The 71,344-nt window shown below is 38.8% G+C and overlaps 5 protein-coding genes across 8 annotated transcripts in view; 3 read left to right on the top strand and 2 right to left on the bottom strand.

Moving 5' to 3' along the window:
• The window catches only part of kmt5aa (lysine methyltransferase 5Aa), a 17,082-nt gene extending 9,515 nt beyond the window's left edge, over positions 1-7,567 (bottom strand). Inside the window, exons 1-2 of one of the 2 annotated variants that reach the window (XM_028824470.2) lie at positions 7,387-7,567; positions 344-447 (exon numbers count right to left, since the gene is read on the bottom strand). In XM_028824470.2, coding sequence (XP_028680303.1) covers positions 344-447; positions 7,387-7,396 — 114 coding nt within the window. In that variant the 5' untranslated portion in view covers positions 7,397-7,567. The remainder of the gene's footprint in view (positions 1-343; positions 448-7,386) is intronic. The other variant, XM_028824469.2, reaches the window with a different exon arrangement.
• An 11,668-nt stretch (positions 7,568-19,235) lies between these two features.
• sbno1 (strawberry notch homolog 1 (Drosophila)) lies at positions 19,236-49,084 on the top strand. Of its 3 annotated transcripts, none has more exons than XM_051921071.1 (32): positions 19,236-19,594; positions 25,824-25,955; positions 26,772-26,897; positions 28,928-29,234; positions 30,064-30,164; positions 30,253-30,382; positions 32,197-32,357; positions 32,547-32,680; positions 32,791-32,881; positions 32,981-33,142; positions 33,659-33,794; positions 33,956-34,061; positions 34,327-34,480; positions 36,162-36,344; positions 36,489-36,586; positions 36,951-37,099; positions 37,220-37,423; positions 38,117-38,293; positions 38,389-38,561; positions 38,690-38,821; positions 39,276-39,411; positions 39,773-39,885; positions 40,715-40,786; positions 40,897-40,996; positions 41,113-41,187; positions 41,848-41,994; positions 42,089-42,183; positions 42,300-42,386; positions 42,728-42,865; positions 43,831-43,907; positions 44,497-44,690; positions 47,856-49,084. In XM_051921071.1, the coding sequence occupies exons 2-32, from the start codon at positions 25,824-25,826 to the stop codon at positions 47,996-47,998; spliced, it is 4,233 nt and encodes a 1,410-aa protein (XP_051777031.1). In that variant the 5' UTR covers positions 19,236-19,594; the 3' UTR covers positions 47,999-49,084. The 3 variants fall into 3 exon arrangements, with proteins under 3 accessions (XP_051777031.1, XP_028681257.1, XP_051777030.1); XM_028825424.2 differs by having other exon boundaries at positions 19,237-19,681; XM_051921070.1 differs by lacking the exon at positions 19,236-19,594 and adding an exon at positions 19,691-19,999.
• Positions 49,085-52,924: 3,840 nt separating this feature from the next.
• Positions 52,925-58,994, top strand: LOC114668615 (cyclin-dependent kinase 2-associated protein 1). Its single transcript, XM_028824454.2, has 4 exons — positions 52,925-53,319; positions 54,378-54,478; positions 54,957-55,083; positions 58,335-58,994. Exons 1-4 carry the CDS (start codon positions 53,253-53,255, stop codon positions 58,400-58,402), a joined length of 363 nt encoding a protein of 120 aa, XP_028680287.1. The 5' UTR covers positions 52,925-53,252; the 3' UTR covers positions 58,403-58,994.
• mtrfr (mitochondrial translation release factor in rescue) lies at positions 58,367-65,756 on the bottom strand. Its single transcript, XM_028824453.2, has 3 exons — positions 65,705-65,756; positions 63,424-63,709; positions 58,367-60,440 (listed from the first exon to the last, which is right to left on the bottom strand). Exons 2-3 carry the CDS (start codon positions 63,697-63,699, stop codon positions 60,210-60,212), a joined length of 507 nt encoding a protein of 168 aa, XP_028680286.1. The 5' UTR covers positions 63,700-63,709; positions 65,705-65,756; the 3' UTR covers positions 58,367-60,209.
• Positions 65,757-65,857: 101 nt separating this feature from the next.
• The window catches only part of LOC114668612 (M-phase phosphoprotein 9), a 28,752-nt gene continuing 23,265 nt past the window's right edge, over positions 65,858-71,344 (top strand). Inside the window, exon 1 of the mRNA XM_051921103.1 lies at positions 65,858-65,965. The gene's annotated coding sequence lies outside the window, so the exon portion shown is untranslated. The remainder of the gene's footprint in view (positions 65,966-71,344) is intronic.

Genomic DNA, 71,344 nt, shown 5'->3' on the forward strand with positions numbered 1-71,344 from the left:
AACTATTGGTCATGCACACACAAACTAACACGTATGTAAAACCCATGCCAAGGCCACTCCTTTCAAGTCTTTGGGCTTTGTGTGCGAGGGCACGCATCTTCCCACTCGCGCACACCTGCAGCCAGACACTCACGTGCACACGCGCGCGTGCCCGCCCACTCAAGTCACCGTCGGGCTGTCTGCTAAGCTGCGCAGAAAACTCCGAGCAAAACGCCTGTGTTGGGTTGCAGCCGGGCGGCTGCGCCTTCGCTTGTCTGACGGGCACATGCTGGGTTGGGCCCCGTTCAGGCGTGGCGAGGAGAGGCGTACCGCGGCAAACCGGGCGCTCTCACCAGCTACCCACCCCGTTCATTTCTGGCTTCTTGTTCTCCTTCGTTGTCGTCTTGTCCGAGGTCTGGGCGGCGTCTTCGGCTTTCGTTTTACAGGAGCTCGGCCCTTTCTTCTTGCCTGGAAACACAAAATAAAGACATTGTCTGGGCCCTGTTAAATAAAACTACAGCTGCAGCAGCGGGAAGCCCTGCCTCCACTTCAGCTACTGCGGCTTGTGCACTTCTTCCCTTCCGCCATATTCAGCAGCTCTCACAGAGCGGGGCGGGCAAGGGAGAGAGAGAGAGAGAAAGGGAGAGAGAGAACACGTGGACATTTAAAGAGACAAGGAGGGGGAAGGCGGAACGCGGCCGCTAGTGGGCACGCGCGACACGACTTGGACAATCGCACGAAGGGGAGACCCTGAAGGAACCAATCAGAGTTGGCCTACATGAGTGGCTGTTGCCCGAGGGGTTGGGGAGGTCAGAGGCTGCGCCTTCGCTTTGTCAAGTCAAGCTTATTGGCATGTGAACTCAACACATTGATGTTCTTATCGGCTCATCTATTTTGTTGAATTAATTAATCCTACTCTAAACACTTAGACAAAAATATATTAATAAAAATAATGCCCTCTCAATGTCCATACATAAACATACAAATATATGCACACCCACGAAGCAAATTAGGGCCACTATACTTATACCGGTTAGGGCCTCCTTTTTCTAGCAGAACAGCTTCAGTTTTCCATGGTATGCATGCCACAAGACGTGGAACACAATATGGTCTACGTTCACATGATTGCATCGCAAGATGTCTGCAAATCTGTTAGCTGCACATTCATGCTGCCACTGTGTTATACCAAACCTCAGAGGTGTTCTATTTTGGATTCAGATCTGGTGACTGGCGAATACAAAAATCATTGCCACGCTCATGAAAAACGTTTTTGAGATGATTCCTCCCGAGAGACAAGGTGCATGATCTGCCGTAAGTTACCATTAGAAGACGGGTACCTTGTGGCCATGAAGGGATGCACATGGTCAGCAACCACACTTCCAATTGACCATGGCATTCAAGCAATGATTGACTGGTATTAACTGGCCCCAAGTGTGACAAGAAAACATTCTGCACATCATTACACCACTGTTGTCACCAACCTAGAATGTTGACGCAAGGCAGGTTGGGTGCATGGATTTTTTGTTTTGGTGCCAAATTCTGACCCTACCATCTGTGTCTCTCAGTAGATATCAAGTAGAAAACTATCCAGTTTTGGTAGGCCTGTGCCTACTGCAAGCTCAGCTGTCCATTCTTGGCTGACAGAAGTAGAACCTGATGTGGTCTTCTGTTGTTATAGCCCATCTGTGTCAAGGTTCAGTGTTATGAGATGCTTTTCTGCTCACCATCGTTGTACAGAATGATTATTATGGGTTACTGTGGCACTTCTGTCAGCTTGAACCAGTCTGGCCATTCACCTCTGACATCAACAAGGCATTCTGTCTGCCGCTCAATGGATGTTTTTTAATTTATTTTTTTTTTATTCTAGCACCATTCGGAGTAAACCATTCTTCTCTGATATTTCTCACCAACAAGGCATTTACATTCCCAAAACACTATTTCACATTCAGTTAAAAAACAAACTAGACAGAATGGCACATCTAAGGCAGCAGGTACATGCTAAGAAAGAAAATATGTTTTTTAAAATGCCAAACATTTTGGGGTTAAACCCCCACCCCCAAATGAAATCTCAAAAAAAAAATAAAGGTTTCACCGATTTGATTGAAATATGGCAACGTTTTAGAAAAAAGAAAACTAGCTGACCTTATTTTATTTATTTATTTACCAGTAATGGCATTTTGCACAATAACATGCAGTGAATACACTTGACTTATAGTTTTCAGACTCTCTCTGTACGTTTACCATTCGTTTGCTCAGAGGTTATGCACTTGCTGCTTCCTGAGCAGCTCTTCTTACCTCCACCCTAGCGGCCCTCTTCTTTCGTTGGCATCTTTTTGCATTAAAACTGATTAAGTCAGTGTTTGTGTTGCAATTACTTTAATTTTTCACTTAATCTTCAATCTGCCTCAAGAATGATTTAAGATAGGAAAAGATAGGAGAAGTGACGGCAATGGTGGTAGGGATGAGAACGGCGCAGTACGCATGCGCCACACAGCAGCCCCGGTCCCCGCAGCCAAGAGTTGATTCTACAATAAAATAAAAAGAGTAATAAAAATCATCACCTCGAAAGCAGGCAGTAGAGGTCATGTAGTATTTGTATACCAAATTTCATAGCAGTAGAATGTTGTACCATGTTAGCCATAGATTGATACAGAAGAAAGTAGGGTGAAATGACACCTTTTATTGGCTAACTAAATAAATTACAAATGCAAGCTTTCGAGGCAACTCAGGCCCCTTCAGACACCTTGCCTAATGAAGGGGCCTTAGCTGCCTTGAAAACTTGCATTTGTTATCTATTTAAGTTAGTCAATATAAGATGTCATTTCACCCTACTTTCTCCTATACCAAATTTCAGGTCAACTGGTCAAACGGTTTACAAGCTACAGGTGATTTAAAATCTTGGACAGACAGACAGCCACGGTAGCATATTATATAAGAAGATATTTTTATTTGTCAATATATTGACAGTGGTTTGATCTTAGGCAGCACATCCTTTTCATCAGGTCTGATAAGTGATTGCGCAAAGAAATAGGGCTTGCAGTTTGTGCAAAAGAATGCTGCAACCAGAATTGTTCTACTCAACAAGCAGGGCAGCTGTACTGCACAGGAAAAAGAGAAGGGAAGGCAAGCTACTTGGAAAATGAGATGTGAAGTAGTCAAAGGAGACGTGACTAGCAAGAGGCCTTCTTGGGTACACACAAAACGTTAACATTATTCAAAGTTATTGTCTGTTTTTACCTGCATTTTTATTATTTAATTTAATATTGTTTTTTGCATCAGTATGCTGCTGCTGGAGTATGTGAATTTCCCCTTGGGATTAATAAAGTATCTATCTATCTAAAACTGTCAGTTTATTGCATGTGCAACATAAATGTGCATGCTGTAAATATCAATGCTGTATGTAATAAGTTAAAGCAGTGTTTCTCAACTAGTGTGCCATAGCACAGTGGGGTGCTGTTGCAATAAGTGTAGTACACTTGGGCAGGGCCGTCCTCACTGTAGTATTTCACTTCTATGCGGATGAAGCCACGGGGGGCTGCTAGTACTTTACAAATTTAAAAATAACTAGCCCACTCTGTTTTATAATAGAGGTGGAGGCCCCCATTATAAAGAAAAGCCTTAAAACCGACCAAATTGATGTATTTCTCAAGTATTGATCTGCATCTTGAGATTATATACATATTACTAAACAGTGCCTATACAGTATATTGCTATAAGAAGGTAAAAAAAAAAATTTGTGAGATTCAGCCATTTTAAACAAAGACTGCCAGTAAACTTCACTATAGCACTATCTTAAAGCTGTTGTTACTATCAGCATTTATATATTTTATATTCTATTAGGGGGTTCGCCCCCTGCTCACTTCGCTCGCCAATACCCCACAGCATGTGCTACGCACCAGCCACTTCACATCATTGCCACACTGCTTGCTGCCACCATACTGTGTGATCTGCATCTCGTCTTGAACATTTAAAAGCCTGTGCAGCAGCTGTCCTTTTGTCTCACTTCCTTGTTTCTACGACGCTCTACTTTGTCCTACTCTTTGTGTTTTATTTCCGGTACCCCAGGCGTCATTAAATCTTTTGGCACAAAGTCCTGTCTCGCGAGACATAAGTTGTTTATATTTTTTAGTTTATAATTTAAAAATGGAATAATAATCTGAAAATCTAACAACATCATATTGAAGTTCGATAAATTCTGAAAAGAATGATACCAAACATATATATGTAGGTTTTAAAATAAGCCCGATTTAAAGTGTGACAAAAAAGTCACATAAAATCATTGCACTTTTAGTCTTAGGATTTTATATATGTAGATTATATATATATATATATATATATATATATATATATATATATATATATATATATATATATATATATATATATATATATATAATGTTATATTTTATATAGATTATAAAATAGGGACTGTGTTATTCACTTGAATAATGGAGGTACTTTTAATTATATATATTTAATTATATATAAAACAGATTTTTTGCTGTGCTATCAAGCATCATGGAATTTTACTGTTATTGGTATCAAATTCAGAAATTCTGGTATTATGACATTCCTAGTAAGAAAAACAAAAGCTGAAGGCCATTGTCAAAATCTGTAGTAGAGTCATGGGCCAGTAATCGAGGCTGACAACTCTGTGTGCCTGTCATACAGTAGCCATCCACAGTTTCTAAACTTTCTAGTGTTACCTGGCTGTATATTTAAAATTTCCAAAACTCAAAACCACGTTATAAGCTCTTTGGATTTTAATTGTTAAATGGACCGCAATGAACTGAAAATCATTACAATGTGCTCATCTGAGTCAAGTATCATTGTCTGTAGGAATCCTAGCTGTGTTCGGATTCTGAAGATGGACATAATTTCTAGTCTTTTGCACGACTTTTTTGAATATGTAGAAAACACGGTGTGTTCTAACAAACTTTCATTTGGGTTAATAAAGAATAACAGACTTCAAAATCAGAGGACGACCCGTGGAATGGCTACAACAGAAGGAGAGGTTAAAACAGTTGGCTGCTCAGTTTTATTGTAGTTGGGACTGAACAGAGTTTAACTGAGGCTACTTTTTATTTTTTTAATTTGGGGTTTTTGGAATCCTTGTTGCAAAACAACAAGTGTATCTAAGTATTTGATCTTTACTTTGATCACTTCTCCCAATTGGATTTTGGAACAGATTGGAACTTATGGGGGAGCAAGCATCAGCTTCTGTGACAACAAACTTCCGATGATAAATCTGGAGTGAAAAATCACAAGGCAAGATGACGTTCATACAGCTTAAGTGGGCAGTGGCAGAATGGTATGAATACAGTGTATAACCACAATTATTAGGAGAATGCCCCATGCAGGGTAAAATCATCTGTGGAGTCCCTTTCAGAAATGTTCTCAAACTATACATTTTGATCAACAACAAATTCTCATCAAATGATTTACCGGCAAAATTTATAGAGATCAAAGTTTAGTGGACGATAACTAATAAAACAGACACAGCAAAGAGAGAGACCTACATGTCGATAGAATATTTTCTATGGGCAAATGTTTGAAAAATCGAGTTTAAAAGGAAAAAAATACAAGTGATACATGGAAACAAACCATCAAATAAGTATCATCTCCTACAAAAAAACCTCTAAAATCTACACGGAACTCATCATCATCATGCAAACAGTGTGTACAAGTGACACAAATGCATATATGACAAATGCACACAAGTAATAAATCTCCTTGGTAATAATTTCGTCATGACAGTCTATTTCTCACTCGTGCAGGTGTGTGCTGTACAACATCCACAAGATCAGACCTTAACTGACAGAGTATGCAGCACAACTTCTGGTCCAGGCTTTTGGTCTACTTCTGGCAGGAGTACCTGCATGTGCCACCAAGCTACTGCAGATGATCCAGAATGCAGAGGTCTGTTGTGTATTTAACCAGCCAACCAGCACATGTCACTCCTCTCTTAGTGTTGCTACATTGGCTACCTGTTGCATCACGCATTAAGTTCAAATCACTGATGCTTGTCGACAGAGTAGTCAATGGGTCAGCACCTGAGTATATAGTGACATTCTATATAGTGAAGTGCTATGCTCCTTTTCATCCACTCAGGTCCGCCAGGGAACAGCGTCTGGTGATGCTACCCCTGTGCGGCATCAAATCTCAACCCAGACTCTCTTCCTTTGTGGCCCACCTCCATTCATACTGCTGACTCTCTCAATGTATTTAAGAAACGACTTTAGACCCATCTGTTCTGTGAATATTTGACTAGTTGAAAAGAAGAAGAAGAAAAAAAAAAATTCTACTGCAATACTTTATATTCCTGATTTGTTTAATTGCTTTATTGTTTATTATCTATGATTGTAAATGTGCAAGTTATTACATCTTTTCACTTGTGGCAATCAACTTTTGTTACCTGTCCTATTACACTTGCTGTACAAATCGGCCCTAAGCCTAATGTTACTCAATTATGTTTGACTGTTTGTAAGTTGCTTTGGATACCCTGAAACCCAGAAAAGTTCAGCCTCACCAAAGCTTTAGCTTAATTATGGGTGACTGACCAGGCCATCCATTCTCAACCTTGCAGCATGGCCAAGGGAATGAGCACATTCTGTTAGCACTGGGTCCTAAGCAGGAAACAATCCTAGCCAAATCAGTGTTGCCAGTAAATCTAACACACAAGAATTTAGAGATGTGAAAAAAAGACAGATCACACCAAAAACTGTACAATGAGAACAGAGAAATGTGTTGAGATTGATCCGTCTATAAAACTAAGAACTTTACAAACATGGAGATTCTGTTTTATGCTACTTCACCAGAAAATAACTTCATGCAGATTTAGCAAGCAAGTTTCTTATTATGAGTCAGTATCCAAGAAACAGGTAAAATATTTGCCCAGAAAGAAAATATAACTATAACTTATTTTCTAAAATGCCCAACGGTACGATTGCACGTGAACTGAACAGAACAGGACGACGGACAAACTGCTAAAGTGCAAACAAGAAAACTGCACACCGACAGCAATTGGCAAAAAATAAAAACCAACTTGAAAAGTACAGAACATTTTACTAAAATGAGAAACTAAAAGAAAAACACGAAAAGGGAGGCGCAGCAACTTTTCTAGTCTTAACATACGCGAACTGTGTAAAAGGAAGCTTCACCTGAATATTCAACATAAATAAAACTTGGGGAGGCTGCCGCAAATACAGTACGTAACGATTTGGTGAAACGATTACTTGTGTGCACTTGAAACACAAACTTAACAGTTTCCTTAACGTTAAATGGATAATTACTCTAGTTTCCTTTTGTATCCCCGAACCGTTATCGAGCACTTCGAATAAATACAAGAGAAATAAATATGAAAAGGGCTCCACTAGAGAGCAAAAAAAAAAGAGTCCTCGCACTTACCTCTGGCCATTGCACTGAAATTAAAGATGCAGATCAACGCCTTCCAATCTGTAAATGAGTGCAGAGTTTGAATAAAAATCCTAAAGGAACCAAAAAACCAAGAATAAAGACAACTCGCATCCAGCACATGACAAACTGCTCTTTAACTTTAGCGTCAAGATATAACATTGGCTGCTGCAGCGCACTCTCATTGGGCTATATAATAATCTCGCACCGCCTACACTTCACTACAATAGGTCGCATAAGACAGAGAGGCGGTGCTTATTTGTTGTCGTCATAAAATAAGTTTTTGAATCTGGACTGCGAGTATGATTGGGCTAAAATTGTCAATTACGATAACCTGATTGGTAGATTCACAGACATACGGAATACGGTTGCAACCAAACTACCTATATTAGATCTTTTATTTTAGTAAAGAAGATCCGGAATGTCGACCAAGCCTTCAAGTCTGGTGAAATATGCTCTTAAAAAGCAAAATACTTTGAAAACGGATTAAATAATTGTGTTAATCGGTATTGAAAATGCAAATCTGTTGGCAAATGTTTTTGGAAAATTAATTGTTAGCGATGTTCGTGAATAGTACAGAAATGACAGGCCAACACTAACTTATACATCTACAGTAATTATGTAAATAATGTAACACTGGACTAGAACTTATTTTAGTCTGCACAATAAGATGAAAATAAATAAGATATATTGTATTATAATGATCCTATTTACCTCTGCCAATAAAAAAGTAAAATGTGTTATTATTTATTCAGAATCCTGCCTCAGCCACACCACCACAATTTTATGTATATGGTGTCTATGAATTTATATGTACGTTTGTTTTTCCATTTTAATTATTGTTACTTAGCATTTCATCCATTTTTGTAAAAGTACACAATGATCCCGGTGATGGACTGCCAGGATAAGCCTGGTGACAAAACTCTGATTTGGATTAAGCAGGTTTGAGAATGTGATATTTTATTAGTGTTTCAGGGTAGTCAATGGGAAAGGTGTTATAATTAAAAAAAAATCTTAAATAAGATTAACTTTGAGAATGACTTTTGAACCTGGCCCAGTCATAGTGTTTGCATGTTCTCCCAATGTCTGTGTGGATTTTTCCCCCTGATATTCAAATTAGAGTTATTTTGCTTTTATTTTATTTAGCAAAAGAAAGAAAGGAAGAAAGGAACTGCCACTAGTGTAAGCCAAATTTTCATTGACAAGATTTTTAAAATAACCTAACCTAAATAATCTTAAATATTGTTAAGTCCACAATTACTTTAGCTTGAGTAAAAAAACAACTTTCATTTTTTCTGATGTACCCAGGACAGCCAGTCTTGGTTCTTCTTTATTTATTTGTAGTGCTTCAATTAAAAATATTCTCCCTGGAATATCTGAAACAAAGTACCTGAAGTACTGGAGCTGACCGCTGAATTAAAGATTGCTTTTGTGTTTCAACCTGTGGGAATGTGCCTGAAATGCACATTCCCATCAGACTTATGCTATAGTATCTTTTTAAAGCATGGCACTTTAGGAAATCCAGTAAAAGGCTGGAAATGAAAAATTACCAAATTGAGCACTGGGGCTTGATCTGACTGAAAGCACTTATGTAGCAGAACTATAGCAATTCACCTTGAAGTGCTATTCCTCTTATGAACCACTGCCTGGAAACTCCCCTACTTTAACAGGCTAGCTTCCCTTGTGCTGGTTGAAATATCTAGACTGCTGCCTAGGACTGGGAAAAAAAAGTGTCATTTCGATTATTTTCATATTATCGATACATTACGGGTGTGCCTTACATTACCTGCAGTCTTGGACAATGGGGCACACCCGGCCGCTCACTTTCTCTGTGCTGCGCAACCGAGCCACAATTTGTAACAGAGCGAGTGCAGGAGCGAACAAGCGAACAAGCGAGAGAGAGAGACGCGACGTGATTGGCCCATGCTGCCGCCTTTAGTGTACCTGGCCAATCACATGATCGATATTATTGTGCGCAAATGCAGACGAACATCCATCATCCAACCCGCTATATCTTAACTATAGGGTCACGGGGGCGCATGGCAGGAAACAAACACCGGGCAGGGCGCCACCCCACCGCAGGACACAAACACACACACACACCAAACACACAGTAGGGCCAATTTAAAATCGCCAATACACCTAACCTGCATGTGTTTGGACTGTGGGAGGAAACTCATGCAGACACGGGGAGAACATGCAAACTCCACGCAGGGAGGTCCCGGGAAGCGAACCCATGTTTCCTTATTGCGAGGCAGCAGCGCTACCCACTGCACAACCGTGGCGCCCTTTGTTGTAGTCTTCATCTTCTTAATCCAGCCCGTCAATCAGACCTGGAATTACTCCCAGGTGTGGTGAAAGCCCAATGTAGGGTTCTTCAGCTCCTCCTGGCAGCCCCCATGGAACCCAACAGGGCTATGCCAAACTCCAACTCCCAGCGTGCCCTGCGGGAATCCGTGGTGCAACAGTCACCCAAGAAGGCTGCCCTCTTGTGTCCTGGGGAAAGTAGTGCCTTGTAGATGCTCTCTTCTTCCATCTAGCTGGCATCCTGGCCGGGTAATGGCTGCGGCCGCCCATCACACCTGATGTGAATGGTCTCCTCTAGTTTGTCAAATCACTTAAATTCTTATGTTTTAACTATGTAGATTTTATAATATTTAAATGCATGTTGCTTAAAGAAACATCATCTGACCTGAATTAGCTGTGTTTCAAAATGGAAGTCTGGGTGAATTCCTCCAAGAATGTGTCTTGTGAATTACACTCTTCCTTTATCATTCCAAGCAGCACACACATATCTCACATTCTTTTACAAAGTTCCACCTTTCAGAGTGTCAGCTCAGGTGATCTCCAGAGGTGTGCACACATGGAGTGAGTCACTAATTTGATGGCTTATGACAGTGTAGCTTAAAGCAAATGTGTCAAACTGGAAAGGGGAAAAAGTCAGACAGTCACAACACCTACCAATACAAAAAAGACACAAACCTGTAAAATATCTTGGTTGATGATCACTCTAAAAGGGACTAGATACTTCGGGATAGGGGTCTCACTTCCAGATTTAGAATTATACCACTTGGCTTATGTGTTACATCCACTTAAACCCTTCATCCCTCCCAGCCATCAAATCTGCAATTGCACTGCCTTAAAAAAAAATAAATTCAATTTTAAGTGCAAATTCAAGTCGTAGGACAGCCAAGCTTTGCCTAGTTGCCCATTATGGCATAAGCTATAAAGATCTGAAGTAAAACTGAAAGGAAGTTGGGCAGCGTACCCAATTGGCACATACACTTCCCTGCCCTTAATAAGCCCACGTTGCTAGCAGGTGGTCACCCATGTTTTCTGTCTGCCAGGATGCAGCGTGGCATCAGTGCACTGAAAAAAAAAATGTGATGATTCACACTTAATATTTTCAATCTGAACCAATATAATTCTTTTTAGCTTATTGATCCCACAATTTTTAAGTTGAGGAAAATCATTTAGAGTGATTGGCTGCAATTCACTTGTTTTGTTACTGAAGTAAATCTATTTTTTAAGTTGTTCTTCTTTTTGGCAGTTGGAAAGCCATCAAACTGGAAAGTTCGACCAAAAGAATATACAAATGGCCCCTCAAACACAGCACATGAACAACCTAAAATATTAAGTTAACTTAAATAGGATTTTTACTTTTATTCCCTCCACCATAACTTAATTTGGTACAAACAATTTTTTTTTACTTTGATTGAGATCTGAAACCAAATATTTCAAGCTGCAACACTAAATGACTAATCTTAAGTTGCTTGAAAGACAAAATTTATGTTGAATGAACAACATCAATGTTATACTTTTTTCAGATACGTTGGGTGATCTGTTTGGGGATTTGTGCCTTCAATCATTCCGAAGTCTTCACCCTGGCTTTAGTATTCCCTCTTCCACCTTTTTTTATTACTCTGCAGGGTTCTGCCTTATATGTCCTTTACTCTATCACTCACTCTTCTCTCTTGCCAGCTGCTTTTCTCCTTTCAGAAAGCCTGCTTCACTTCGACCATTCATTGTTGCGTGAGTTCAACCTCTAGCCCTTATGCCTCAGTGGTCTTAGGATCTCTCATTATCATGTCTTTTCCTTTGAGATACCAGTTTCAAAAATTTACAATTTGTCACCTAGAAACCTCAAAGATCAATGTACTCAGTTTTAAATTTGGTTCATAGGAGATGTCCTACCTCTCACAAACTACATTAAATGAGCTTCAGCCCAGATACCTCTATTTTGAATCTTTAGAAATTCTTTTAAGAATCTGGGCAAATTCGCTGACTCAGTAACAGGTTATGTCAGGTTCTGTATGGACTTGATTTTATTCCTAAAAAGCTACTATTTATCACAAAGTTGCCACCTTAGTCGGCATCATGGACTCAGTGTGTAATTCTAAGTGAGTCACTTGCCAACACTTTGAAAGCATGCTGGGGTGGGCACTCCATATAAAGATCACACGAGTGCTCGTTCAGTCACCCGCTCTGATTGCTTGTGAGAGTCTTAGCTCGTCACTTCACTCACCGCTGGTCTCACTGACATATGTGGGTGGATGAATAAAAGTAACATGAACTGTATTGTCATTAGGCCACAGAGAAGGGGCTACAGTGACAAGAAGGTCTTTAAGATGATATATATAAAGAAAAAATCTTACGAATAAGATGAAACACAGCTGTAGATAGATCGATAGATAACAAAGGCACTATAGAATAGATTCAGTGTTCCTTATCATATCTTATCACGCCACTGCCATATCCAGGTAAGAGCAGCATTATTAGCATCCTTAAGATCTTCATCGGTACATGTAGGGCCTCGGGGACATTCATGGAGAATGTGGTCCATTGTTTGGGTGGGCTCACTACAGGGACATTCAGCGCTTATTGTGAGGCCCCATCTAAATAGGTTGTCCCTTGTTTTGCCCACCTTTGACCTAGCTCGGTTAGGCGCGACCCAGTCTTTCCTAGATTGGGTAGATGCTCTTGAGGTGTAGGAAGAGCTTAATTGGGAGGGCTACAGTCAGTCTCTCGCCACCTCTCAAGCCTATGTTTTGTGGACCGCTTTGGATTATGGGGTTCCACTGTGGCGAAACTTAGACGAGAAGGTAGTCGGCGATTTACCTCCTGGTGATGGTGAAGTGGGTGTCTGGAGTCCATCAGTAGCTTGAACCCACGTTGAAGGCACGTTGTTCGCAAGCACTATTTAGCTCAGGGTCAACCTTGTTGGCATGGGTTGACTTAGCCCACACTGGTGTGCAATACTCTGCTGTTGAATAACAGATTGCCATGGCCATTGACCACAGGGTCTTAGGGTCTGCTCCCCAGGATGTGTTTGCTAGTTTGCTAAGGAGATTATTCCAGCTGGATATCTTCTTTTTGATTTTAAAAATATGTTCTTTAAAAGACAGTGTCCTGTCCAGAGTGATGCCTAAGTAAACAGGATGTTTGTTGTTCTTCAGTACTTCGTTATTCCACCTGATCTCTGGAGTTGTGTTTGCTTGTCTATTGTTAAGATGAAAGTTACAGACCTGTGTCTTCCCTGGGTTGGCATTAAGGAACCATTTAGTGTAATACTCTGAGAGGTTGTTAAGGGCATTGGTAAGTCTCTTTTGGATATCTTGGAAGGAAACAGACTGGGAGGCTAGGCAGAGATCATCTGCATAAATGAACCTCCTAATGTTGGTGAACACAGGCTGGTTGTTGGTATAGATATTGAACCGATTCAGTGTTATTTTCCCAAGAGAGAAATTTGGTTTGTCATCAGTTTTTACAGAGAGACTACAACATAACATTAAAAACACATCAATGAAGAACACACCCATCAAAAATAAACTTAGTACAAATAAATATAACAGAGCAGTAGGTACATATGGTGAAATTTAGACCAAATATATTACACATATAAATTAAACCAACATTAAGACTTGACTGATGATTGATGCAAATGCTAACTGTTTAACCTATGATTTAAGCCCGCAAATGTTCGTTAAAGTTGAACTTATTTAGAACATTAATGGCTGGAATGAAGAAGGTTTTGAACCGGTTGCTTTTTTACCCTCAGAACCTGTGACATGTGGGCAACAACTGAAATAAAGAATGTACTGTAATGGGTGAGTCCTGACTCTGCTTTACATAATACCTGCTTGTTAAACAGGTCTGTGAGACTGGACTGTTGAAACCTTCCTTGATTTTTCACTGCTCCATTTTACAATTAGGGTGGCACACGGCGCATTGTTGCACTGCTGCTTTGCAGTGAGGAGACCAGGGTTCACATCCTGGGTCCTCATTGTGTGGAGTTTATATGTTATCCCTGAGTCTGCATGGGTTTCCTCCAATTGTCCCTGTTCAGGACTTGTATCATCCTTGCACCTTATGCTAGCTGGGATAGACTCCAAGCACACCCCATGCAACACTGACCTGGATTAAGTGAGTTTGAAAATGACATGATGTTTTACAATTTGATGTGTCCTGTTTTTGTTGCTGACATTAAGATTTCCAAGCCAGGCCAGCAGAACATAAGTAAAGACCAACTCAATGCAATAATTATAAAAGGGTGTTAGGGAAATGACTGACTGACTGACATAATGGTAAGAATCATACTAAAGACTCACCTTCCTTAAGCAGTAGATGTGCTGCTGTCTCTTTTTCCAGGTGGCTTCTGTGTTTCCTAAAAAGTCAGCTTTGAGTCTTTGATTGCCCTCAGATATTTATAACTGTCCACAGTCTTCACTGCTTGGTCTTTGAAGACGGTTTCTGGTGGTAGTTTCTTCTAAAATTGATTTTTAGTACCTTGAATTATTATTTTTTATTATTATTATTATTATTAATAATAATAATAATACATTTTATTTATACAAGCGGGCGGCACGATGGCGCAGTGGGTAGTGCTGCTGCCTCGCAATTAGGAGACCCAGCTTTGCTTCCCGGGTCCTCCCTGCATGGAGTTTGCATGTTCTCCCCGTGTCTGCGTGGGTTTCCTCCGGGTACTCTGGTTTCCTCCCACAGTTCAAAACATGCAGGTTAGGTACATTGGTGATTCTAAATCATCCCTAGTGTGTGCTTGGTGTGAGTGTGTGTGTGTGCCCTGCGGTGGGCTGGCGCCCTGCCCGGGGTTTGTTTCCTGCCTTGCGCCCTGTGTTGGCTGGGATTGGCTCCAGCAGACCCCCCGTGTCCCTGTAGTTTGGATATAGCGGGTTGGGTAATGGATGGATGGATAATAATAATAATACATTTTATTTATACAAGGCGCCTTTCTAAGCACTCAAGGACACCGAACAAATAAACACATTATTAAACAGAACTTAAAAGATCAGAAAATACAGAAAATATAAAAATTTAAACCAAACAAAGCCACTGTAATCATAGAGAAAAAGACATTTTAAACAGATGGAGTTTTAAGTTTACATTTGAAGGTTGAAAATGATTCGATATTTCTAAGCTCGGTAGGTAGTGCGTTCCAGAGTTTAAGTGTAGAAAAGACTCATCACATGAGTGAAAAAAAAATCACCTACCATTGGAGTACAACTGATGTCATTCACATTTAGTAGGCATACAGTCTCTAAGTCATTAGCAGATTTTAGGATGAACCTGCTTTCAAACTGAGTGCGACAACCATTAGTGTAGAGGATGTACAACGATGGTGAAAAAACAGACCCCTGAGGGGACCCTGAGGATGAGGACAGCATGTCAGATAGACAACCATTGACTTTCACTCTTTGAGTCCTGTTTCATAGATAGATAGATAGATAGATAGATAGATAGATAGATAGATAGATAGATAGATAGATAGATAGAAGGCACAATAAGATAGTAGGTTAGTAGATATTACTGGTGCTACATAATAGATCATTTTGAAAAACAGGCCTACCAGATATATCAAATAGATGGTTAGACAAAAACAGTAAATAGTTCTGTAAGGCACAGCAAATAGATAGATAGATAGATAGATAGATAGATAGATAGATAGATAGATAGATAGATAGATAGATAGATAGATAGATAGATAGATAGAGAAGGCACATATGATAGACAGCTACACAGACTGAGTGAATGCAGTATGCGTCAATGACAATGCACACACTTTCAGATCACAATGGCTATGAAACTTACAGTACAGGAGAATAATAAACGAACGTGTCTGCATGATTTAGTTTGACTTCCATTGCTCTGTTCAGCTGTCATGGCAACTTACAAGTTGGTTTGTTTTGAAGCAATGCCCAAGTTGCCATAACAACACATTCTGAAAGTACAGTTAAAGGATGAGTGAAACCTGGGCACTGGTGATGGCATGGCGCAGACAATGCTGTATCTTTGTTTCTCCCGGTGTTGTGTCACTTGTAATACGATGCTACAATAAAGCACACTAAAGTTCAGATGTGTGCCAAATGGTGATCTTATTTTTTTGGTAATTTTCTACTAAATTATTTCGACAACACTGAAGAATCTGTCAGCAGCCATGTCACCCCTCAAAAATAGGAGAATAGACTGAACCACCGAGGGTGAAAAACAAAGAAAATAACATATATGGCCAAGCAGTTGAAGTAATACATGCTTTCACATGGATTGTGTAACATATTCTAGAAGGATGAAAAGAGTGACACCCATGAGCGACTAAGAACTGTAACACAAGCAGGCAGCAATTGATAACAGCGTCGTTCAAGGTACCAACATCTAAAGTATTACTTGGAGAAAGTTTTCCTCAAATGAAGCGGTTTTCTTTGTCTTTTCAGGTGATCTCTGTTTAAACTGACCATTGTTTCCTTATGTTTGCATACTACAAATTAAGTGTTAAACCAATCAATGAATGTTGTGCATCTCAAGGGTAATGGAATGAAATGTTACTGGTCAGACATGCAGGATTATTACAACAGTGTCACATTGGTATATCGACAGGACTCGCCTTAAATGTTTGTGTTAAAGGTACATTAATTGCTGAGCGTTTAACAAGAACCTGAAATGTAATCCTTTTATATAAATAATTATCAGTAATCTGGGTTAGATTTTTCAAGCAGGGGGGATTTTTTTATTTGTTACATTTTATGTACTGCAATTGTATGTATTCATTGTTTTAACTGTGTGATAGTTTATCATTGACTGTAATGTAGAGGTGGAACTGGACATGTATTACCATAACAAAACGGCAGAAGACCATAAAAAGCAGGCAGTGTGGTGTGGTGGCTTAGCCTGCAGACTCTGAGGCTGTGGGTTCAAATCCCACTACTGACATTGTGTGACCCTGAGCAAGTCACGTCACCCGCCTGTGCTCCAATTGCAAAAAAAATAAATAAAGAAAAGAAATGTAACCAATTCTCTCACAAACTTTGTAATTCACCGTGGATAGGGATGTTAGTGTGGCACGGTGGCGCAGTGGTAGCGCTGCTGCCTCGCAGTTAGGAGACCTGGGTTTGCTTCCCAAGTCCTCCCTGCGTGGAGTTTGCATGTTATCCCCGTGTCTGCGTGGGTTTCCACCCACAGTCCAAAGACATGCAGGTTAGGTGCATTGGTGATCCTAAATTGTGCTTGGTGTGTGTGCCCTGCCTGGGGTTTGTTTCCTGCCTTGCACCCTGTGTTGGCTGGGATTGGCTCCAGCAGACCCCTGTGACCCTGTAGTTAGGATATAGCAGGTTGGATAATGGATGGATAGGGATGTCAGTATAATAATAATAAAAGAGCCCTAAAATATCCTTTTTCTCCATTTGTTTTTAAACCGCAGATACAGTTGTGTGTCATGGCAGGCTGGAGGCTATACCATGCGCACTGTTTACTAGGCAGGGGCCAACCCTGAGCAGGACACGAGTTCATCAAAGAACCCACATACGTGGTGACTTTGAGATATGGGCAGGAAACAGCATCCCAAAAAAAAAAATTAAATAAATGAAAAAAAAAAAAAAAAAAAATACTGTATATATATATATATATATATATATATATATATATATATATATATATATATATATATATATATATATATATATACACAAACATGGGGAGATTTTAACAAACTCCATACCAAAAGTGGCCACAGTATGGAGGAAAATTTCACAGAACTAAAAAAGCACAATATTATGTTCTGAATACACCACAGTGCCACCCAGTAAAACTGCCTTTTGGAAAAATCTCACTTTAATCTGAACATCGTCCATTTGAGTATTGAAACGGTTAATGGTCATGTCGCCTGGTTCTCCCATTAATTTAACAGTGTCCAGCTCTGATCCTGGAAAGCCGCAGAGGTTGCAGGTTTTCCTTTCTGTCACTTTCTTAATCGGTGATCAGTTTCTGCTGCTAATTGACTTTGTATCCCTTCATTTTAATTTCCTTTTCTTGAAGACTAAGTCATCTGAATTGTTTCTTTCTTTCTTAACTAAGTTGTGAAGTTAGTCAACAGATGACCTGCTACTGTACTGTAAGTCAGGGCCTCCAACTCAATTGATTTTACTCCAGCCAGTTCTTTAGTAGGCGCTGATTCCTGTTGTTAATTAACGCTGTTATTTAATTCCATGGCTTGTTGGTGCTTGTATTCTGTCACAGCAAACATTTCCAAAACTGTTAATTTCCTTTTTTCTAAGTGCACTGTCAGAATGTTTTGTGGATCTGAGCAGATCAACATCAACATTACCGAAGAAACTCCCCCTTTCTTTAATTCAGATATTGTGTTGATAAGAAATATTTGTGAACAATTTAAAATCACTTCATTTTTTTTTTTTATAAAAGACCCCCCCCCCCCACACCAACATATGATATGCAGTTCAAGTCATATTGATAACTAGTCATGCAAGATTTTGAGCTTTTCGGGGTACCCCGTATTTTGGGACTGCTAGACCCAAAAAGCACTCATTTTTAGGCAATTTATGAATGAGGTGCAGGACATACCACCTTTATGATAAAGAGTAAACCAATAGGTGTCATTGACAAAAATGATCAAAAGGACTTGAAGTTGTGCAGGCCACATCAGCTGACCCCTAATGGAATATGAGGGATCAAAGTTACTCCTTTTCAGAAAAATGGGGATTGATAATATAGCTATGCAGAGCATTGTTTTATGCTATTTCAAAGTTGCTGATGAAGAGTGTAATAATATTTTTAATATTTATTTTTTTACCGGTGGACTGAGCCCTCTTTAGAGCCAATCTCAGAAAGGTACAAATGAAAAATTTCACATATAAGCATGTGGGGTACCGTTTTAGACTATTTCAAAGTCTGTGATTATGAATATTATGTGATTTTTGATCCTTTACTAGGATATCTAGCTCTGTATGGACCTCTATCAGAGGGTGAAAAAAGACAAATATCTACTACAATTGAGAATATTTAGGCTTTAATAATTTAAATTGAAGCACACAATTTAATATAAAATATGTGACGCAACTACCACTATTACTGTTTAGCTTCATAAAGTAAATCATTACATTTCTTATGAACACCCCGAATTAAGGTGGCTTACAGTAATTCAGACTTTCTGTTTTTTCTAAGAGCACCGTCAAAATGTAATGCTCACCTTTCTTTATTTTCAGATATTTTATGATGTACACAGGTTAGCTGGTCATATGTTGGCTTGATTTATATCTCCTTTTTGATTGGCCGTTAGTAAAGAAAAAAGAAACAATTAAGGGGTCTGAGTCTTAAAAAGAAAGTCAATTAAAAATGAGTCAAAAGAAGTTAATTAGCAGCAAAAAGTATTGACTAATTAAGGAAACGGTTAGAATGAAAGCCTGCAGCCACAGTGGCTCTCCTGCCATAAATAAACCAAACAGGCCTCATATACCTTCTCAAGATGGCGGCTACCTGAGGCCACATTTCTTCCCATAATGCCCTAGCAGTCGTCCCACCTCCCCATTCTTCGTCACTTCCTTTGCAGGTGACGTCGTAGCCACGTGACAGATGGCTTACTTCTCGGCTTTCGGCGAACGTATTTTAAAAATTAAAGAAATGTTTTCCGCCGCAACTTTCTTTTCCCGCCGAGTCAATTGGAGCAAAACGTTCGGTCGTCGACGAGGGTTGCCTGAAGAACGGAAAAGCAGCCGGCTGTTGGTTTCTCGAACCGTTTGCTGTAGGGGGCGTGCGTCACGTGACCCACACGCGGCGGCGGCCGCTCGGTAAAGATGGCGACAGCTGGCTAGAAAGGCAGAGCGCAGAGATCGAGAGCCACCCCCCCACCCCGACAATCGAACAGCGCAGGGCTGGAGATCGGAGGCCGGGAAGAGGAAAAGTGAGTCGGGCAAGGTGAAACCCGAGAGCGAGGGGGAAGAAAAACACACATTTAATCGCAGGAGAGATCCGGCCGTTGAGGAAATAGGTAATAATAAGGCCTGCGTGACGAGAAGCGCACACTAAGTCGCCTTTTTTTGTTTGACTGCTGTTACGGTGACTGAGCAGAACAGGGCGAAGGTGTGAGGCTTTAGCGGAGCTCATTCTGGAAACCGGGTTGATGGAGGCGTTGTCGAAATCAGTCGTGAACTTGAGCAACACGGCTTAAGACTCGGGATTGTCACCGAAGCGCCGACCGTTTGTGCGGGAGGTTCGCGTTTTAAATGCCTCCTTGAGGACTGCGTGTGCTCTGTGCTCTTACGGCGCTGTTAGAGTTCACATCGCAGGGCTGCGTGTCGACCGGTAGGTAAGTATCGAACCGATTCACTGCTGATATTTCGTCCCCCTATTATTATTCGCCGTTAACATTTACTGATTTTGATTCCTTTGAATAACGACGGTTGAATTCATTTGTTGTGGAATGGCTCTTTAGGGAGCGATCCGTATGTTCGTAACAAGCAGGATAATCCGCAGATCAGCCCCTATTTTCACACTTAATCTTTAATTAAACATTTTTGTTGTTTGTTCAGATTTGTCATTTTTGGCTTGTCTATCCCGATCGCTCTTTGAGCACTCCTGCTAATAAACATTACGTAGCCATGGCCAGCAGCACCCGGAAGTTTATGACCCCAACACGTGTTTGTCTGGCGGTTACGAATGACTCGCTTGGAGCCTCATGGTGTGGCCTAGCGACGAGAATGTGGCGGGCGCTTGGAGCCCCAAGGTCGCCGGGTCGCCCAGTCCTGTCTTTACGCTTTAGAAGGATCGAAAGGCGCTATAGAAAGGGATCATTTCATGTTCAAAAGCGACGAGTTTGCACATTTCTCGTCACTCGGGTTTCAGTTGTCTTTGTGTGATCTTACTCACCCCACAACACTTAGAATCTGTCTCAGTATTACATTTAAATTTTGTTTTATTCAAGGACTTTGTTTCTGGTTCGGATGTGAGCAACACTAGAGTACCACAAGGAACAGACCTGTCTTCATTTCTCTACTTTCAGTATACATTAGACTATGAGTCTTGCATCGGGTCATGTCACTTGCAAAAGTTCCCAGACGATTTTGTGCTTGTGGACTGTTATCGATAAGGGGAATGTGACAGAGTAGAAGTTTCAGGTGGAGACATTTGTTTCTTGATGCAGAAAGAATTGTCTACAAGTTAACATCGGCAAAACTAAGGAAAATAATATTGACTTTCACTGCAGCACGGTGCCTGTATGTCCAGTCATTGTTCACGGAGTGAGTGAAGAGGTGTTTTGGGGACCACATCAGTGACAGGTTGGACTCGTTTTGTAACACAGAAGATTTACAGGAGAAAGGGCAGAGCACATTTGTTGTTCTTTTTCTTGGGAGGCGGTGTTTCTTTAATGTGAGTGGTGACATCCTTCACATCCTCTACAACTGTATGGCATGGTGTGCTGGGCTGGTAACATCACTTCAGGAGAGGCCCACAGAATCTGGAAGCTAATTTAAAGGAAGGCTCAGTTATGGGACACACTCTGAACCACCTGGAGATAGTAGGGAAAGAGTGAAGACAAAACTGAGTTCTATTAAATTGTGAGTTCTATTATGAACAATGTTGCCCATCCTCTGTGTGACACACTGACACTGCTGCAAATCATTCGGCATCAGTGTGTCAGGAAATATTACTGGAGCTGCTTTATTATACCAGCAGCAATACACTTGCAAAATGCTTCTCTTTGAATGACAAGTCACAAGTTGTAGTGTTTATTTGTAATTTATTTTTGTTGCTCTGGTGAATATATTTATTAAGATTTTCTGCCTGTTGAAGGATGTATCAAATATATTTTATGTATCCCATAAGAAACCAGACTATGTATCATACACAGGGTGAGTGAAAATTTATGTTAACATTTGAACGGCGGAAACAATTTATTCACAGAACATACTTCGTATGTGCAAGGTGATTTACAGGAATGTCATGTACCATATGTGCCACATAAATTGTCCACATAAATTTTATATAATTATATACATAGCAGTACTATTAGTGTGAACATAATTTTGATTCGCCCTGTATATTTTGTGTATCCCATAAGAAAAAGCAGAATGGGTACTTAAGCCATCTGGATAGATATTCTACACATGTCTTTGTAAAATGCAGCTTTTTTAGCAGTGGGTGAAGAGCTGCTTGTGTTTTATTTTTATACAGCTACACAGGTTAAGGAAATGCAGTAGTTCTTAATTTTTGATATAGAGAATCACTTTTGACATATATTTTCTTGAAAGAAGGCATTCAGATTTCAGTAGCATGGATATAGTAAAGCAAATGTGTTGGTCAGTCAGGTTTTATTTCCATTTTCTCACCAGGTATCTTGGCTTGACAAAGTCCCCTTTGCTACTAGGTTGGTGATCACATTTTAAATTAACTACAAACTTTCTTGAGGTTTTGCTATCCCCAGACTTGGACAGAACTTAAAATCCGTGGGCAGACCTGAAACATGCAGTGCCTGCAAGACCATCTATGGATTTGTCCTGGTTAAGGCTTTTCACTTCAAACCGTAAAGGTGTGGGTTCACATCCCGCTACTGATGACACTGTGTGACCCTGAGCAAGTCACTTCACCTGCATGTGCTCCAGTTGGAAATAAAACAAAAAGATCTATAACTGTTTACCTAATATTGGAGGTCTCTTTGGATAAAGGGGGTCACTCAGATAAGTAATAATACAATAGATTCAAACATGCTATCTTGTTATATGCAGTATTAAATATGTTATATACCATAATGTTTCAATAATAATATAATAGATTTCAAGATTACGAGTGATGATTTGCACTTTTGTCCTCCCCAGTTTTCTGTGACTGGTGGTTCAGTTGTTATTGTGTGTTTTTTCTCTCCCCTAACACTCAGTATTTGCCTTAATATTAATAAAGTTTTGCTTTATTTTTAAGATGTTTGGCCATGTTTTCATAATATATTTTCCATGTACTATAAGAAAAAGTGGAATGGATACTTAAGAAATCGTCTTAGGTGGCTTACACAAGAGCTGGTAAAACGGGGTTTCTTTTTTAGACCTTAAAGATCTGCTTTTGCTTTTTGTATGTGGGCTGCTTCTAATACAATGGATTCAAACAGGCTAGCTTGTTATATTGTATGGATTGTTAAAAGTAACAGAGGTAGTAGAATGGAATTAATAAAATGTACCTTTTTAGGCTCTGTGGTGGATGTGATAGAAATGCCCCTTTCCAGTTTAGGTTGACTCTTCGTCCCCATGTGGTTTTGAGCCGTTGTGAACAATGCTGCACAACCTCTCTGTGACACACCAACACTGGGAACTTGCAGCCGTTGACACGTGTAAGGAAACGCTGCTGGGACTCCTATGGTTATATACCTATGTAATACCTCCCTGACACTGTTGCTGCAAAAGCAGTTTTTCCTTATTTTAATTTCATTTTTTTTTTCAGTCATTCTGGTTTATATTGAAGGTTGTTTTGTTTTTTTTTCGTCATATTATTTATTGATCGAGCCTCTGTAAAAAGGCAGATTTCTCCATGGGAATAAATAAAGTTCCGTCTGTCTATCTGTTGGGGGTTAAATGTGGCTAATGGAATAATTGTTCATCCAGTTAATTTTGGAGTTAACTTTTCATCTTGTGGCATTTTTATGATGTAATGTAATTTGTCCTTGATTATAAAGCTTCCTTCTCACAATGTAAATTATATAAGATAAGCTAACACGGTACAACACCCTAGTATTTCAAATTCTGTGTAACCCTAAATATGATTTGAAGATTTTTTTTTTTTTAATCATTCTTGTGGGTTTGTTTCAGGGGTTGTGATTTCATTATTATAATATTCCTTGAGCTTCTGTAAAAACTGCATTTTTATGTCTATTTAGGATTTTCAGTGAACATTTCTACAATAAAAGGAATGCACAAATGTAATTAAATGTAAAATCATTGTTGCAGCCAAGTACAAGGAGTACAGTGCAGGAATGCTGACAGCTTCTTCACTCCTTTCATGTATAATTGAGGAGTAGCCCATCTTCTTGTACTGTTTTTCATTTTAAATTGGTCAGCCGCTAAAGTGAATTCTTACATTTGAAATGAAGCTTTTTCTTGCGACTGAATGCTTTTGAAATGTCCATTGTATCTGTGAAATCTAGTCATTCTATAAATGGTAGGTTGCATGGCAACACTTGGTTTAGGATTAACTTCTTCATTCCCAAAAGCCCAAAGAACCCCGGGCCAAACCGTGGTAAGAAAAGCCTGCTGATCACCGCTTGCGTATTGGCAGCTAACTGCTACTGCTTAGTGATGAGATGTCTGGCTTGTGTTATGTGGTACAGGCCAGTGCTTTTCCTTATTTGATTAAGTAGTTTTTTATTTTATCAAAGGAGGTAATATGTGCAGTAAAATGAGTGATTTTAGGCTGTCTATTTTACTAATACCAATCCGAGTTTACATTTTAGAATATCCTAAGTGTGTCCTCCATAATGGGTATTTATATTTCATTTGTTCTACCTTTTTGTCTTCACTGCTGACACCTCTTATTTAATTCTGATATCCAATATATTTATGTTTATAATAATCCAATTATGCTGATAAATTGCCAAATGTTGAAAATCTCCTTAAAAGTACAATACTGTAAAGCACATTTGAATTTTATCAGTAGCTTTATGGAAGATAAAATGTTGCATCGTGTTAATCTTGCATTGTCTGTTTTATCTATTACTGGCTGGGTGACATCTTAACTGCGTTTTATTTTGCTGAACATGAAAGTGAAAGTGACGCTTTTCCTAGAAGCTGTTGAATAAATGAGTGAATCATAGTCTTGTGGGATTCTGAAAGAGTCCCGCTGTGGCACTGGTATCTAAATCTTTACAGTGACCATTTATATTAAATACTGTAATAACTTTTAATAGTAAAGACCTTCTTAAAGTGCTTTTTAGGGCTATCCTTTGTACAGTTTTTTTTCCCCCCTCACTGGTATCCTGATAAGTTATCCAAAAATCTTACAGACCCAAACAGACGGCAGTGGGCATTTCACAAGACAATGTACAGTGTTTTTAACATGGGATTTGAAGGCTAACATGTCAAGAACTTCCTTATTCTAATGTGCAGAGTGTATTGCCATGCAGACTGTAATTTACACTGTGAAATAGTAATGAATGAGCGGTCCAGCAAAGCCGGGAGTTAGAATTGAGAAGTGGCTGTGTCCTGAAGTGTGACTTTAAAGTTCCAGAGCCTTGTACCACATGATAGACTGTCAAATCAAAAATAAACAATTTAAATTTCTGTTCGTCAAAAATATAGCATTTAAATTTGGCAATATACATTCAAGCATTTTTTGAGCTTGATGTCTAATTAAGTGTGTTCAGCTATGAACTTTAAGTAGTTGTCCACTTTGTACTTCAGTGTCGTCTGTTGTCACTTTGGCCGGTGATGTTGGTGGTTTGTATGGAGCGTTATTTATTTAGGATTGTTAGGTGGAAGGCTCAGAGGTGTTGTATAGGGAGAGAGAGTTTGTGCTTTATTCACACTGTATATTATGTTTAGATTGTGTTTTCTTTGTTAAAATAGAAAATTTAGCTCTTTACAGAAGCTAGATAAATTTTATAATGGACTGTGATAATCCTCTCCAAATGCATACCAGAATAACACAAAAATGAAGAAAGACTTGGGTAAAGGTAAAACAGTAGTCCCAGTTTAATATTTTTATCGTAGGTAATAAGTAGCCCATTTACACACTTTTGCAGAATAATTTGCTCCCTTAAAGTCCTCCGTACTAATGTGTCAGAGAGATGTGTTGCTCTGTTCATAATGGCCATCAGTGTTTTTGCTTCATTCACTCCCCTGCCACTGCATCCCATAACTGACAGTGCCATTTTCATAACCTTGTTGAGTTTGATGGGCTCTCTTTTAGTGATGTTAACTTGCCCAGCACACCACAGTGTAGAAAGTTACACTGCTATTATAACGTTGTAGAATATGTAAAGGATTTAGCTCTCCATGTTGTGCAGATGTATTTAATGACATTTTAGAAATACTCTGCAAAAGGAATAAACCATCCTGGACAGCCCTCACACTGCATTTTATTTCAGTGGTTGACATTTAAGGGTAGAAACTTGTAATGCATTCCTAATGCCTGTTCTCTTTTCTCCAATGCAGATGATGGATCCGGGTCAGGATCTTTTACTTGCGGCTTTAAGTGAGAGTGGAATAAGTCCAAATGACCTGTTTGATGTTGACCCCCTGGATTCTGGATTGGCTACCCCAATTCCTTCTGTTGCTCTTCAGCAGGTTAGAAGTAGATATCTTTTGTTATCCGATTGATGCTATTAACGCAATCTAACAGACTTTGGGCCTTTACAAAAAGTGGGGATGTTTGGTTCTATGACTCCATTTCTGTTTGTGTCTTGTGCCTGTCAGCATTAACTACACCCAGCGCCATTTGTAGTTTTTATGGCTGCTAATTCTAACATTAAAAACAGTTTAATTGGTGAAATATGGGCACAAATGTTTGCCTTTGTAGCCTGCATTATATTACTGTCCATTGTAATGCAAAATTAATCATTTGTTGTCATTTACTAAGTTTACATTGAGATGAAATTTAGATAACTGTTAGATACTTTATTAATCCCAAGGGGAAATTCACATGTTAGTAGACTTAGAAGCTCACATTTTTATTTTCGTTAACTTTTTTGGTTCTGCTGTTTAAAGTTGTGAGGGAAGTTATTGGTGCTGTGGGTAGCCCTGCTACTACATGGGCCTGTTATTATCGATGATGGGAGTTTGCACGTTTTCCCTTTATCTGCGCGTGTTTCCTGCCGCATGATCAAGCAATGTGCTGGTTTGATTCCATGTGAACCCTCTGTGGTCATGTTAGTAAGTGGCAGGTGAACTAACTGGGACTGTTTAGTTCCTTGCGAGCTGTGCTGCTGGATAATCTCCAGCCCACCACCACTATGAATTGGATTAAGTGTGTGACAAAAATGAAATGCAATGGTAATAAACTTTTAAATGTTTGCTATGACTACATGAAAGGTTAATATGGTGTAAAGGTGTTTTTTTCTTTGCACCAATTCTTGTCAGTCTAACTTTGTCTTATTTTTACAGTCTGTGCCAATTAGTGCATTAGAGCTGGGCTTGGGTACAGAGTCTGCAGTAGCAGTGAAGCAAGACACTTCTGTGACAATTAAACAGGAGGCAGGTCTTCCACTTACTTCATCGATCAACATTCGGGTAAGCATCTGAGTGACTCTTCAACAAATTTCAGTTTACCCAAATATATTTTGGCTTTTCATGATGGAGTTTTTTTTTTTTCTCAGTTATTTTTGGGTCTTTGAGTTTTACAAATCCACAATGTGCCCATAGTCAAGACATTGTTATAGTCTTGTCTCAAAGAACAATCATTTTTTTATTTGATTATAGCATAGCAAATGGTGTAGAGATTCATACATGGAACCTTAATGATATTGCTTTGTTTTATACCATCAGACATTAGTGTACATTCTCTCCTTTTATCAATGCTAAGTATTTTGAGTGAGGTGCAGCTGTTCTTTATAGTCATTAAAAGTTGGTATGAAAGCATTGAGTGACTAGGTATGTTTTTCTTCTCATAGTATTAATGGAGGATTGCTTTGTAACTTCCATAGCTGGTTTTATCCTAAATATTATCCCATTTTGTTTCAAAGATTTTTTTCTTTAGTTTTCTGAACTTAGCTTTTCATAGTCCTGTATGCATTTGCATATTTAATGTGATCTGTAAGTAGAATTGGATCATGGTTTAATGATGAATAAAGCTTAAAGTCTCTTTATTTAGTGAATATGTTCCTTTGGATTGTGTATAGGTAGTCCTGGACTTTAAGTTACACATTTGTATTCTGCAAGATTTTATATGATTGACTGTAATCTGTCAATGAAAACACCTGAGCTGGTAGGTAGCATTGGTGAATATCCTTTTCATTGACCTGCATTGTGAGGAAACATCTCATGCAGCAGCTGTTAAACTACAAGAGAAAGAGAGAGAAATCTGGTTATTAGAACATCTTCAGTAAACATGGTCTTCTGAAGCCTGGACAAGTACAGTGATTCCTATGAAACAAAAGGACCGAGTATTTTTAAAAATTGTATGTATTATAATATTAAAATGATGAAAGATGAAGCTTACTACTGGTCCAAGTTTGCATGACCTTATGGAGTTGTTCTCAGTGTCCCATATAGAACAAGAACTAGTTGTAAAGGGAAGTTTCACAAAGTGTTTCAGGACCATTTGGTGGGCATCGGTACGTTAAAACATCAGCAGAACAGGATCCTGACTTAGCCAGGTTCGAAAAAGGGGGAAAAAGCGGTATGAGTGGGACTGTCTTAATTGAAAAGTAATGAATGAATGTGTGATCTACTACTCTTCTAATCTGGATACATTTTTAACAGTGAAGTGGTTTTCAGGTTATTTTGGTGTACATTTCAGACTGCTGCTAAAAACTAAAGAAAATAGACTAAATAATAGACTAAAGAAAAGTAGTAGTTTCTACATGTAGGCAAAAACATTAGCTATAAAGACATGGAGGGCGACACTATCTTATAGGAAGAAACCGTCTGAAAAAGGTTTAGCATTTAGTTTGATAAAACATTCTTATTATCTAAGCAATATGCAGAATGAATTAAAATGATAAAATGTAATTTTAAATTTTAAAAATGGTGTAACAAAGTCTCATGATTTATAATTTAATTAATGCACTAGTGAGACTGCTTCTGGAGTTTAGTGTGCAGTATTAGTCACACAGCACAAAAAGATGTAGCAGGACTTGAAGAGGTGCAGAGAACAATGACTTTGTACATCCTCGTGCTAAGGGGCATGTACAGTACTAACCGACTCAGATTTGCATCTGTGGAGTCTTGGACATTGGGTGGAGGTATTTCAGGTCTTCATAATTCTCAAAGCTATTGAAGGAAGGCACATTTACAACTGAAGCAAAGAGCGGTAGAAGTCTGCAACATAGCACTGAAGCATGTGATTTAAGCAGAAACCTCGACAACCTTTAAGAAGTAGATATGGGGTAGCTTAGCTATTAGCTAAACAAATGAGCTTGATGGACTTGAGTGGTCTCCTCATTTGTCAGACATTTTATATTCTTATTTGTCAAAAAGTCAAGATGCAATAAAGGTGATAAATGGTATTGTATACTGCTGATTTCAGAGATGTGATTTTTTTTACTTGAAGTGTATTTGCCTGTAATAAACTTTTTTTTTTTTTTTTTTTTTTAATACAGAAACCGCAGCCATCAACCACAACATTTGTCTTGAATCAGTTAAATCAGCTGCCATCACTGGGAACAATGGTTGTAACCAGACCGGCTGCTGGTAGCACTTCGAGGCCAAGTATTACTATGACAAAGATTGTTCATGGTACAGCACCAACTTGCCAGTCACCAGCCAGTCCTGGAATGCAGAGCACACTGTCAGCGCCTGGCAAAGACCAGATTCAACTGAAAGACCTTTTGAAAAATAATAGTCTCAATGAGCTGATGAAACTGAAGCCACCTTCCAATATTGCACAACCAGTGGCAACGGCTACCAGTGAGTTCAAACTTTTTTATATACCCCTCTTGTTGTTGTGGACAGTGGGTCGCATGCACCCACTAAACTTGTGGGTTTTAATGTTTGAGGATTTTTGTAATTAAGCTTTATAAAGATGTTGGCATTTCTTTCTGTTCCTTCTCCCTTGTATTGAGTGTTTTCATGGGCTTGGTTTTATGCCTTTATGTTTGATGTATTGATTGAAATGCAAAAAAGTAAATGGTCTATAGAAACTAAAAGCAGGCAGTTGTGTCATGACTTAGCATCAGTTCGTTGTTATTTGTGATGGTATTCTGTAAAGTCTTTATTTTTCTTCATATAACATTAGAAATCTCCTGAGGTTAAGTGTAACAGAGTGCATATTCCCTGGGGCGTATAGCTGTTAACTGTGTAGGAATAGTGTTTTGAGTGAGCTGTTTAAAATGTGGAATTAATTGACTTTTACAGAGATTATTGTACTTTCAACAAAGGTGATAAAACAAGGTAAGGAGGTGGTGGCACTGGTGAGAAGTTTTACACATTTCTTTAGCACACTTTGTTGTTCACTTTAATTTTTAAAAATCTGTTACTGTTCTGTACACAGGTGTTTAGCTCTGGAATCGCCTTCCATTTTGCCACATAAAATTTCAACATATTCTGGTATTTTGTAGTAAATTGGACATCTAATTGTGCTGTGCTAGAAGCTGGCAGCATAGAATGTCAGAAAGGCCAAAGTGTGGGCCACTCACAGAAATGTTTATCCTCTCATTCCTAAAGATGTTAGGACAAGCACTACAATTAATTGTTATGCCATGCAGTAGATTTTTGAATCTCTAATCTCGATTTGTAGCTGAACTCAATAATGGAGTAAAGAAGGAAATAACGAACAAGGAAGTGGCACGAATTTGGGTAAATGATGATCTCAAAGTACGGAGCTTCTCGCCTACTAGCGTAAGTTTTTCTTTTTATTAGTGACCTTTTTTTACTTGAAAAATATTCGTTCATGTAGTAATGTTTTCCTTTAATGTTCAATTTTAAGCAACAGAATGCTTACAGCATGTCAGCTGTACCAAAAATTCCTGGAATAAAAGAGGAGGAGGAGCAAGAAGAAGACGAAGAGGAAGAACTTGGCCATGCTGAAACTTATGCTGAATATATGCCAATGAAATGTATGTATTAGTGAAGCAAATGCTTTTCTTGAGCTCTTAATACACAGGCTGAAGTATTCAAATGTTTAGAGTAATTTTAGTATACAGGATTTTCTAGAAAATAACAAATTAATAGAGGAAAACTGATCAATTATTGCATCTACAGTTTAATAACATTTCATTCTAAGAAATGAGACCCTAGTTGTGATGTCTAATATAAAAATGTATACATTTTTTTTAAATGGTTGCTTGTATGGATGGTGCTTAAAAATTTCCCTTAAAGGGAGTTACACAAGTTTTAGGTTTTTGAAATGATCTACTGCTTTAATGAGGTAGCACCAGTGTTTATTGCTGAAATTCAGCACCTTTCATATTTTTGATGTTATAATTTAAATAATTTACATGGAAATTATTTAGACCTCTGAATCAAACCTCAACTAAAGTGATTTTTAGTTTAAGTCTGGATTCAGAGTGGCTGTGGCAAGGGCTGCACTTGCTTTCAGGTTAGATTCAAACAAGAAGTGAGTGCATTTTGTGAAGATCATCATTAAAACAATAAAGTGACGTCTATACAGTCGTAATTCTCTTCAGAAGCCTTGCCATTCATTTCATTGGAAAATTATGTACTCCTGAGTCCCAAATATGACATCCATTTTTTGTAAAACGGCATTGTTAGTAGTGAAAGTTACCAAGACACACTCTAAATAGACATTTCCTTTCACTTAATAATACACTTCTGTTAAGCTCATTCAGAGCTAGAGTATTATGCTGTGTACACTTGTAATTTGCGAAAATGCAAACATGATGTTTATTTGTAACATGTCTATCCTGTAGTTTAAAAAAAAAAAAAAAAAAAAATGCCACTATTACACTCGCCAAACAAACAGATGACCGAGGGGTTGGGGTGTTGGTGGCATCATTGTGATGGGCTGGTTGGTGATTTGCTGTAGGCAGCAAGAAGGTGATGGAGCAGGAAGAGATAGAGGGATTGAGTTCTTTGAAATATGTTACTGGATTGACAGACAGAGACCAGACGTTGAAGGTAAGAGCCCAGATGTGGCATTGTCAGGACAGGCAGCAGCAGGTGGATTCAGCTACATGAAATAATAAGATGCTGATCTGCTGAGCTTCTTTTACCTTTCTCTGGTACAGTTGTCTGTACCACTCAATGGGAAATTGACTCTTGTGACTGTGAAGAAGATAGATGCCTTATCACCACAGAAAGTAGTTGTAGGAAAAAAAAATCTGGAGAGAAGCAGCTGTACACAAGTGTGTATCTAATATACATTCAACCGTTCATGTAGTAAATTTGATAAAGAACTTTAAGAGTAATCAATTGTCCTCGCTATCTGCAGTAATATAATGGTGTCACTAGGAATGTGTTTTGTGCTATTAAGACTTTTTACACCATAAAATTACTTACTACCTACTAATGTTCCTCTACAAAGCCTTATCAAAATCACTTAATCCAATTCAGAGTGACACACTGAGCCTGATCTGGCAGTGTCCAGCACAAGGCAGGAGCTGAAATTAGACTGTGTACCTGTCCATTGCAACCTTTGTACGGCCTCTTGTTAAATCCTATTATAACCATGTCTTTTTTTGTTTTTTTAGTCTTTACATTTGGATTAGGACTTGTTTGTATTTAAATACATGTGGCTTAATGTACTACTATGTGTTTAAGTTAACTGAAACTGTATGTAGTCACAGATGCATATTGGTTTTGTGTTCTTTTAGTAAATGGGATGGCAGTGAGAGTATTTTTGACATTGTGGTTACAGCCTTCCTGTGTTGCTTCTGCTTGACTTAGTTTCAATTGATTTTGTTTCCCCCAGTGAAAATTGGCTTACGACACCCTGATCAGGTTGTTGAAACAAGCTCTCTTTCGAGCGTTTCTCCTCCCAATGTGTGGTACCGACTCTCCATTCCTGAGGAGACAATAGATCGGGGTTGGCTGTCAGCGCTGCAGCTTGAAGCAATTACGTATGCTGCTCAGGTATAATCTCTGTTGACAAAATTCTCTTTAAGCAGACTTTTTATTCCTTTTACAGAGCTGGGCTGGTGTATTAGTAATGTGGTCACAGTATACGTGAAACAAAGTAGCCTTAACTGTGGTATTGCTGTGTTTGTCTTGTTGACAATATACAGTTATCAGGTATTAATATATTCCATCTTTTTTATACAGCAACATGAAACATTCCTTCCAAATGGGGACAGAGCTGCCTACCTAATAGGAGATGGAGCTGGTGTGGGCAAAGGGCGGACCATTGCTGGCATTATCTATGAAAATTATCTTTTAGGAAGGAAAAGATCTCTATGGTAAATAAATAGCCAGAATTTAGACATTTGGTAATAGTGGAACAATTAATTTTGTATTGGTGTTTTCTGCTAATGTTTTAAAGTAAAATTTAGTTTTTTTCTATTTTTAGGTTCAGTGTATCTAATGATTTGAAATATGATGCAGAAAGAGATTTAAGAGACATTGGAGCAAAAAACATTCAGGTCCATTCCCTAAATAAAGTAAGATCTTTTTGTATTATTTCTAAAAGGGTTTGTACAAGAATTAAATTAAGAATATGAGCTTGATTCTATGTCTTTCTTTTTTTTTTTTTTTTATAGTTCAAATATGGAAAGATTTCTTCAAAGCACAATGGTAGTGTAAAGAAGGGTGTTATATTTGCAACATATTCTTCCTTAATTGGTGAAAGTCAGTCAGGTGGAAAATACAAGACAAGATTTAAGCAGCTTCTGCACTGGTGTGGAGATGATTTTGATGGTGTTGTATCCTTTTTATTTTTGCTGTATTAAGTGTCATCAGAAAGGGTTTTTTTTTTTTTTTTATTTCCCCTGAAGAACATTGCAAATATGCATTACAGAAATGGAATTTTTATATTGTTTGTAATTGGTGTGTTTGGGTTTAAGGAGAGTCCTACAGGTTAAACACCCACTAACCCATAAGATTTCAAATTAGTCATCTTGAGCATACAGGGGACTTTGGTGGTAGCTAAACTGCTCCTGCTGGAGAATTAATGGCATGCTTTATTTTCAGACTCTTGAGAGTATACTTAAGCTGCATCGTTCAGTTGTGGTTTTTCCCATTTTCTCTTATTATTATTAATCAGAAAGTAAACTTTGAAGTCGACATTAGCGAAGAGGAACAATGAGGCCTGTAATTTAGAGTATGGTTTTGGTATTGGGCTAGCTTGTGTGTATTGTGTCTGTCTGTGTCTATCTATAAAATAAATTAAAAAAATCTTTCTAATCCTTAAATTTAAGGTTCCTTAACTGATCTCTCAGATTATTTTTGATGAATGCCACAAAGCTAAGAATGTATGTCCCATAGGTTCATCCAAGCCAACAAAAACTGGTTTAGCAGTTTTAGAACTACAAAACAAGCTTCCTAAAGCAAGAGTGGTTTATGCTAGTGCTACAGGTAAGTGGATCTTTTGTAATGGGCTGTGATTCCTCATTGTGCAGCTGCTTGTAGTGATTTCTAATGTAATTAGGAGATTCACATTATAAATATTTTTCACTTGAGCACAGTGCTAGTGATTTTTACATTATAGTAAAATGTGTTCATGGCTTTTAATCTAGGTGCTTCTGAGCCAAGAAACATGGCATATATGAATCGACTTGGAATCTGGGGTGAAGGAACTCCATTTAAAGAGTTCAGCAATTTTATTCAAGCAGTCGAGAGAAGGTAAGAACAATTTAGATTATTTTTCTGAATGTGTGTTCTTGTGCATGACATTAGTGATGCTGATTAGTTCGGTTCAGCCATGTTTCCGTTTAAGTGCTTTTTCTTTTTTCTTTTCCTTTTTTTAAATAATCATTACATTTGTGGATTCAAGTTGTCCTTGTTTACATGCTTTTTCATTAAATACATAAATTATTTGCAGCTGCTGTACATTAGACAAATGCTATTGCACTGTGCTGATATTTTATCATTATAATAAATCCTGCAGAGGTGTAGGGGCCATGGAAATTGTGGCTATGGATATGAAGTTGAGAGGGATGTACATAGCAAGACAGCTAAGCTTTGCTGGTGTAACTTTCAAGATAGAAGAGGTACCTCTGTCCCAAGACTACATCAAGATGTATAATAAAGCTGTTCGGTTGGTAAGAAACATTTTGTACTTCTAAATTTTGGCACAGAATAGTGTTTTATTATGAAAGTACTTTTAGGTGAGTAACCATAAAAGCTTTCACAGTAAGGCTGGAGGAGAAACCAAAAGATGTAATAGTCTCTGTGTAGAACCTCAAGTAAACTTTTTTCACGTTGTCATTATGGGGTGTCTGCGGTGGGTTGGCACCCTGCCTGAGATTGGTTCCTGCCTTGTGCCCTGTGTTGGCTGGGATTGGCTCCAGCAGACCCCCATGACCCTGTGTTCGGATTCAGCGGGTTGGAAAATGGATGGATGGATTATGGGGTGTTGTGTGTAGAAGGACTCCCCAGCTCCAACGCTCAGGCCTTCAACAGTCATGGCGATACTCCATCTGGACCCACTGCTTTGCTGGCACGAAGTCTTCTCAGCTCTCTGCTTACCTGGGCTGCTGTAATTGTGGGTGGGGGGAAACTCTCTTCTATGCTGGTATCAGCAGAAGGATGGGTGGAGGGTGCAGTACTCTGAGGTGAGAGTGGGTTAGGGTGGTCAAACCTGTTAAAGAAGTTGTTCATCAGGTTTACTTTCTCCCTGTCTCTCTCAGTGGAGGCACCCAGCTTCGAGATGCAGCCAGTGATTATCTTCATCCCATCCCACACTTCCTTTATGCTGTTATTTTGTAACTTCTGCTCCAGTTTTCTCTTGTACTGCTCCTTCGCCATCCTGAGCTGGACTCGGAGTTCCTTCTGCACGCTCTTAAGCTCATGCTGATCACCGCCTTTAAAAGCCCTTTTCTTCTGGTTCAAAAGGCCCTTGATGTCACTTGTAATCCAATGGCTTGTTGTTAGCATAGCAGTGTATTGTTCTTACTGGAACTACAATGTCCACACAGAAGTTGATGTAGTTGGTAGTGCAGTCGTCAACCTCCTCAATGTTTTCACTATGTGACCCCTGCAGGATATCCCAGTCTGTAGTTCCAAAGCAGTCTCTCGGAGCCTGCTCTGCCTCAGGGGACCACTTCCTGAATGAGCGTGTGGTATTAGGTAGCTCCTTCACTCTTGGTTTGTAGTGAGGCTGAAGCAGAACCAAGTTATGATCTGCTTTCCCAAGCGCAGGCGGTGGGGTGGCGATGTATGCGTCCTTAACATTTGCATACAGTAGGTCAATAATCCTATTTCCCCGGGTGTTACAGTCCACATACTGGGAGAAGGCAGGTAATGTTTTGTCCAGCGTCGCATGGTTAAAATCTCCAGAGATTAGCACAATCGCCTCAGGGAGCTGCGTTTGTAGTTTAGCAACAGTGGCGTGGATGACGTCACCCGCTATCTCCACGTCCGCCCGAGGAGGGATGTAAACAATAACAACAATGACGTGTCCAATATCTAAAGAAATGTTCTCCAATAGCCTGCATTTTGGTCTGAAGATGGACAACTGTCTTGATCCATATGTTATAATTGGAACCTTGATGTTTCACTTCTATTGGTAGACGCATGTCAGTATCGTATATGTGATTGAATTTGGCATTATTCTCACTAAAAAAGTCTAAAGGGTTACTCTAACCCCAGTTTCCCAAAACAGTTTTTTTTTTTTTTTTTTTTTTTCCAAATGCGATTTTTGGCACTGTTTAATGTTGTACCAAGACTGTAGATCTGTTGGGAGAAAACCTGACATACGTATATTTTTGTGGCATTTATCAGTGGGTGTCTGCCAGAGAGAAGTTTCAGTTAGCTGCCAATCTCATGGACGCGGAACAGAGGATGAAAAAGTCAATGTGGGGACAGTTCTGGTCAGCCCATCAAAGGTTCTTCAAGTATCTCTGCATAGCATCTAAAGTGAGCAGGGTGGTTCAGCTGGCTCGTGAAGAAATTAAAAATGGCAAGGTGAGTACTACGACTGGATGGGGGGGGTTGATCGGGGGGAGTGGGTTGCTGTCCTAAGAGATTATTTATTAAATTCACAGTAAAAAGTAGGTGGTGTGGCTAAAACATAAATATAAAACTTACTTTTTTGTTTTACTCTTCTAGTGTGTGGTTATTGGCCTCCAGTCCACTGGAGAAGCTAGAACACTGGAAGCACTGGAAGAGGGGGGAGGAGAACTGAATGACTTTGTCTCCACTGCAAAGTAAATTTACTGTTTAAATTCATTTGTTTTAATTGATACTTAAAGTTTTTGGCTGTTCAGTGAAAATTAGTTTTGATGTTTAATTCCTTTGTTGTGAGTGTTGTTGATGAGCAGTAGAGAAAAGTGGTCTTTAACTTGACTTACTGGATAGCCTCAATTGTTGAAACTTGGGGGTGGGTGGATTACTTTCACTTAGCAAATCTTTGTAGTTATGTGTAAAGATGTATTTTTTTTTCTCCACCAGTTAAATTTGATATGTAGGTGGACAGTAATATAATTGTCAATGATCAGACCAGCAGTGATTCACTTTGGAAATAATACTGTTGTATGTCATAGTTCTTTTTTTTTTCTCTTTTTCAAATAGAGGGGTCATGCAGTCCCTTATAGAAAAGCATTTTCCAGCCCCTGACAGACAGAAGCTCTTCAGTTTGCTGGGAATTGATTTATCTTCAAAGAAAACTCCTTCTCCCAGTGATAAACCCTCCAATGAAGCAACAGGCAAAAAACGCAAAGGTGTGTTAAAACTTGACATGTCAACTTGTTTGTGACAAATTTAATTTTGTGTGCCAATATTGCACTGAATACTTTGAAAAATGTCTGGTTCTAATTTAGGTATAATTTCCTTATTTATAGGTATGGATGTTAAAAAAGAGGCAAAGAAGCCGCGCAAATCTGGGGGTCTTGGTGGCAGCAGTTCAGAGAATAGTGACAGTGACTCTGTTTCTGAAGATGAAGTAGACAGTGACAATGACAGTTTCAAGTCTGTCAGTTCTGGAGAAGATGATGAAGATGATTTCAATCCATTTAGGGATGAATCTAGTGAAGATGAAGAGGACGGTAGGTAACAGTTTTTAGGATTAAGCACTTATATTGGGTTAAAGTGGAATTAAGCAAATGACAAGGTAATCTCCTGAGATGAGCAGGCTTGGTTCTGCAAGGCTAATTAGAAATTACTTTCACAAAGGCACATAGTGTGTTTTACTACATGTAACATTTTATTTAATTGTGTAGATTCAAATGACCATACATTTCTACATGAGCATAACTGAGCATTTAGCTGTGCTTTATTACATTAATTAGCCATTCGAAAAACAGGCAAATAAAACTAATGAAGAAGGAATGAATTTAAGGTGGCTGTTGGGCTAGCCACCTGTTCAGACTGGTTGCACTGGAATCCAACAGTAGTTCATCAGGTCCAAGGTTGTGCCCCATTTGAAAGAGAATTCTTTTAGTGAACTCCTATCTAGTAATTGTTGCTTTAATGTCTTGGTGACCTTTTGTAAAGTTGAATTGTGCACTTTAGTCAGTCTTGTTATGTTGCTTGAAATCTTATTTTTTAGGAGTAATGTGTGGAATTACACACAAGTTAAAAATGTTTTAATCCAGTATGACGGCAAAGAACATCATTGTACATATATGATGAATTGGTGCATGGCAGCAGTGTACTTTTGGCCTAATAAAGGTTTTTGACATACTAGCTGATTTCAAGTAGTAGAGTAACCCTTTAATTTGTTTTTTTTTTCTCTGTAGACCCCTGGCTGATTCGAAAAGAACATAAGAAAAACAAGGAGAAAAAGAGCAAGAAGAAGAAAAGTGTAGATCCTGACTCCATTCAAAGTGCCTTGTTAGCTTCTGGTCTTGGATCAAAACGACCGTCCTTTTCATCTCAAGCTGTTAAGTCCTCTCCTAGCGTCGCACCTTCAACTGGTAATTATACATTGAAAGGACTGATACCTAGTAGACTTTTTGTGTTAGTCAGGCCTCTATCATTCTGAAAATGATCATCCACGTTTTGTTTTTAGTTAAGAAAGAAAGTGAGACTAGCAGCTGTGTGACGAGTCAGGATGCAGTGGAGGCAGCTCAACAGATGAAACGAGAGCTGCTTGAAGTGCTGGAAAAGCTGTCTGGAGACTTGCCCCCAAATACTCTGGATGAACTGATTGATGATCTTGGTGGCCCTGATAATGTGGCTGAGGTGAGGTGATCTTGTTAAAGTTTTATTTTTTATGTAGTACTAACTGAACAAGCTCAAGAGTTATAAAATCTAATAGTTATGGTGAAGTATCAGAGTGCACTCTCCTCAATTATTTTTGATATGTACAGATGACTGGACGCAAAGGCAGAGTTGTAAGCAATGATGATGGAAGCATCTCCTATGAATCTCGGTCTGAACTGGATGTACCTGTTGAAATTTTGAACATTACAGAAAAGCAGAGGTTCATGGATGGAGAGAAGGTATGGTTAAGGAAATTAAGAAACGTGTTGACTTGCACATAGTGAAACTGCCTCTGCTGTTTTAAGAAGTATGCGTTTATGTCTGTGTATGTATTTGTGTGTGCAGCTAAAGCCCCTGCTCCCACCATTCTTTGTTAAATATGCACATAACTCTTTCAGACACAATAATACTGTGTACTTCCACCCAATGACTCATTTAGATGAAGTGTGTCACAAAACACTACTGGGACACCTTTATACCAACAATAGTATGCTTGCATAATGCCTCACTGTGATTGCCAAGTCAGTTTTTTTTTCGTTCTTAAATCTAGTTCCTTTTTGGATGTTCTTGTGTGTGTGTTCAGACCATTGAAGTTAGATCTAGAAGTACGTTTTCTTACCTTAACGGGTTTATACTACTACTAAGACTAAGTAAAATGGCAAACTCAGATCACTATAACTTGTTTCTTTCAAGAACATTGCCATAATCTCTGAAGCAGCAAGTTCTGGCATTTCTCTGCATGCAGACAGAAGAGTCCAAAACCAGCGGAGGCGAGTGCACATGACTTTGGAACTGCCGTGGAGTGCTGATCGAGCTATTCAGCAGTTTGGTGAGCATGGATATGCATGAAATACAGGGATTAGAGCTGTGTGCACTACATTGGTTCTTTGCATTACTTTTACTTTCTTGTTAGTAATATTTTGTGGAGTACAAATGATTTACTTGACATTGTAGAAACTTCATAAAAACAGAATCTTTGCATTATGCTTTGTGACATTTTGGCAGAATTCTGTAAGTACGTGTTCTTTTGCACATTGAGCTATACAGTCACATGCTTGCTGTTTAAATTCATTCTCCAGCACCAGTGACCTTGATCATTTGAAGAGCTTTATGCTTCTATCAGTTTAAACTGTGTAACAGAGAGCACTGTTTATGTTAAAATGTACTCATTTAGTTCCTGCATCCTATAGGAAGGACACACAGATCCAACCAGGTGACAGCCCCAGAGTATGTGTTCCTTATATCTGAGCTGGCTGGTGAACAAAGATTTGCTTCTATCGTAGCGAAAAGGCTGGAAAGTCTGGTAGGTTTCTTTTGTATTTTTTAATTTTTATGCTTTAACTGTAGTAACATTACTTAGCAGGGTGCATTCATTTAAATAAAAATAATATCCATTCCAGTACCAATCCTGTCCATGAAACGTTTCATAAATCCATCAAGCTTGTTTGGCTTCTCATTTGTTCTGTTACTTTTATGGTGAAGTCCTTAACTAGTTGTTAATCCATTGATAAACTTTATTCACTTCATGTTGTTTTTACTTGTTATCTTCAGTAATGTTTTTCTCCCACCTCCTAAATGTGTGTGTGTGTGTGTGTGGAATGGAGTCCTGTTCAAAGCTGGTTTTTAGTTTTTGCCTAAAAATGTCACCATAGGCTATGCCACCCTGTGATCCTGATTATTTGAGAATGATAAATTGTTTACTTGGGACATTAGAAATTAATTGAAATTGTTGTTGGCAAGTGAATTATGAAATAAAAATGTGTTGTCCTTGCACCTTCAACTTGGGGTTAAAGTAAGCCATTGTCTTATCTTGAGTGTCAAAATACATGGCTGGTGTCAGCATTGGCATCTGGCTGTAAAAACAACACCCCCAGAAAATTAGGGCAGTGAATCCCTGAAGTGGTGTGTTATATCAGCAGAGAGAGTGCATGAAAATGTTGGCATAAGAAGTGGAAAAACATCTTTATAATAGTTCATTGTCTCTTACAGAGAAATGATTTGATGAGCTTTTTCCATAAAACAAACATGACCTGTATTATGATAAATTCAAAGCGGGTCCTACAAACCATCTTTGTAGGCCCACATATTGGTGACGTCCTGTTTTGATACAATGCTGTATTTAAACCTTTCAGGGTGCTCTCACACATGGAGATAGAAGAGCTACTGAATCTCGAGATCTAAGCAGATTCAACTTTGATAATAAGGTAACAATTTTGATTTTCAAAATCTGGTGATAGAATTCTGACTTCTCCTAATGCTTTATTTCACTTATTTGAGACTTTATAATGTGATGTTTTTTATTTTTTTTCTGCAGTACGGTAGAAATGCTTTGGAAATCGTCATGAAGTCTATTGTAAATTTCGATTCTCCTATTGTGTCTCCTCCTGCAAGTTTTGAAGGGGATTTCTTCAAAGGTAATAAATAAGGAACTGTACAAAATTAGAAATGTTTGCTGCTTGTCTGTGATTTTTTTTTTTTTTTTTTTTTGATTAAAAATGAGGGTATTCTTTCAATGTTTTCCTCTTTACAGAAATTCGGCAGGGATTAATAGGTGTTGGCTTGATAAATGTGGAAGATCGTTCTGGAATCCTCAGCCTGGATAAAGGTAAAATCTTTTTTGTGTATTTCACAATTTGTGAGGTTTAATACATACTGCTTTTAGAAAACATTTTAGACATGTGATATGTTTAGTGTTAAATTATTTAAACAGTTTTTCACTTATGATAGATACATGCTATGAAGAGTTTAGCACTGAGTTATTCAAAATGTGCTGTACAATTGGAGGTCCTATGCTGTTACAGTTAGTATTAAAAGAGAATGTGTTTGCTGATATAAGAAAAACTCTTGGTTACATTTTTTGGCAATCGTTACATTTTCATGTTACTTTTATACAAAATGTAGTTTCATGTTCATGCAGGTTGGGTAATGTGTTTTTCCACAAAGGCATAAAGTAAATTAACAAAACCTTCTATAATTCTTCCTCCTGCCCCCGTGGCCAGTTGAAAAATTTGAATTACAATAGGCTCAAATCTACCAGAGTAATAAGGTTTCAGTGATGGAATAATAATAATGTAATTTTAATAATAATATAAAGGACTTGAAACTTGTGCTTTGACAGTTTCCAAAAATAAAATGTTATTTTAGCTGTGGTGATTGGAGACTTCAGTTTCCTTTTAGCAACCTGTTTGCTTTGTAGACGCTGTATTTATGTGTATTGAATGATATATATTGTAGAAAGTGTTCATGATGCTATTCTCTTTTGTAGATTATAACCACATTGGCCGATTCTTAAACCGAATTTTGGGCATGGAGGTGCAACAGCAGAATGCACTATTTCAGTACTTCTCGGATACATTAAATGCAGTTATTCAAAATGCAAAAAAGAATGGAAGATACGACATGGGCATTTTAGGTGAGTCTGAGCAGCTGTCAGTAGGAGAAGCACTTGAGTGAGTGAGGTTTGTATAAGAACACGAATATTGAGATTGTATACTTTACCTTTTTAGATCTCGGATCAGGAGATGAAAAGGTTAAAAAGTCAGATGTTAAAAAATTTCTCACTCCTGGATATTCTACATCGGGTCATGTGGAGCTCTATACAGTAAGTTTTATTTATTTGATTGAAAAGGATTTCTACCAGTAGTGCTTTGGTTACATTATGTAGCAGAATGTATTGTATTACTTTCTTATTGTTTGTCATAAAAATAATTCTTTTAGGTAAGTGTAGAAAGAGGCATGTCCTGGGAAGATGCCATGAAGGTATGGGCTGAACAATCTGGAACGGATGATGGCTTTTATTTGCAGGTAACGGAGTGTGGGCATTTCCTAAATTTTCTTCACAAGAAAGGTTTTTAATATTCTGCTGCAGATAGCCGTCCAACTTTCCTCTCCGCTTCACAGCCTGCTTGTTTTTAAGACTTTTTTTTGTCTCCTGGTTAAACCTTGAACTTTGCCTCATGGTAAATAATTCTGTGTCTCCATGATAAGTTGGCTACTTTGCTTTTAGAGAAATCTGTTATTCCAATCTCTGAGTTCATGGAAAAATGTCCTTCAAGAAAGTTGAATTTAGAAGCCATAAAATTTGTGTTAAATGTTTTCTTTTTTTCTGGAAAAGTAACATTTATTTTCTGTTCTTCCTTGTTCAGATAAGAAATAATAAAAAGACAGGAATCCTTGTTAAAGAAGTTAACACCAAAAAGAGGCTGTTTCTAGTATACAGGCCTAATACAGGGAAACAGCTTAAAATGGAGACCTATGCAGATATTCGGAAAAAATGCAAGAAGGTGTGTGCTCTTAAGTTATTTATTTAGCTAACCTAATTTAAAATGATACTTTAGAGACTATTCTAATAAACCTGGTCTAAAACTCTTAACATGTATACTTTGATTGTTATTAATTGCCACTAACAAATTTAAAATCATGCTCTCTGCTTCTATTAAAAATGGAATTGCAACAATAACGCTTTCCTAAATAGTACCGGGGGGGGGGGGGGGGGGGATAAAAACATATTATTGCTACTTTTGTGCTGCTACTGGAGAAGACAATTCAAAGCTGTTAAACTTAGTATCCATATCTTCTTTGTAGTTATAATAGAAAGAGACCCACATTTTTGTTAAATTAAGGTCTTAAAAACAAATAGAGGTGGTATGGTGGTTTTTACACCTGCTTCACAGATCTAATTCTGATTTCAAATCCTGTGCTCAGACATCCACTAAATGGAGCCTGCATGTCCTCCCTATGTGTTTATAGGGAGTTTTCTTTGAGTTCTTTCCTTTTCTTTTCACATTCCAAAGACATGCAACTTAGATTAACTCACAATGGCTGCTTTTCCCCATACGCGTGTGGGAGAGCAGATTGTGTGAAGTTATAAATAACCCAGTATAATGAAAACCCTCCCAGAGTTGTGTCTAAAGCTGCGCGATCAACTGTGACCTTGACTTGGATTCTACTCCTACACAGTGAATAGCCTGTAAGCAAGGAAAAATGTTTTAACTTCAGCATGAGCTAATATCAGTAGGAAACTTTGAATTTCTTTCTTGGGTTAAATCTGATGTTGCCAGTTGAAGTGGTAGCAAGTCTGACAGAGTAAGGGAAAAGTTGCAGCTTGAGGATGTTTTTAGATGTTAACGCATGATTTACAGCCCGAGTGTCTGAATGTAGATAGATAGATAGATAGATAGATAGATAGATAGATACTTTATTAATCCCAATGGGAAATTCACAATGTGTCGTCTTCTGTCTGATAAAGGTACTTTCTGATGATGCCAAACAGCATTGGATGGACCAGTACATTTCTTCAGCAGACACTTGCTCACATGCTTACTGGTACGTACGCTTTGACAGTCTCTCCTCCTGTGTGGTGGTCTGGAGTCCCCTATGAATGGGGCAGTGATTTCAGTTGCTGTGTTTTTTCCCTTTATGATCTGGTCACTTTTGACACTTGACCTCTAAGACTTCATTGGCTTTAAAGTGAATTGGCCTCAAATGTTTTATGTTCTAAATTATTTTTGGCAATATTGAAAATTGAGATTTTTGAGATTTCAGTTTACTTTTACAACAACTTTAAATAAATTTCTTTATAGGTTTAATTTTGATTTTTTTTTTTTACCCTCTGCATTTGAGTAACTGACTGCTTGGAGCAGGAGCTTGTAGAGTGTTAGAAGGGCTTCATGTTAAGAATGAGGAATAAAAGAAGAATCTTCAAGTAATCCCAACTTGTTTAAGGAGAATGTCCTACAAAGAAAATTGATTTAAACTTACTTTACTTTCTGTGTATTGTAGCCGTGTAGTCATCATAGTCATTTTTCGTGTGCTAATGAAAACCAAACGCAAGTTTTATTTCTTTGTTTCAGTTGTTGGTGTTATTTTTCATATTTTCAAAGGATGTAATTCTGTTATTCTTCTCTCCCTCAAGGCGAGGAAATTGCAAAAAGGCATCGATTGGATTACAATGTGAAGTTGGCTTGCGCTGCAGAACCTACTTTGTACTGTGCGGGTCTGTCCTGAGTGTCTGGACAAAGGTGGAGGGCGTACTAGCATCTGTGAGTGGGACAAATGTGAAAATGCAGATTGTCCGCTTGAGAACAGAGGATGGCCAAAGGATTGTGGGTATGTTTTTGTGGAGTCTTTCTATTACCTGAGATTCTCAGAAGTGCTTTGGTTGATTATTAATACACCTGGGGAATGGAACACATTCATCTTAATAAAATAATTAATAACAATGAAAGTAATTCCTTCATCATGGGGGGCATTAGCCTCATGAGACAGGCCCGGCTGCTATAAACGTGCATCCTTTAAAAACTTTCTTACTGGAAAGAGAGAGATTGCTTTCACACTTGTGGGCCAAATAGAATATATTTATTATTTAGTCAAGATTGCTGTCCTTATACCTAACATAATAGGCAAGTGACTCAATTCTTTAGAATAAGAAAAACACGGTTGAACTTTTATACACACTTAAACACTAGTTTTGTGTGTCTGTGGTTCTCTGTGTTTTTGTGGAACTCATTTTAAAATAAGTCTCGATCCACAGTGCTAATCCATCCATTCATCCATTGTCCGACCTGCTGAATCCAAACACAGGGTCACGGGGGTCTGCTGGAGGCAATCCCAGCCAACACATGCTAATTCCCTTCATAATTTTAAACACTTCAGTCAGGTCTCCTCTTCATCTCCTTAAGGCTCAGATCTTTTAATCTTTCCTCATAACTCGTCCTCTGTAGCCCTGGAGTCAGCCTTGTCACTCTCTCTGGACTTATTCCAGTGCTGCTCTGTCCTTTTTGTAGCCTGGAGACCAAAACTACACACAGGACTCCAAATGAGGCCTCACTAGTGTGTTATAAAGCTTGAGCAGAACCTCCTTGGACTTGTACTCCACACGTCAAGGTGCTATATAACCTTACACTCTGTTAGCCTTCTTAATGGCTTCTGAACACTGTCTAGCAGTTGATAGTGTCAAGTCCATAATGACTCTTAGATCCTTCTCATCAGGTGTACTTTCGATTTTAAGACCTCCCATTGTGTGTTCAAACCTAACATTTTCACTTCCTACATGTAATACTTTACATTTACTAACAGTACATTTCATCGGCCACAAATCTGCCCAACTTGTACGCTGTAATGATGAAATGCCAATCCACCCAGCTTGGTATCATCTGATAACTTAACCAGCTTGTTGCTTATATTCCAAGCCCTAGCACTGCCCCCTGCTGGTCACCACTCTTAACAACACCAATTCTGATGCGGTTCCTCACACCGTCACCCTCTCCTTCCTGCATCTGAGCCAGTTCTGCACCCATCAACACACCACACCCTGAACTGCCACTTCTTTTAGTTTGATGCCCAACCTCTCATGTGGCATGCTTTCTAAAAGCCAAAATAAGTCCTATCATGAGCTCCACTTTGATTGTATCCTTTTGTTGCTTCCTTATAGAATTCCAGCACGTTGGTAAAACATGACCTCCCTCTTCTGATGCCATGCTGACTGTTTAATAAAACTCCTGTACTTGCCATACGTGCTCAATGTTATTCTTAATAATTCCTTCCATTAATTTACCTGTGGTGCACATTAATCTTGCTGGCCTGTCACCCTTTTTATATAATGATATAATATTTGTCATTTTCCAGTCCTTCTGATTTTCTCCCAGTGTGTGGTGACTTTCAAAAAATATGCGTCGAGGGCTTATTATTTGTAGTCGTCAACCTCCTTAAGAACTTGAGAGTAAATATTATCTAGCTCTGGTGATCTGTTTGATTTCAGCCTATTTAATCTGAGCAGCACGTCTCCCTCTACATAATTTCCAAGTCCCTCAGTACCTCCTTAGCAGTCCCTGTTACCACTGGGAGATTATCCCTTTCCTCACATGTGAAGACCTCAGAAAAATTTGAATTTAGAGCATCTGCTATTCACTGTATTTTTAATTCTTCTTTACTGTTTCTGATGCACTTCACCTCCTCCTTGACAGCTCTTTTCTATTGGAAAAATAAATTCTACTGGATTTACATTATCAGTGTTTTTGAGATGCAGCAGAATTCTTTCAGTATTGATAGGTGACAAGTAGTGGGGTCTTGATACCCGAACCAGATTTGTGTCCCATCCCATATCCAGTCTGAGGTGTGTAGTGTTCACATTGCCTTGTCCTAATGTGGCCTCAGTGTTATATGGGGTCTAGTGATGCAAGTAAGCTGTACTCATTGATTGCACCATTACCCCCCGATGCTCTTCAGTTATACAAGATACTGCGAATCGGCACAGCAGGGCAGTTGCATCGTATGCCTTGGTGTTTTCTGCTGTGGTTTCGTCCATTTCCTTTTAGAGAAGACTTGGTATACACAACGGTCATGGGTGGTGGGACTGTATGGTTAGCCATTTTGACCACCCTTGACAGCTGGTGAAACTTCAAATGACATAAATAACTCCTCACTGCCCCACTTACCATTCACTTTATCTTACACTGTTTTTATTTGTCATATGATGCTCAAAAATGAGAGAGCCATAATCCTGAACAAAAATCCTCTGGCTGTTCAAACATATTATGAAAACCTGAATTTGCCAGTGTAACCCACTTGATTTGTTACTTGCTTCTCTGTATTCATTTATTCCTTGATGTGCTCACGCACTAGCTGCGCTTCTCTGTATTTCAGAGAAGCGTTCCTCCAGCACGTCTCCTCGCTGTCTCGCTCGCCCTACGCGTACCCTCGGTGTTCCTCCTGCACCTTTCCTCGTATTTGTGCGTGTCAGAGCCCCTTTTTGGATTGGTGGGTTGAGCACGTTATCGTCATCCTCTCGGGGGATCTTGCTTGCCTCCTGTCTGGATTTTGAATGCCACCAATGGTAGATGGGCCCCCGTTACCCATTGTGGAAACATCATTCATGCTCTTGGGAGGCTCTTTGAAGGCCCCCTTGGGTTGAGACTTGTTGTTGGGTAAGTCATTCACTTTGTGACATTTTCTCTTTATATAAAAAAAGCACTTCAACAACAACGATCAGGGATTGAAGTTTGCACCCTAACATGTTACGTTGTCATTGCCAACACTGATCCGCCAAACTAACCAATTAGATTGCTTGGAGGGACCAGACATGCGTGTGCGCACACACACACACACACAGAGTGGCGTTTTATTATACAGCAGATAAATTCTTTAATTTCTTTAATGTCTTGTACAACACTTTAAGCTACATGTCCTCTCTAAAAATGTGTAATAGAAATAGTTGACTTGTCACTCTTTGGGCCCAAGTTTAAGATTTGTTATTTTATTTTTTTCTGTTCCCAGGTCTGATCATTCCTGCCAACTGTGTGTCGCCCCTCATCAATATCCTCTCGTCGTCCGATCAATCGCAGCAGATTGCAGTGCAACAACAGCAGATGTGGCAGCAGCTCCATCCGCAGAGCATCAATCATTACAGCAACACATAGCGTCAGGCCGAGGCCAAGCCAAAAGAGACTTCTGAAGTGAAATGTAACAAAGCCGCTTGCTCTGTGAGCATGTATGTATGGTGACATTTTTTGGACATTTTTCAGGGTTCTTAGCCAAAGAATTCTGAGACATTTGCTGGGTTTCTCAATGCCTTGTGCTTCAGAACTGGAGAAGGCCGGTCGGCCGCCCGCGTGTGAGTGAGGAGAGCCGAGGCGGATCAAGCGTCTCCGTACATCTCTGCTCTCCGCATCTGCTGGGTCGGGCTCATGAGCTGCAGACTGAGGATCCTCCTGCAAGTGAAGTGTTTGAACTTGAATGGTCCCTTGTATCAGTTACAGTGCTCAGGGGTTCCTGTTTAGAAGAAATGCACTTTTTTTTTTTTTTTTTTTTTTTTTTTTCTGTAAGTTTTTGGGAAAATATTTTGACAGATGTGTGATTTATTTTTTATGTGCTGATGCAGGTATGTTTCCAAAGCATGTCAAGAGAAATGTCATAATGTGCTTTTAACTCTCCCCTCCGGTCCACCCCACATTGTTTTTTTTTTTTTTTGTTGTTCACTCTCACGCCATGAAACCCCCTCTATAAATTATTAGTCGGAATTCAAAGTTGGATCATTTCTCAGAAGCATGCCGATTTGATTTTTAGTAATGGCGGAACAGATATGCTGTGAGGGTGAATGGACAAACGAACGAGGCCTGATAACTGGAACGGCTAAATTTACGAGAGACCACCGAGAAATGAACGAGCCCGGGTGGCCTCTTTCACGGCACCGGTGTCTGAACCTTTTCCCGTTTCGCTGGTGTCTCGATGAAATCCTTTCTCATCGGAAGCTGGTATGAGCATTTTGCTGTACAAATGTGTATATTTACATAACTGTATCCTAGTACGGACATTTTGTTTTGCTTATAAGTGAGACGCTTATAAGAGAAGTGAAGGACAATGTTTGTCATTTCATGCTTGCACGAGTTGCACTACTGAAACAGATTTCATTGTACATTAAAATTGTAAACTGTTGAAAAACACTTTGCAAGACTTTGAATTCTTGCAAATGACCAATTAAAAAATGGTACCAAATGTTTCTATAAGTGCTTGAACTCATTTGCACATTTCTTTGACGCTGTTTACGAATTCACACTCGTTGGTTGATGAGCTGCTTTATGCGATTCTCTCGTGTCTTTTGTGACTTGCCGGTTTAGACTGACGTGTTCATCCTCGGATTACAACCAGGAGACAATTTTGGGTACCTGGAGTCGGCAAAAATGTACCGACTTCTAATAAATTTAAATTGTAATGAAATAGAAAAATACAGCAAGTTCAAATATCCCATTTCACAAACAATAAGCACTTCTCTGATGTAAGAATAAAGCCCAGTGCAGAGTGGTGTTACTACCAGTGTGAAGTTCAGATGAGCTATCGTACAACCTGACGTTCACATATTGTAATCTGGATTATGGTACATCACAAAGTTTTCATTTTATTTCAGATATAACGTGTTTAACAAGTTTAAAGTGTAATGATGTAGGTGGAGGTGTGTGCTATGGCCTCATGTGTTCAGGGGGTCTTGTCTTTTGTTTAAGATGGCCAATACGGTAAGACAGGCCGCTTCCTAGCCAGTACTTCTGTGGTTAAATGACTACGTGTGTGTTGCCTTCCTTCAGTCAACCTGGAAAATATTAGCATATTAAATACCGGGGAGTCAGAAGTATCAGAAACTAAGGAGTCGGAGTCGAAGGATTTATCTACCGACTCCACAGCCCTGCTTACAACTACTGTATTTATAAGTTGGTTAAAGTGCTGAGGGTCTCACACCAGGCAGCAGCCTATGTTTGCCACTTGAGCCCACCGTTTGACAAGAAAAGCGACTGTCAACTTGGATTTGGTTCCTTAGGCAGTGGTCTTTACCCAAAGTACAAACTTGGTGTGCATGTGGCGCAGAGGAGAGCAGCCAAGTGCATCCTGGGAGTTGAGGCCGGACTTTGGAGTATTTGACCTGTTTGAGTGTCAAGTCAAGCAGAGGAGACCAAGTGGGTACCTAATTCAGCTCTTCAGAATCTCCAAAGACACTGATGACGTTGTTCCAGCAGGATTTCTTTCTCAGCTGTAGGATGAATCACAGATGCACGAGGACATTGAGAAGCACTTCTTGACGCCAAGAGATGGCCAAATGTGGCAACACATGGAGCTGAAGGAGAAACCTTGAAGGATCTCTAGAAGAAAAGGGGAGAGCATGGAGCCGGGTGGACCGCATGGTCTCGTCTTGTTGGTCACATGTCTTCTGTTCCTGTGTAGGTGTGGTGCCACTTTGTGTGGCTCTGTTCAGTTATTCACGTGGCATTCGCATTTGTCCAGTATGTCCTCAAGGGTGCCGTGGAGTCCTGCTGGGTTTGATACAACACTTGCAGGAGCAGATGCCACTCCGACCTTCACCAATCCTTGAATTTGTCGTCAGTTGAATTTAAATAAATCCTCTCATTAGCAGATGAGCCTCCTCAGTCTTTATCACCACGCAGTGTGTACCCCCCCCCCCCCTTTCGACCATCTTAAGTGACACGAAAACGTTAACACGGCGTGACGTGATTGGGCCTTCATTCCCTCTTCCTGCCCGTTTAGATGGCACAGCTGGCATTGGTGCCAGGGCGCGCAGAGACCCCGGAGCGCAGCACGAGGCCGGCAGACAAAGGTGGAGCCGCGCCATGTGCCCGGGGGGATGTGCAGGCACCGCTGCCAGCGCCGGCTTCGGGGTGGAGACTTGCAGCCCCCCTTTAAAGGGAGGGGGGGGGTCCCAAGGGAATCCAGTACCGGAATAGTGCTTTAAAGACAAAGCGATTAATGACCCCCCATCCCCCCCCCCCGATCAGACGATTCGCCCAATTTTATATATAAAAAAAAAAAAAAGCACAAAAGTGGGGAGGAAAAACCAAGGCGGCTGCCATTCCGCCCCCGCAGCTCACTCGTGCGCTCCTTTTTGTTCTGACGATCGCCTTAAAAGTACGAGGGGTCGCCCGGTCACTCGGAAGCTTACTACATACAAGGACCTCTCAATCACCCCCCCCCCCAGTCAAAAAGCCTGCCGGCGCGAAAGTCGGGGTGTCGCCGTCCATTCATCCGTTCATTCATTGATGACCATCACTGCCGTGGCGGCGCGTCACGGAGCACGCGCAGGTCTTTATGAATGAGCGCAACGACCCCCGTCTCCTGCAACACGTGTTCACGGCCTCCGCTGGGTCTGAGCCCACCGCACACAGACGATTCGCTTCGCCCCCTCAACGATCGTTAAAAACGGGCCGGGGGGGGGGTATAGTGTCTCGGCCGGCAAACTAACGGCAACGACCACCCGGTGACATCCATCACGGCACTTTAAGGCGTTGCGAATGTGGAAAGGAAACAACCCCCCAAAAAATAAAATGATGGGGGGCCAAAGTAATTAGAACCTGTAAAAGGGCTGGGATGAGGGTCCGGGGGTCTGAACTCCAGGGACTCGGGGTCCCCTTATTACACAACTCTGTACGTAGTCGATACAAACTGACATGTACAGTCCAAATATTGAATAATATAACAAGGACCTTATAAACGATTAGAATTCGAATAGTAATAATTTATATTGCATCCATAAAATGCAGCTGAAGGTGGTTTCCATGGATGGTAAAAAATATTATAATTATAAAAACTCTTAAAATAAAATCCAACGACACCTAAAATATATGTAGTATAAACACATACATACATATATATATAATTAGGCATATACATTGTTTTGTAATAATTATAATTCGTATTTCATTCATAAAATCCAGCTGCAGGTGATTTCCTTACATGGTACAATAATAAAACACATTAAAATAACATTCAAATAAAATCCAACGAGATACAAAAAATATAAACGTATAAAATAATACATATTAATATATACACCGTATAAAAAAATACATATTAATATATACACACATCTCTCTCACTATATATGTAAATATATATAGCCACATATCTTTATATATATATATATATATATATGTGCGGACACATACCACTTCTGTATTTATCTAAATATATTTACACACATATCTATTTTTATCTACAGACACGTACAGGATTGGCTCCGCCCCGCGCGACCCTAAATCTGATTAAGTGACTTTGATTATTTTATATAATTTTTCTCGGAGCCATCATCTCACTCCTATAAACTTTATTTGTGCCTTTGTGCAAATACCACCGTAATAAGTAAACGTAAAACAGTGATAGTCAAACACGAGTATATCGCACATCAGCACTACAGAGTTTTTTGTTATCTTCTACAGATCCATTTTATTAAGCCGTCAGTCAGGGTCGCGGCCAGCCAGTACACGTGAACACGATATGTTATTAATATTCATTATTCAGTGTAGCATCAATTTATAGTAGCCGGCATCAAGGTGTGTGTGTGTGTGTGTGTGTATATATATATATATATATAAATAAAATGTATATAAAGTATATATTTGTAAAATGCACGTATAAGTATATATATATATATATATATATATATATATATATATATATATATATAATATTAGTATCCAGAATATTTGTCATCGTCTTATCTAATATTAAAAGCTCTAAGTGCCCGACTTTGGGATTTTTCTTTTCTATTTTAATGGTCGTTATTAATTCCTCTTCTCGTTTCGTGGCCGCTATTAAACTGCGCTCCTTCCTCGGTGTTCTCGCCGCCGCCTTCTCCATTTCTTTAATTTTCTTTCTCCCGTCACTTCTCTCTCTGTTGCCCCTGCCGTTTCAAGTCCATTTTCCGGGTGCCCCGATGAAAAATCCAATTAAAGTGCCAAAAAGTCCCGTTCCAAGTTTTTTTTTTTTTACTATTATTTTTGCGCCCCCCCCCCCCTTCCCGCGCCGAGGTGTTTTATTTTATTTATTTTTGTCCCCCTGTCCGTCCGCGCGCAGCCCCATCAAAGTGCACAGTTCCTTTTTTTCTTTCTTTTTTTTTTTTTGCCCCCCGCGCTGCGCTGCCCCCGTCCTGCCCTCCTCTTCGCTCTCCCAAGTCGGTGGGCTGCCGGCGGCGGACTTTCTGGGCACTTTTGGGGAGGCCCCCGCTTTTCGGATCAAACTGCTATGAATTTGCCATTATGATGATAGATTGCATTGTGGGTGTCAATTTAAAGTGACGGCCATATTTGCCGGTGCTGCTGTAAACAACAAAAAGTGTCTGAGAGAGACAGAGACGCTTCAGTGAATTTCAGGACATTTTCATTTCTTTAATTTATAATGTCTCTGGGAATGTCTTATAAACCCAACCTCCACGCGCACATTCCTGGGACGGCCGTGAACCAGGGTAAGGAGAAAAAAGCGGACAAATCTCGACATTAGCGACGTTTTACCGGCTGCAAAACGCGAGCTTTTAATGAATACCTGGGGAAAGCCCCACGCCTGTAGTTTTTGTCCAGTTATATATATAGGGTCAGATCCTGAGCGCTGATTCATAGCCGCCATTATTACTAATCACGAAAAAAAGCCGCTTTCTGCTCGCTTTCTCGTCCGCCGAGTGGCCGCGCCGAGGCCCGCTGTCCAGCGCGAAGCCGCCGCGCGCCCCGCCGGGTCCCTCTGCGCTCGGGAAGACGCCGTTTCGGTGTCATAAAAATTGTATCACTTTGGCTTCTTAAATCAGCCCGCACGGCTTCCTCCATGATTGCCTCCGCAGGGCTCGATGATTGATCGGGATCAGGAAAGCGGCGCGCCGCGGCGACCCTTCGAGGACATCTGGCGGCCGGCTGCGGTACTGCGCTTCCCTGAAACACTCGCGCTTTGCTCTTTCTTTCTTTCTTTCATAAAACATTCCTAGCCTTTTATCTTTTCTTTCACCAAAACACTTAATGACAAGTCAAGCAAAATGACACCTTTTATTGGCTATACAATACAAAATTGTAGATCTGTAATTGAATTTTGATCCGTTCACTTAGCCACTTGACTTCTCAGTGCATGCATAACGGCTAACACGGTACGACACCTTACTACTACACCCAGCTGTTTTATAGAGCGCCTTTCATTTAACAACTCGCATCTTTTCTGTAGTGTCTTCATAAACAGCCGTAATACTCTTCATTTACAGACTTTTTTTCTTACTTTCCCAGTTTTATTATTTCTCAGTCGTATTTATGGTTTAATTTCTTGCATCTTTGTGATTTGTGATGTTTTATTCTATTTGTTCATGATGCCTCCCCCCCATTGTGAAATGCTTCCTTCCTCTCCTTTGCAGAGCTCCAGCCCGCTTTTGGCCACTCATTTTCATTTTTAATTAAAAAGTAACTGCATATTTATTTATTTATTTGATGTTTTAGGACCAGAGTTTTAATGATTGCTGCTATTAAACTTTTTCTCATTTTTGTTTTTCAGTGGGAAATGTCCATTCTCCTTCTACCAGCCTAGGTGTTTCAGCACAGTCCTACAGACCTTTGGTGAATGATTACGGACCACCATCTCTGGGTTTTTCACAGGTGAGTCGCTCACTTAGTGTAAGAGTCAATACTTGTCAGTTTATGGATATTTATTTGTTAATTTACTTGCTGATCTAGCAGATAGCCACACTGTGTCATAAAGTCAAAAGTGCCATCTTTAGAATCTGCGTTGGCGTCTACGCTCCTTTTCTTTCTAAATGTGACTTCTGTGATTCGCTCTCCCTCTGATGGAGGTCCAGAGAGGGTTAGATGTCCTAGGAAAGGAGTCTAAGTCACATCGTATTCGTAATCACTAACATTGAAATAGTCTAAAACAGGGGTCCCCAACTCCAGTCCTGGAGGGCCGCAGTGGCTGCAGGTTTTCATTCTAACTCTTTTCATAACTAGTGACCTGTTTTTGCTGCTGATTAACTTCTTTTCAATTCATTGTAATCGACTTGCACTGTTAAAATTAAATAAAAGGCTATCAATGTGAAATATCAACTGAATACCTTCCTTTTATTTTGTTCTCTTCTAGGGGAACAGCGGCAACCAAGTACCTCAGAGTAAATATGCAGAACTCTTAGCAATTATTGAAGAGCTAGGCAAAGAAATTAGGCCCACATATGCAGGGAGCAAGAGTGCCATGGAGCGGTTAAAACGAGGTAAGGCCCTGCACGCTGGACCTAATCGGAGCCTTATGCCTTAGTGTGATTGTGACGTAAAGAGAAGCTGCGCTCTTAGAAAAACAGGACAGAGTATAAAGCAAACAAGAACCTGAGACTGGCACATAAAGTTTCACAGTCAGTAATGTCTTACCCGGTTGCACCAATATCAAAGCAGGTCCCAAAACAATCAGGAGAATTTGACGATGGAGACCTTCTACTATCACCTCTTTAAGTCAGGAATGCCTTGACAAGCAAAGACAGAAGCTGTGAGGTGAGGCACGTCTAGTCATTAATCAGAGTGCTGGGGAGTAGGGACATGCTGCAGGTTCATTACACATGGAGTCTGTACACGTGACACCCTATAAAGTACCCGTCAATTGCACTGACAAGTGAATGAGGGGTTGTAATGGATATTTGTGGTCACTTCAGTGTACTGTGGTACATATTGGCCATGTAGATGTGAGACTGTAGTGCTCCCCATGGATTGCCAGCTTACACTTAAGAATCACGAGCTAATGACTCGGAGGGGTGACGCCACATCTACAGTAGCCATTATGGCTGTGACTATTAACTATTTGCTGTTGTTGGTGTTGTCTAGCCTGGTGTTGGACACTACCATCCTAAATAGTTATGGAGGTTGATGACAACCAGATCTGCACATGCGACAACAGTGCAGTTTGGATAATATTGTCCAACATGATTGTGTAGGATACCACTGCCAAAAATAACTGGTCATCTCTGCTGCTTGCTGAGGGAGTTTAGGTGTGGCTATAGATCAAAAAGATCTTGCCATCATCATCCTTGTACCTTTCATGGTAGTCCTTACTGGTGTCGTTTTCATTACGAGAGAAAGGGTAACCACACACTGGTGCCATCTCCATGATATCAGTGCCCTTCCCTATCCAGTTGTGATCTTGGACTCATAGCTGATATACAGTAATATGTTTTGGTTTGGTTTAAGTTTATTTGTCATATATAGGTTAACACAGGGTCAACATACAATGAAATGTGTATGATGAGAAAAACAAGTCACTCAGCCTAGATCCAATAAAGCTAAAAATAATTTTTAAAAAAATTTAAAAATTACAAGTTAAAAATAGACTAGCCATATAAAATAAAAAGTGTACGTTTTAAAAGAAGTTATCGAGCAATATGAGTTGAATGAGCAGCAAGTACAAATGACAGTTATTGCACAGATAATGTTTTATAAGTACAGATGCATATTCCATAAAGTGTAGATGCATGTTCCAGTCAGTATTCAGAGTGTGTGCAGGTACAGTTTGTGTGTGAGCAGTGCAATGTAGATGTAATGTAAGTGTAGATAGATAGATACTTTATTAATCCCAAGGGGAAATTCACAAATTCCCAATTCACAAACATTCATGCCAAACTTCCTCAGCTTCCACAGGAAGTAGAGCCGCTGGCGCGCTTTCTTGACCACAGTGTCTATGTGAAGGGTCCACTAGAGATCCTCGGTGATGTTTACTCCGAGGAACTTGAAGCTGTTAACCCTTTCAACTTCTACGCCGCTGTTGTAGATGGCCTGGTGTTCTCCGCCTTGCTGTTTCCGATAATCCACGATCATCTCCTTGGTTTTGCTGACGTTAAGAGACAAGTTGTTATCCAGGCACCAATTACTCAGTGCCAGCACCTCCTCTCTGTAGGCTGTCTCATCGTTGTCAGTGATAAGGCCTATGATGGTTGTGTTGTCTGCAAACTTGATGATGGTGTTTGTGCCGTGTTTTGCAACACAGTCGTGGGTGAACAAGGAATACAAGAGGGGGCTAAGCACACAGCCCTGCGGCGCTCCTGTGTTTAAAATGAGTGATGAGGACGTGTGTTTGCCGACTCTCACCACCTGGGGCCTGTTTGTGAGGAAAGAGAAAATCCATCTGCAGATGGTCGTCAAGCTTCAAGACGAGTTTTGAGGGGATGATGGTGTTGAATGCCGAGCTGTAATCTATGAACAGCATTCTTGCATATGTATTTCCTCTTTCCAGGTGGGTGAGGGCAGTGTTTTAGACATTCTGTCGTACTTCCTCTTAGGGTTATTGTTAAAAAGCCAACTTTGCCCCTGGGGACAAATAAAGATTGATTGATCTATCTATACAAGCAGATGCATATTATTTGAATGGCATTTGGCATCTGCATAGCCCCACTCCAAAATGAGGAACTGCTTGTATCATTATGGTAGTTTTACCCAGTACTAACAACTGCACACTTTAGACTTTGTTAGAGCTTGTGTTACCAGTTTGAGATGTTGCCTGAAGAAGTCATTCTGAACAAACCTCTAATGGCGTGTCCCTTTTGTGGACACAACAAGCTGGTCCTGTTCTATTCAAGTGTTAATGCCTTCAAATGTACATCTGGACAAATCCGACCATCTTACTGCCACCTACAAACCTGTCATTGACAGCAGCATCTCTCCGGCATTCAAGCCAAAAGTTCTTGTGTGTGTTTGTCATTTGCTGTATTTATATATGTATATATTTTCTCTCTGAATCTCAAGGTTCTGTTAAACCTTTAATTTTGTGGGAAAAATAAAGTATCTATCTCTTTATCTCCCACTATGAAAGGACTGGCTGTTTATCAATCAGGCCTGTGGGCTGGATTTAGTTGCAGTCTTTTGCACAACACCCTGTTAAGTCAGGGTTGACTTTATTTTCATCTACCTACAAGTAACGTCTGTTGAATAAGAATAAAAAAGGTAGGTTAAGCGTTGACTAATCTTCCGATACTGTATATAAAGCCAGATGTGTGCATGTGTGTCCGGTATGTTTAACCCATTTCCCTTAAGTTTTGCACACATTCCCTTGTTGTACAGGGGACGACTGCAGCTTAGGAGCACATGTGTGCTCAATGGGTGAAGTACCCCTAGAAGGCATTTTGGTAATTGGCACAGGGTTTGCAGAATTGCTCTCCACGGTGGGGAATTTATTTAGCTGCAGTTTATTCCACCCCAGGCAGTACTGCGTATTCATCTAGTCCTACTGTATATAACATAGAAATAACAACCTACTGATGAGTGGGAATAATATTCATTTACTTTCTTGTAACAGATATACATACTTAGAATGTGTTATTGTGTTACTTATGATTTGTGGCAATCTTTTATGTATTTTAACTTCAATTATAAAATTAATGTGTTTCATTTCTTTTGTATTAATGAGACATGTCATGTCGACAATAACAAAAATCTTTTATATATGGAAAGTATATGGAATAATTTTTTTTTCCTATTTTTTAAGGTATAATCCACGCAAGAGGATTAGTACGGGAGTGCTTGGCAGAAACTGAAAGGAATGCAAGATCATAGCTAAATCTTACAATATTTTAAACTTAAAACAACAACAACAACAAAAAAACTCTAAGGACATCCCACCTTCTATTTTTTTTTCTTTTCTTTTAAGAAACTGAAGTTGCTCTTCTTCACGTTTTGATAAACTGCTGCCCAAAGGAATGGAAAACAAGAGAAATTTAAAACAAGGCATAAAGTAACAGACCGGTATAAAATGTTATACTTGACCGATAAATCTTCTGTGTTATTTACTCTTACTGGAGAACACTTCTCAGTTTTTTTTTTTTGTTTTCTTTTTCCTTTTTTTCTTTGATTGCATAGATAAACTAACAATTTTGCATGCTTGGTAGCCATTGCTCCTAGTTCACTTAAAAAAAAAAATGCATGGCTTGGTTTTGGGCATTTAATGAAAAGTACTGAGGCCCTGTGATATATTTTTAACACACTAAAATACTTAGGAGGCAAATTTAAGGATAGTGCCAAAATACCTTATTTGGATAAACTATTGTAATAAATCTGATACTTGCATCTTTGTATGTATTTATTACGCTAAGTAATAAAACGTATTTTCATTAAAATGGTTTCAAATAAATATGGAGGATCATTTGTTGCTTCAGTTTTGACGTCTCAGTAGTTTGTTCCAGATTCCCACAACTCTTTATAAGTAAAGAAGCGCTTCCTGGCTTAAGTCCTAATTGCATTACACCTTAATCTCCATGACCGACTTACCTCTTTTTTTTTTTTTTGCATTTTTAAACATTTAAACAGACTGCTCATAATTATGTTTGTGTAAATACCATCAACAAAACACATTAAGATTTTTCTGATCAATTTAAGCTTGCGTCTGACTGTTTTGTGATATGTTTTAACACAGTATACAGAAGAACAGGGTGGCAGTAAGACCAACTGATACCCTAAGCACAAACTAACAACTGTACCCCCTCGGCCCTTCCACTGTTTAACCAGCAAGACATTAAGGTGGTTGATTCAGGGCTGCAGAAGACCCACAATATAACACATCACATTCGTGTTTGTGGTAATCTGGAAGAAACAACCCAAACCGATAACTGAGAGACAAGGTTTAAAATCTGGAAAATTAGACTTTGGGACAGCTGAGCTATTTGGACTTCAGACCCTCAGGTTGTGGGTACAAATCCCACTGCTGACACTGTGCAGCCATGAGCAAGTCAGTTTATCCGTATTTGCTACATTTGTAAAAAAAAAGAAAGGGAACCAATTTTATCTCAAATGTTGTTAGTTGTCTGTTGCATGTAAAGTATTATAATTAGCTTGATAGACTGAAGAATTTGCTCTTCTTTATTCTAATCCAATTCTGAATCATTTTGCTGGTGTCTAAGCAGTTCATGTTCATAACCTGAATGCTGTCCTATGACTAAATTGCCTTTTCTCCCGAGGAACTTTAAAGTAGACTGAACCTAATTTATCTACTGCATGTCGGAGAGCTTCTAGGTTAAATGTATGGAAATGATTTTGTCTGCTGCTTTTTTTGTTTGTGTGCTCAGTCAAAAAAAGTCTGAATTTTCTTATGAAGAAAATGTTTGACATTATGGACATTCTTATATAAGCAATGTTTACACAAAAAAAATCTACCTCAGTTGGTATGTCTTCCGATATACGACTCATTAACTATCCTTCAATGGAGTAGCTGTTCCATAAACAAAACAGACTAAGCATTAGAAACTTCAACAATGCTAAAGTCAAAATGTTCCACAGTAGCTTCTATGGCTGAATATTTCACCCAAAATGTCTGCTGAAAGGCTTTGTCAACAAGGTGAATAATGTGAGACAATCTCAGCAATTCCTATCAAGCTGTTTCACTGTTTTCTTGTGGACAGGCAGCAAGACTTTCTTTAAACTGTTTCTTTTTCTCCAAAATGTCTTTTGCCTTCTTTTTCTTTTCTTGCTTCATCCTCTCAGCCTCTCGCTTCCTTGTCCAGATTTCACTGTTTTCTCCATTGTAAAAAACGTCCAGCTTTTTCTGCATTATTTCTCTGGCCCGTTTTCTGTTGATTTCTACGGATCTTGTCTGATGACACTAAAACATAGGAGGAGTATGAAGAGAGAGAAAAAAAAGAGAGAATGAAATGAACTCTTAGGGGGAAAACAGTCAAAACATGAGTTTAATCCTGTCTTTACTGTATAGAAAAGTATCGAATGTTTGAAAGTTACAACGTTCATCTGTTATAATATTCATATTACCAGTTTACATCACCAATAAAGATGTCTCCTGTCATGTGATATATTCTTTTTCCATTAACATTAAAGTGGTAATAGCAAACTGTGAATGTGAGTGGACATTGGGATGGACCAGAGACATGTTTACTGCTGTCCTTCACAGCACTGAACTGTTATGTTAGGAGATTGAACAATACAATGATTCTATATATGGACTAATTTAACTGGATCTTGTCTATTTTAATTAATTCATGAAGGCAATACCTTTCATAACGCACATATTCTATTACAGCATTGTTAGTTTGCACAGCCTACTTAAGCCAGGCACAAAGCTGAAACCAACACTGGGTAGGTTTCAAGTTTACTGCAGAAAGCATCCTCTCTCAATGGACCCATTTACTGTTGCAAATTAACCTAACATGTAAGCATGTGGGTGGACCATTGAATTCATCGATGACAAGCCAAATTAACATTTAGAAATAGCTCAAAATGAAGTTCAGATATCTTAAAAGGCATTTTACCTTTTAAAAGAACACTACATGTTTCCAGTTAGCTCAAAACATGTCCCTTTACCTGCACTACGTTTTGAAATACTGATATATTGAGACAGCTATGTTGTGGTGTGTTGGGCCCACTGAATCAAGAAGTTCATTAAAAAGACCGACTCTTGTTATGGTACACATTCTCAACCCCCTGGAGGTAGCAGGGGATGAGAGAATGAAGACAAAACATGTGCCATTGTGAACACTGCAGCATATGCTTCCCTCTGACTCGTCAGCATTGTGAACTTTCAGCAAAAGAATCATTCAACAGATGTGTGTCAAGACATACTTCCACTCAATGACTCATTAAGATGAAGTGTGTCACAAAACACTACTGGGACACCTTTATACTGACAATAATATGCATGTGGTGACAGATGTCCAGGAACCTGGCCCCACTGGGATGCAGGAACTATGGTAGTGCTGGAGGAAGGACCGTGTTTTCCCTGGGCCACAAGGGGGCAGCGCCCCTGGATTGTACAGAGGCCACAAAGATGGGGGATCCAACCCTATGCTACACCATGGCCAACGCCAGGGGGTGCCTGGATAGCCCCTGGTCTGGAGTATACAACACTTCTACCACACTTGGGAGTGCTGCCGGAAGGAGGCCTGAATTCCCTTGCAGGCTGCCGGATGTTAATCGGGGGCCGCCTGCGACACATTCGGGGATTGAATAATAGGGGCTGCCTCACTCCAATCGGGGAGCCAGAGTCGGGTGGAAGAAGGACGGAGCCTGCCAGTGAGGAGTTGGAGGCGGCCGAAGAAGCAGAGAGGAGTCGTTGGAGACTGTTTTTGGTGATTATGCACTGTGTGTTGTCTTGGGGGTAAGCATTGTAAATAAACGTGTGTGATTTAAGATTTTCTGCGTCAGCCTGTCGGTGTCCGGGTCCAACATGTCCACACTGTATAATGCCTCACTGCAACTATAACTGCCAAGTTAGAAGTTTTCTTCCTTTTTAGTCTTTCTGGTGTATATTAGAAAAGGGAGTTTTTTTGTTTGTCACACTTGAGCTTCTGTAAAAGACCAAATTTCTTCCTGGGGACAAAGTACTGTCTCTTCTACCAATCTACAGTATCCAGATAGGTAATACTTCATTTGTCCCCAAGGGGAACAGAAGCTCCAAAAATAAATATGCTAAAAACAAATAACACACGACTCCAAGCACACATAAAAACTTCAGCTTCGATAATAAAGTGGCAGTAAGATGAAATAGACCTTCCTGGATTGTGCCACAGGTTTATATTTAAAGGCATTAGAACTTGTATAGAGCAGTGTCCATGAAAGGAGAAGGCCTAACAGGCCTTGATTCCATTTTTGAAGTCACCAGCATTAAGAGAACCAGCATTGAGAACTTTCAGCAAAAGAATCATTCAACAGATGTGTGTCAAGACATACTTCCACCCAATGACTCATTCAGATGAAGTGTGTCACCATTCATCAGAACGATGTTGGTACAGAATTAATCATTTTTGTTGGCGAGTCAGCCAGGATGATGTAGCTTACTTTCCCAGGCAGTGGCATTCGGTCCACAATTCAATTCCTGGATCACACATTTACTTTTAATTATACTGTGCTCCCTTTTTCATTACTGCAAAGATCTCCACTGCTCCTCCAGCATCTAAATAGCATCTGAAATAAGAAGTGTAAGCCGGTCCTCCGCAGTATCCAAATATCACAGTACCTGTGCTCGCCATAACTCGCTCTGAGATCTAACAGTTCAAGTCACTTTTATGAAAGCAGTCAAACGTTTTTCATTATATGAAGTCAGCCCAGGTCTGAATCCTTTCCTTCTTGCTTTTAGTCTTCACTCTGGATCTTCGCCTCTTCCATCTCCAGACGAGCCTGTAACTTTGATTCTTTCTCCGGATATTTACTCTTTTCATTTACTCTCACCATGTGACATTTCTGAAGTTCGCAGCTCATGTGAGAGCCAGTTGAGGCAGGCAGGTACCCAGGTCTGTGTTGACAGCAGCATCTCTTCAGTTTAGTTTAAAAATTCATTCAAAAATGTATGGTAACAAGTCAGAGGCCAAATCTTAACATTACTAATTAATAACACATTAATAAATCTAAAAAAGAAGGAGAGCATCTGTAAAGGCTGTCACATGGCACAGCAAGATAACTCAAAAAAACATTTTGAAAATACATTTTGGGATTACTGAAATTTACCTTGCATGTACTTTAATCTTAAAACAGATATGGAATACCTTCTGAGTTATATTAAAATACATTTTGAGACCTTTCTAAATGATAATTCAGCTTGCCAAAAATATCGGCCAAATGACACAAATATTTTTCACCTTAACAACGATTCCTGAAGAGAGGTGCTTCAGTACCACGCAATTGCTTGTTTTGTTGGTTGCCTGTCCTCCAGGCCCGTGTCCTCTCACAAACTGTTCTTCTAGTTCTTCCTCTTTGAGCGGCACTAAATTCAAAGAATCTTTCTTCCCAGAAACAAGTATACACAACGGCCAAGGCTTAAGAGTTAAAAATGGTCTTGCAAAGCTGCTGGGGTCCCATTGTGATATTCTTGAAAGGAGCATTGGGAAACTGCTTTTGACAGATGAAAGCATCATGTATTTAGCACTGTAAAATAAAAGTGGGGGTACATAAAAATAATGGTCTACGTCTGTTGTAAGATAAGTCATTTTCATAGCAGGAAAGTATTTAGTTTAAAGATTTAAAAATGTACATTCAACTTTTAAAGACAGCATTATACATACACACTTGTGCTTACAAATATTTGTTAAAATGTATATTTAAATACAACATATTTAGATAGATAGATAGATAGATAGATAGATAGATAGATAGATAGATAGATAGATAGATACTTTATTAATCCCAATGGGAAATTCACATTTAAAAGACAAATCAGTACTGCTAAATATTTTATTTTAAAATGCTTATCATATACATGAAAAGAATGGAGGAAATAATACCTTAAAAGATAAAAACTGATGCTCGTTCATTTTTGGCAGAATATATATATATAGAATCTTTAACCAAAAGCTTTACAATAAAATTAATTCAAAAAAATATACACTGTTTGCACTGGAGTAATCTGACGAATATACGAAATGGTCAGCAACCTCTTACTGGAATTAAAATTTACTCTCTGCAGATTATAAAGTAAATGGGTAATTTAATGAATTTTTTTCCAGCCAAAATATGCAATGGCTAAGTGAAAGACTTATGTTACAGGCAGAGTCCTATTGACATGCTGTTGAATTAAGTCCACTTTTATAGGGGGATTCAAGTCTCATTCTTCACTAAATGTCCTAATAAATATCCACAAAATAAGCCCCCCCCCCCAAAAAAAAACCAAACACACACACCTTTTATTAATAACAAAAGAGGACTGAAACAATCAGTATGACAAAAGAATACAGGCAATAATTCAAAAATAACATTAAGGTTACAATACTTAAAGTACACGCGTGATTAACAAACAAATCACTGAATCATCATTCACAAAAGGGAACATAAGTTACCACAGATATTAACTGTATAGATATTTCGTTTGTTGTTATGAAGTTTAAGGGACTCAATTAAAGTCTGAAACTCTAAAAAGGAATTAAGAATGGAATATTATAACTAAACCTGCATTTGTGAATGTGAAGTATACACATAAGAATCATGAAATGTATTAAATAGATAGATAGAGTCATATGCTTCACATTTAAATTATGTAAAAACATCTTTACACTGTATAAAAATATAGTAGGATGTTTTATTATAAAAGAAAGTAATTAAATTAGGTTAGGTTAAAGTAGATAAACTTTATTAATCCCAAGGGGAAATTCACATGCATACAGCAGTAGAAACATTAAGGAAACAGACCCACAGGACAGATAATACAGCCAATCAATCAATCAATCAATATGTAAAAATACATACATATATATTATTCAGATATTTCAAAATTAAGGAACTCACTCCAAACTTTAATACAATAGGTACAAGTATAAAATAAATGTATTAGAGTTTCGAACTCGCTACTACATAAGGATCATTTGTCTTCAATATTAGGACATTTAGCTTAATTATATTTAAAAGGCTAAAAGTTGTGCAAAATCCTCTGGTGCACTTCTCCAACTTTATTTGAAATGCAAAACTGAAAGGGAAACATCTACGCCTGGAGCAAATAATAATCTGATATTTTAGACTTCGAAAAATATTTGTGTATTTTACAATATCAAAATTCCTAATAAATGTGTTAGATTTATAGCGAAAGATATTCACGCCATTTATGTATACTAGTGGTGGGAAGAAACGAACTGCACATGGAGCTTCTTTAAAAGGAACAAACAGGTGATATTGCTCTCACTACTTAATTAAATTCTCTAAATCTGACAGCATAATATTATTTTAAAAAGCCTCCGTAGGACAATAATTGACCAGGCTGGTCATGAAGATCAACAACTAAATACATGCATCTTCCTTCCCAAACATGTACATTATTACATTAGTTATATATTCACAGTTCGGCACAGTTACTTTGGGGGTTAAAATTGTGCATATAACAAAATGTTGCTAGTATTTGACAAGCCTAACTGACAATACAAGCACTTCACTCACCATGACCCGGAGCCTCTACGTCATCCATATGCGACGCCATAAGCCCGCTCATCGTGCACACTCGATGATGCAAACCTTCCCGCCTATTGAGCGAGTCTCAGCCAATGAGCGTGTTCGCTTTCGAATCGAGCCCGCCAATGCTGATAGCCGAGGGGGCGTTCCCTTCCCGCCCCAACCGCCGATTAATGGTCAAACGGTAAACTGTAAGAGCAGCGTCTTGTGGGCTCGCTGTGTAAATACAAATATGGGACAAATGGAAAGGTGAGTGGCTTTCGCATGGGATTTTTCAAGAACATAAAAAAAAAATTATAAACAGAGTATAAAAACGAAATAAAGAAAATTCTGTTTTGAGCAGGCCGCGTTTCTAAACGTTTAACCGCGAGGCTTGGAAGGTTGTTATCCTGCGCCGCGAATTTTTAATTACAGAATTTTAGTGTTTAGTGGTTGTTTGGCTGCAGCTGGAAAAATATATTAGGACACCTTTGTACAAAAAAAGGATACTGATATATTCCATAAAGTTTTGGACAAATTCTAAAAAACGAGAGGATGCTGTCATCGTTCAAATACTGCAGTAAAAGCTTCGCATCTCACGGCAGTATACTGCATTCTGGAAACTACTTCGCCAGGGAATTATTTGAACTATTTCCGTTACATTTAACTCATTGTCACGAAACGTAAATGGGATTGATAAACAGCTGGTGTTTATTGGGTTAGATTCCGTTTTTCTTTTTTAATTTTAGGATGTTGGTTTCTCGGCTCCGGTGTATGTCCGTTGGGGGTGGGGTGTTGGAGTTCTGTAGGGAGCTTTTCGTGGATCTCTAAAAAGCACATGAATCTGTAAATTGGCAGCACTACATTGGCACAGAATGATTGTCTGTGCCCTGCAGTGGATCGGCGTACCGTCCAGGGTTGGCTCCTGTCATGCCCGACGAGAGTGAACTGGATAATTGAGTCGGAAAATGAAGGGAATACTAAACTGTTGTTAATCTTATCCTTGGGAACTCTGAAGTCAGTAAAGCCATAAAATCACAAGCAAAGTATTTCCGACAGCTATTCTTTATTTAAAAGTTAAGGTTAAAGCACTGATGTCAGTTATGAGGTTAACAAATCCAATATGATACTTGGGTAGCCAGCTATTGTTTTCCTTCATATGTGCATGACGAGTTACAGTATCTTCTTCAGTCAAATGACACATCATTTATCGGACTTGCCTACCATTGCAGTACTGCTTCACCTCCTGTGAAACAGGCTTTTGAGAAAGCACAAACTGCTAAAGCAGAGACTCTGACTATTGCAAACTGAAACACTAGCTTTCTTTTGATAGTATTTGTCCTATTCCACCTTATCATCTTTTCCAACTAATTTGTGAAGTTGATGTGCTTGATCAACCTCCTCCACACAGCCCGGTCCTGCACCTCCTTCTTCAGTCAGACACTTTTTCTTAAAATCTTCTTTTACTTCTTTATCAACCTTGGCTTTGGCCTTCCTCATTTTGCTTTCTCTTCCCCAGTACTTCTATTCCTTCACTCTTTTGCCCAGGCTGAATCATTAGTAGATGGTGAGAGAACGTTAATCTTCTTCCTAATTCCTCTTTTCCCATTTCTATGTGGAGTTCATGTTTTTGATCATCCATTTCCAGTGCTGAATGGCCTCACCAGTCAGGCCCTTTTCCTTCCTTCCTTTATCCATCCTCCTCCACTTTGCCCTCCATTGCCTTCTCTTCCCCTGTACTTCCATTGCCATCACTCTTTAGCCAATATATTCGTGGTCTCCCCTCATCGCATGTCCATAGCACTTCAACCTACTTTCCTGAACTATCTTAAGATATTTCTCCCACTTTGCTTGTACCTTTGATTGTCTCATTTCTTATTCTGGCCTTTTTTGTAACTCCACACATCCATCTCAATATTTTCTTCTCTGCCACATCCAACTTCTTCTACTTAGAACCGTTTACTGTTTATGTCTCTGGTCCATGCACCATTTTATGCTCTTGCTATGGTGTTAAAAACCTTACCTTTGATTGCATTTCTGTATTGGTAGTTTATTTCATTTATAATTCTGTGCTTGTGTAGTGTCACTCACAAATATGCTTTAAATTACTTTTTTTAATAAAATGCAATATTACTCATGCATGTATATTACTGTTGATTAGAGGCACTTTTTTCACTCATTTGAGACTGGTATGTGAACTCTTGGATGGTAACAGATGTGATGTTTTGGCAGTTCGTTTGGGTAACCTGAGATGATGGTTGGAGCATTCATTAATATTTTTTAAGGAGTGCATTATTGGTCACATCATTCAAAAATTGAACTTTATCAAAAAATGCCTCTTTCGTTATATGAATGCAGTTAAAATTTGATTAACACAAGATAGTGGATAATCCAAAATCTTTAATTTTTATAGTTTTAAAGTAAGTACTATTACAGTCAGTCTCTACTTTGGCAAGGAATTACCAGTAATAAGCTTGCTCAAAAAATGGTACAGATGTTCTCAGGTGTACACTGTAAAGAATATTAGGCAGGAACATGTGTCAATAAAGTTGCAATTTATATTATTAAATATAAGAAGATCTATGCAGTATGATAGTAAAATTTAACTGTTCAGTCTGCATTTGAGTATAAGGATTAAAAGTCCCAGGGATTGTTTGAATGTAGCTTTAAAGTGAACAGTGTGTGCACACTCGTCATTAGTTGAAATTGGTATTTTTTTTTTAGTTTTGCTTACTCTAGCATGTATTAAGATTCATCTAAACATATTCTAGGAATATGAGTTAGCAGGCATTGTAGGTCATTAGCAATATTGAACATATTTTTTGGGGGGGGGGGGGCGCGTAGCACTATAGTGGGCTGTTTGGGTAATAAATAATAAAAAGTTTTCAATGTTTTATTTTGTACTTTTAATGCAGAAGGCCATTCAAAAAAGCAGACAATGTTCATTTTGGTTTTTTTTCAGTTTTAACTGTTGCTGACTCTATTGCTAATTTCAGGTTATTTTATTTATTTTTTTCCACCAAAAGATATTCAAGTATTCTTTGTTTCTGCAGTAACAGGGTGATTTGTGTTTAATGATACTGAGTTAATACAATTTTGTGTTACTGTTTATGTAAATGTAGTTGGGATATACTGTAGTTTATAAGAAAGGTAAAAAAAGATAAGATAAATGAAGACTATTGTTGAAATTAATATGTCATTTCATTATTGTGTGCATTAATTGAGAAACAGTGACACAGGAGAATCTAAATAAGACGGCTTCTAATGCCCTGATATTGTATTACCGTTCACTGGTTTCTTCTTTGTGGGCCTTGATGCACTGCTTTTGATTTTCATTGTTTTGGAAGTCAGGCGTTATAAATGAGGCAAACCATCTGTCACTTTAGTTTTGGTGCTGGTTGTCCTCATAGAATACGTGGTTAGAAAAAAAAAATTACAAACAATTTACAGCTAAGTTTTCCTAAATTAATTTCACCTAAAGCAAAACCGATATTACAGTGAGTACTATAAAATCAATTAGAATAAACATTGCACACAAAAACTAATTGGTAATCCAACATTAATTTGTTGATCTAGCATACAGTATATGCCTCTGCAGATTTAGTAACAGCAGAAATGAATCTGTCTTTACATTTTTTATACATATTGATCCATCTTTATTATAACGTTTGGGGTATTGTACTAACTTGCTCCTGCTAATTGATATTTTGTACTGATCTTAACCTAACTGAAACAGTGCAGAAATTATGATCAGATCTTGTGCATTTTCTAAATGTGAAATATCTTTTTCTGCTGCTATTTACTTACAGATTTACTTTACTAACATAGTTGTGCTAAATGATCCCAGTTGTGAGAAGGTTTCACTTACATACAGATACTCTAGCGTAATATAGAAAATGGTGCAACATTTATTAATTTGTATTTCCCTGCCTGACTGTGAGAACTTGAATGGTGGTCTGTGGTTAGAATACAGGGTTTTATTTTTGCCAAACATAACATAATAGTGTTATGAAGCTTTTAATTATATTTTTACCAATACGTTCCAAATACTACACCATTTATGGATTGCTGCATGGAAGAAATTTGGGCGGAGAATGGGCAAATTAGGTAATGAAAAAAGTACAATATTTTTCTTATTTATGATATTGTGTTATCCAAAAAAGTCAAATACTTGTCAAATAATGAAAAAAATTAAAGGAAAACACTATTTGATTTGAAGCAATTAGTTTTTCTCTCAGCATCTAACACTGCAATATTTTATATTTGTAAAAAGGTACACAGTTTTTAATTAATTATGTACAAGTGAAGCTGTGTGTCAGTATCTGAATTTTCCTCGTTGTTCTGCACATTCTTTATCTGCAATTAGGGTATTGCCACAAAGCTTATGTCATTCATGTAGTTTTAAAGATTACTTTTTAGGAAATGGTCATGGTCATGCCAGAACTGTAAAAGGAAATGAGAAACCTCTTACCAATCGTTGTACTGGTAGAAATATTAATGGCAATGAAGCTTATGTTACTGTTGTAGCACACTTTGTTTCTGAAAAGATGAAAATAGTTAATGACGGAGAACTCAAGGATTGGAACGTGTCTAAGACTGTGTGAGCTGTTTTTCTTCTAAAAATTAGAGGACACAGTGTATCAGTATTCACTATGGTTTATCTTCAAGAAACAGATTGTTTGTCCTTTAGTTGACAGAATTAATCAGTTTAGTTTTTCCAAAGTGTTAAATGTTATTCAGATAATTCTTTCCAGTGTTAAACCCAAGACATCAACAATCCATAATGACATTTATAAAAAAAAAATAAATATTACTGTTATTTGCAGGAATCGCACACATAGCATAATAACTTGTGCGTGTTATTGTCAAATACCAGTGGCTTCCAAAACAAATTCGGGGATGGGTGCTATAGTATCATGAATTAAACACCAGCAAAGAGGCTGGAATTGAGTAGTTCTGACACATTAAAGCCAATAGTTATACTTGTGTTCTTCAAACTTTTCCTTTCATGGGGTTGATGCTCTTCCACAAACCTGTGTGGTGAACAATACACTCTGTATGTTCTCTGTTCATCTGTTCTGGCTGTGTAAGCGTTATCAGCTACCACTTCATTTATTACAACGACATTTATTTATATAGCACATTTTCATACAAAAAGTAGCTCAAAGTGCTTTACATAATGAAGAAAAGAAAAATAAAAGACAACATTAGTTAACATAAAAAAAAGAGTAAGGTACGATGGCCAGGGGGGACAGAAAAAACAAAACAAAAAAAAAAACTCCAGACGGCTGGAGACAAAAATAAAATCTGCAGGGGTTCCAGGCCACGAGACCGCCCAGTCCCCTCTGGGTATTCTACCTAACATAAATGAAATAGTCCTCTTTGTAATTGGGGTTCTCACGGAAGCACTTGATGATGATGGTCATGCAGACTTCTGGCTTTTAATCCATCACTGTTGGAACATCACAGTGCTTTGAGTAGATGGTGGTGGCGCAAGTTTATCATAGTTTATTTCTGTAGATGTGTTAAAAAACATTTAAATAACAAATAAAACCTATGGATAAATATAATCACTTAAATAGTCATGCTTTATTTTGAAATTCTAATACAAACCTTTACAGATTACTTTGCAATATCACAGTATAAATT

Source organism: Erpetoichthys calabaricus, chromosome 18 (assembly GCF_900747795.2).
Source record: "Erpetoichthys calabaricus chromosome 18, fErpCal1.3, whole genome shotgun sequence".
Classification (NCBI taxonomy): Eukaryota; Metazoa; Chordata; class Cladistia; order Polypteriformes; family Polypteridae; genus Erpetoichthys; species Erpetoichthys calabaricus.

Excerpts from the sequence above, each read along its gene's own strand:
- sbno1 (XM_051921071.1), top strand. The coding sequence starts at position 25,824 with ATGATGGATCCGGGTCAGGATCTTTTACTTGCGGCTTTAAGTGAGAGT. Across the intron at positions 38,562-38,689 it reads GCCCTGATAATGTGGCTGAG|ATGACTGGACGCAAAGGCAG; the intron begins GTGAGGTGATCT and ends TGATATGTACAG. Across the intron at positions 40,997-41,112 it reads TGAAGGGGATTTCTTCAAAG|AAATTCGGCAGGGATTAATA; the intron begins GTAATAAATAAG and ends TCCTCTTTACAG.
- LOC114668615 (XM_028824454.2), top strand. The coding sequence starts at position 53,253 with ATGTCTCTGGGAATGTCTTATAAACCCAACCTCCACGCGCACATTCCT. Across the intron at positions 54,479-54,956 it reads CATCTCTGGGTTTTTCACAG|GGGAACAGCGGCAACCAAGT; the intron begins GTGAGTCGCTCA and ends GTTCTCTTCTAG. Across the intron at positions 55,084-58,334 it reads CATGGAGCGGTTAAAACGAG|GTATAATCCACGCAAGAGGA; the intron begins GTAAGGCCCTGC and ends CTATTTTTTAAG.
- mtrfr (XM_028824453.2), bottom strand. The coding sequence starts at position 63,699 with ATGATGCTTTCATCTGTCAAAAGCAGTTTCCCAATGCTCCTTTCAAGA. Across the intron at positions 60,441-63,423 it reads CTTCAGGAATCGTTGTTAAG|TGTCATCAGACAAGATCCGT; the intron begins GTGAAAAATATT and ends CCTATGTTTTAG.